Here is a 72,089-nt window from a genome sequence, read left to right as displayed (position 1 = left end):
TCCATTTATCCTATGACAGCTCTCTGCCCCAATGCAGTTCCCTGACTGTATTGCTAGTACTGGGTAGAATCTGGTTACTGGGCTCTATTACCTATTTCATTCCCTGAGCTACATCTTCAAGTATTTCTCTCCAAACCTCTTCACCTCTAAGCACCTAGGATCAATTTCTTATTTTCTGACTATACTTCCCCAGTGTTTCGGATATCCCCAACACCTCTTCTACTCTTGCTTTTCATCTGCACAGAGACGTCAAGTTTACTGACTCCTCCGATTTCTCACATTTTCACTTATTTCAAGACTTTATGGGTCCCTACAATATGTGTGTCTGTCCTCAGGAATTATGGTCCCACAATATGTATATGACCATAGGTTCCATGTTAGGCATGATGGAAATAAGGATAAATGCATCCCAACCCTTGCCTACAAGGAGCTAGTTTCCAGCCTAATATACTGACAAACAAGTAAAATTCAGAATGGTAAATATCCAGAATTTCATCTGCATGTACCTAATTCAGACTGAGAATATCAGAGAAAAATTTTTGAAAGTGGTTATACTGCACTGTGCCCAGAAGAACGAAAACATTAGAAATAAATAAAAGTAAATTAGAGGATGATATGGGTATGATGATAGGGAAAGGACATATCTTTAGGCCAAGGGAGCTTGGAGATGAGAGAAGGCATGAGACCATGTAGGGAAGTTCGTTAGCTCAATAAGGTTGGAGAAAATGGTATGAAAGGAAAAGCAGGAAGGAAGGCTACATAGGAAATTAAATTGTATCACAACAGGATCTGTATAACTTGCTAAGCTTTTTGGGCTTCCTCCTTGTGGCTTATAGGAAGACATAGAGACATATGGTATAAAAGCATGACATGCTTACACATGGGTCTTCTGGCACCCTCACAGCAGTGTGGAAGATGTTCAGAAAGGAGGCAAAACTTCCAGTAACATGAAATTCTAAAAATCAAGTATCCATAGTGGAGATGTAAAGAAAAGGCTAGAGAGAGGCTAAGGAGTTGGAGGAGGTGGGCTATGTAGGACAAATGTGCATTGGGATAGAGGGAAACATCAATGTTGAGTATGACCCATAGATCTTGGATGACACAGTGGCTGCTAGTAACTTTCACAAAATATTAACAAGTAAGAAATAGCCAGAGAGGTAAAGAGAAAATTATTGCAATGTTATATTTCCTTCTTAGTAGAAACCTCAGCAAAACTTATCATCGATACTTGATATTTTAACTGACCAATACTCATTTTACTTCCAGGATTAACATTATTTTTCTGCCTGAAAATCTGCTCAACACTTCTGGCCGGCAGGTTTCTTGCTGTTATACCCAGACATTTCTGCTAATACCACTGAGTTGTAGGTTCACTAAGAGTGTCTCAGTGGTTCCTCATTGTATATACACTATTTTCTGTTATCACGGTACACACAAAATTTAATTAAATATTATGAACACCAATAATATGAGTGCAAATGTAGTTATAAATGCTATGAAGATTAAATTGGTGCCTTTTCAAAGGTTGTCATGTCTTAGATGCTGAGTTTGGAGTATGTGTTTCTAGTAAGTGGATCGTTTGCTTTAATCATTCTGGTTCATGACTAAAATATAGGGGAGTGGCTTTAATCTTACCCTACAACTTAAAAAACAGAAGACCATAAGAGGAGTGGACAGTAATTCAGAGTCTGTACAGCTTTAGCATAAAACACAATTCACTTGAGTCAAACTTTGTTATTTTATGGGAGCAAAATTACCAGTCCATATTCAAAATTTACAATGTCAAAAGCAGAACATTGGACTGGGAAAGTTACCATTGCATCATGGAAGAATGGAAGAATCTGCCTGAGCATAGCAATTCTAGTGATTTCCTTCATCAGTGGTTCCCAAATGCAAGCCCCTGGAAAGTCTACGTAAGGATAATCGGAAGGACATGTGAAAGAACTACATATGCCCAGCTCCCCAACCCAGAGATCTAGGAGAAAGGTCAAAATCCTTCCTGATCACATACACATGTATAGTTATCTGTCCAAACTATATGATGATGTCTGTGAAGGCCTCCAGCTATGCTTCTTGACTACACAGAATTTGACAAATAAAATGGCCGGAAGGTAGACTCTTCTAAATGGCACTTACAATTCACATCACATAGTAACAGAACAAATATGATTTCACTCATAAGTGGAATCTTTTAAAAAAATGAACTAAAAGCAGAATCAGACCAGTGCATACAGTGAACAAATTGATGGTTTCCAGAAAGGAAGGGGAGTGTGTGCTTGGGCAAAGTAGGTGAAGGGGAGAGGGAGATACAGGCATCCAGTTATGGAATGAGTCAGTCATGGGAATAAAAGGCAGAGTACAATGGTATACCATAATGTACACTGTAGCATACGTGCTGTAGGATAGTACAAAGAGGCTATCATAGTACTGGAATAGGAGAGATGGTAGCTACCCCTGTGGCGACCATAACAAAATGCATAAACTTGTCAAATCACCAAGTTGTACACCTGAAACTCATGTAACATTGTGTGTCGGCTACACTCAAATTTGAAAAAAGAACATTTGCCAAACTCAATGACACATGAAAAAGTGCTCCACATCGCTCGGCATCAGGGAAATCCAAATCAAAACCTCAATGAGATACCACCTCACACCAGTCAGAATGGCTAAAATTAACAAGTCAGGAAATGACAGATGTTGGTGAGGATGCGGAGAAAGGGGAATCCTCCTACACTGTTGGTGGGAATGCAAGCTGGTGCAGCCACTCTGGAAAACAGTATGGAGGTTCCTCAAAAAGTTGAAAATAGAGCTACCATACGATCCAGCAATTGCACTACTGGGTATTTACCCCAAAGATACAAATGTAGAGATCTAAAGGGGTACGTGCACCCTGATGTTTATAGCAGCAATGTCCACAATAGCCAAACTATGGAAAGAGCCAAGATGTCCATCGACAGATGAATGGATATAGAAGATGTAGTATATATATGATGGAATATTATGCAGCCATCAAAAGGAATGAAATCTTGCCATTTGCAATGACGTGGATGGAACTGGAGGGTATTATGCTGAGCGAAATAACTCAATCAGAGAAAGATGTGTATCATACGACCTCACTGATATGAGGAATTCTTAATCTCAGGAAACAAACAGGGTTGCTGGAGTGGTGGTGGGGTGGGAGGGATGGGGTGGCTGGGTGATAGGCATTGGGGAAGGTATGTGCTATGGTGAGCACTGTGAACTGTGTAAGACTGTTGAATCACAGACCTGTACCTCTGAAACAAATAATACATTATATGTTAAAAAATAAAAGAAGAAGATAGCAGGAAGGGAAGAATGAAGGGGGGAAATCGGAGGAGGAGAAGAACCATGAGAGACTATGGACTCTGAGAAACAAACTGAGGGTTCTATGCGTTAGCCTGGTGATGGGTATTAAAGAGGGCACGTACTGAATGGAGCACTGGGTGTTATACACAAACAATGAATCATGGAACACTACATCAAAAACTAATGATGTAATGTATGGTGATTAACATAACATAATAAAATAAAAATAAAGAAAGAAAGAAAGAACATTTTCCAAACTCAATATTGTCTTCTATGATAAAGAGGCAGAAAATCATGACCCAAGTTTAGTCCAAAATAAGTGCAGAAACACTCAAGACAGATCAATGCCTGCTCTGTTGAGAGGTTAACAAGAAAGTACACGTATTTTTTTTAATCTATTTTTTTTAAGTAGGTTCCACACCCAACATAGGGCTTGAACTCACAACCCTGAGATCAAGAGTTGCATGCTCTCCCAACTGAGCCATCGAGGTGCCCAGAAAGTACCTGTTTTTATAACATAAAAATTTGCCTCATTTGACACCAGGTGATCTTCTAGGATTTATTAGACGTTCTACTTTCTCAGGCAGCTGCATTGTTTCAGGAGAACAGCCATGTGAGCAGGAAGGAATTCCCATTTCAGGCGATCAGAATTTAGCAAACACATTTTTCATTCATTGAAATCACAGTGGGCACTTCAATACTATCATTTATTAATTCTTTCATTATGAGATATTACTATGGGAACTTGATGGGAAATGGACACTATAGCTCCATCGCAAACAGAAACATTTAGTTATGAATCGCAGGTATATTGGTGGCTACGGGTCTCACAAGAAAGTCTTAAGAGTGTTGCTCCACCTATAAGGACATGAATAAAAAGATTTCTAAAAATCAATTATTAAGAAGGAAGAACTGTAGTGGCCTAGCTTTTCACTTGTAGGATCCAATTAATTGTACCATTTAATATTTTATTCTTTTTTTTTTTAAGATTTTATTTATTTGTCAGAGAGACAGAACACAAGCAGGGGGAGAGGCAGGCAGAGGGAGAAGCAGGCTCCCCGCCGAGCAAGGAGCCCGATGTGGGACTCGATCCCAGGACCCTGAGATCATGACCTGAGCTGAAAGCAGACGCTTAACCGACTGAGCCACCCAGGCATCCCTAATATTTTATTCTGATAGGTATTCATCTTATAAACATAAGGACATCCACTTGCTGAAACTTGCTGCAAACGAAACTAAATGTTCTATACACTTTGATGACGGTAGCTATTTGGGGCTGAGCTTTTGCCAGCGAGACACCCTAGAAAATCCACTGGGGGATAGTTTCAAGAGGTCATTACACCCCTTAAAAATCAATATTCCTGCTTTTAACATAAGTATAAATAATTCATCCACTGTCAACCATTTTTGAGATTATAATACATAGTCTTTATGGCTTGTTTTATGGCATAATATACATACACAGGTGATCAATCATCTCACATGGTACATTTAGAAAATACTACCTGGTAAAGTCAAGTTTTGAAATTACCTCCCATCTGATCATTGTCTTATAAAAACAATTCCACTTTCTATTTGTTCCTCATTTTCACCTTTACTCTATCCTTTGCCTCTTGCCTGTTCTTCCTGATCAGTGACCTGCAGCATTATGTATTTCTGGAAACACTTCAACATAAAGATACTACATATAGAAAAAATGCATCTCTATCAAACATTGTTTTATTCACAGTTGTCTTTGCCTATTCATCCACGGACAACTCTTTATAGGTTTTATATGCTATTAGTTTCTATGCACTTTTAGAAGAATTTTCCTGAAAATGAAAGGCTTATATAATTTAAATTATATGCTATTGTTACTGTATAGTGCTTTCATTTGTATTTCACAATTCATAAATTGAAGCAATTAATAACCAGTTGTACAGGATTTATGATATAAGCCCAAGGTTGTTACAGAAAGGCATCTGCTTCATTTTGTCTAATTACTCTTATATAATTATATAATTTCAAACCTGGAGGCCTGGACTGGTCAGTAACTATGTCAAACAGAAGAAAGAAAGGTTGCTCAAATTCTGAAAACAGCTAAATGAAGGAGCTGACCCTTTTGAATAAAACAGACACAAGACAGCCTTTAAAAATTAAACATTTTTCACTGTTTTGGAAAAAGTTGAAATAATCCATTTTAACTTTTGCAATTTTATTAACCAGAGAGAACTCATATCCTAACTTCATTAGTATCCTTTGAGGTTAAAAGAGAAAACTTTTTTTAAAATTCAGGTACATAAATTAATGTTGACATTTATTTGAAGAACTCTTTAACCTCTCTCTCAAAAAACATTTTGACAACTAATTAGAAAAAAAAAAATGAGTTTCATTGTAAAGTTTAAGCCAGTGGTAGCATGATCAGGAATTTTTGTTTACCTAGAATGCATAATTAACTCTAGAGGGGAAATGAAAGGCAAAAATCGTACTTTACGTATCAGTGTAAAAAAAGGTATAAAAAATTAGAACATAACTTTATAAACCACTATTGTCCCACTGCTATTAAGAATCAATGAAATCTGTAATTAGGAAACATTATGGAAAGGTTAAAGATGAGAATGCATGCGGTCTATCTACAGGAAACCTAAACTGTTTAGGTTAATGAAATGTCTGTGACAAGTCATATTAATTAGCAGGTTCACAGGAGCCTAACTTTTATTTTATAAATGCCATGATGAAAAGTATTAAGGCTCCATGCACACACTGTGTTCCATCTAGATTACCTTGCAGTGCTTACCTGTTTCAATCTTCTAATCATTTCCCCCCTAATGATCTGGATGCTATTACGTATTGCATATTTCTGGAAACCCTTCATGTGGTAGAAATCGTATTCAATGATATTGTTTTGAAGATAATGAGAAACAGTAGAAACTTGCTATTTTTTAGAAGAGGATTGTTGCATTGTCAATATTTCATCAATATAATGTTATTAAGATGACAGATTTCCTAATTTTCCTCTTTGTTGTTATTTCTGTCTAATGTCAACCAAAACCCTTTCTTTCATTCAAAAGTGAGAATGTTGTCCATCAAAGTCCAGTTTATGCTGGGAAACAAAAAGCCAGAATCAAATTGTATAGGAGAGATTATATACTGTAGAGATAGCAGGGCCAGAAAAAAAAAGGATGAATCAACATTAAAAAAAAAAAAAAAGGACAAAACCAGAGCATCATCAGAATCAAGCATTACCACCACATCAATTGTATTTCTATACCACGAAGTTAACCAATTATCCACAGGAAAACAATCACCAAGGACAGAATTCTCTGGTAGAAGTTGGTTATTTTTGTTCTTGCCTGCATCAATTAAAATGATATCTATAAACAGTGCCTCTTATCACTTTTCTTACTTTCAAATGTGTGAGTATGTCTGATTAGCTGAGCCTAAGTTTCAAGGGCACATCTGCCTACAAGGGAAATAGGGGATTTGAGCCTTGTTTCACTTTACAGAGGAATTCACAGCTTGGAAAATTCCTTAAATACAGAGAGGTTTTCCAAAAGATGATAGACAAAAAGTTTACTTTACAATGATGTGCATAGTAGCTCATATCTGACTAACCCAAATGCAGAGGAAAAAATTATAAACTCTATCAAAACATTTAAAAACACACACACATTTGATGTTATGGAGAAAACAAAAAACAAAAAACAGAAAGTAGGCGGATATATCAGAGTATTCATCCAATGACCGAGTATTTGATCATCAAAGGCAGATAACTGCTCTGGTTAAGTGTGCATTACTATGGTTTTATACCTGATGACACGGCAGTCTTGAAGAACTAGATGACTACAAACTGAGCAACAATTTTATTCTAGCATGAGGAGTAAGAGTACAGAGTTCCAAGCTAACAAAACAGAAGAGCTGGGAAATTAAGTGGAGTGGGAGAGAATCCCATTCAAATGAAAGTCACAGAAGAGAATGTCACAGATAGTGAAGATCTGAAATATTCATAAAAATCCATACAGATTATCAGTGACCCCTAAATTGCACATGCATAGAGGAGACTCCATAGACCCCAGCAGAAAGCAATAGCTGAGGGACTAGAACAGAGCAATGATTTCAACTACTGCGCACTAAGAAGATTTGAAGGTTTGGTGTTTGAGTTACAGATAGATAAGTAATACTAGAAAAGAGTCACTCCTCAAAGAAAAATAACAGAACCCAGAGTCTACAATGTATCAGGCCCAAATCCATTTTATAATTAAAAATAGCTAGATGTAAGAAGACATAGGAAAATGTAATACATGGGAAAAAAGTAGACCATGGACAGATGCATTGAGATGGCCTACATTTGGGGATTAGAAGACAAGGACTTTAAATTAGCTAGTAAAAGTATGTTCAAGAATGAAAGAAATAGATGATCTTACATACAAATATATGGGGAATTTCCAGGGAGAAATATAAACTATAGAAAAAAGGAAATAGAAATGCTAGAACTGATGAATACAATATTGAATATGAAAAATTTACTAGGTAGGCTTACTGGACATGGTAGAAGAAAATATCAGTAAACTTGAAGACAGATTAAGAATTTTTTTTCAAAAGGAAGAATAGAGAGGAAAAAATATTGGTTAAATTGTATACTTTCTAAACACGAAATTTAATTAAATTCTCTAAATTAACTGGAATGTTTATTGTCACATCATTTGCTTTTTCCATTACTTAAAAACCACAGATTTTCTTGAAAAATTTAAAATATCTATAAGAACTGAATCCGTATCTTAATGGGTAATACTCAGACTTCTAACTTTCTTGTTTTAAAGTCCCCAGTGTTTCCACTGTGAAGATTTACAGACTTACAAACCTCTGTTTTGTTCAACTACATCCACCTCATTCAATTTCTCTACTCTTCCTTTCTGTATAAAAGCAAGTTTTGACTATAAACTCGACCACTTACTTACTTAGACAGTATAATATATCCATTTATTTAACCAATACTTATTGATAAAAGATTATATTTTTAGTTATATTCTGGACCCAGGAATTTCACTGAAAATTACCTAAGTAAATTTGCTGTTCATTTAAAGAGAGGAAGAGAAGTACATCAGTCTAGAATCAAAAAGAAATTTCAAGTCTCAATGGTGGAGCTACATCATTCCATGGAATTCCCTACTGCTTTTACATTTAGGCCCCAATCTGACTAATACATAGGAAATGACTATACCACGTTGCATAGAAATGGTTTAATTTTTAGGTTAATAATCTTCTGGTGTTAAAAATGTATTATCAATGCCTTTCAAAAATATTTAATTTACAAGTATTTCTTTTGGAGTTTGCTCATCTAAAATCCTTAAGCCACAAATTGATAAATTTGTCTAATTACATTCAATGCATAAAATACTGATTCATGGGGCATAAGGCTTTGAATTATAGAGATAATGTGAAAAGTTAACCAAGTTCGTATCATACATTTTATATATATATATATGCACATATAATTTTTTTAAATATTGCCATTAGTAATTCTCTTCAGCTTTAATCAGATTTTTTTCTAGTTTGAGACCAAAATGGCCTATAGTGATTAGATTCAGTGCCTTATTATGTAGAGATGAAATGTTTTCAATACAACTTTACATATTTTGCTGATATTCTATCCAACTTTCCTAGTAATTTATATTTTAAAGTTTTGCTTTAGCTCTTCCAAAAAATTTAATGAGCTTCTCCCTTAATATAAAATAAGTTTAATGAAATTCAAAATGCATTAAAAATTTATATTTTAGGTTGAAAATTGATGAGTTATTATGATTTTTGTTATCAGTATGTAAAATAAAGATTTTTAAAATCTCACTAATTTAAACAAATTCCACTCCATATCACATGAAGATCAACTGTGTATGTTATAAATCTTTAGGGGTAAAGATCATAGTGTGCTCCATGTTGGCATATGGCTTGACAGGTGTGTGATGTTCCCATCATTTTATAAATGTATAAAGGAAAGGATTACTTTTTACTAAGAAAGTTAGTCCCTCCTAGTACAAGGCTGAGATCTGCTGTAAGTTGCCACCAAATGGATGACAGTGACTAGTCGCATGTACATGGCATATACATAGCCACTAGGTGGCAAAATTTAATTATCAATTCAGATTCTCCTCCATCCTCTTCCCAGAACTGCATCTAGATTCCAGGCACCAGACAGGAGTGTCCTAGTTGTTAAGATTTCACAGTGGGCTGGAAGTAGCACCAAATGTTAACTACTGAGATAGACTCCTTCGGTCTCAGTCATTAGTCCCTGAAGATCACTGCTGTACCCACTTTGTCCCAAGCACAACCACAAATCCTCTTCAGATCTGCCAGGTCTGTAGAACACACATTTCTTATCTCAGGTCCACAGGGTCATTATGAAGCTCCCTTGTCACTCCACCCACTGCATGACATACCTTGGTTTGATTAAGTGCCTCACTGTTTTTTGACAGCAGTGTCCAGGACGAGGTCAGAGAGAGACTCCTCTGTCTCATGATTATAACTGGAATACTCTACAAATGTCAGAGGTGATGCACAAAAGCAACTTCAAAAAACGAGGTCTTTCAATCCTTTCTGCCATAGGTCAGGATTGGTCCTAGAGAGAGGGAGGTAAGTATAGCCTTTGGATATTGGTGTGTCAGGAGCAGGAAAAGAGGAGGGGAGGGCAGCTAAAGGGCCAGCCTGTGGATAAGAGAGAGCTATTAAGGCTGAAAAACTAGATGCAGTCTTTAAACCACACAGGGAGATTTGGTTCTTTGTTACTCTCTGCCAGTCGCTGCTAATAGTCCTCAATTAGAATCACCTGGAGAGCTTGTGAGGCCACAGACAGTTGGCTGGGAGAGTTTCCAGTTCAGTAAGAAAAGAAACCCAAATTGGAGCAAGGTGGGGCAAGGTGGGATCAGGTGGTTATAACACCATGTGCTGCTCCTGGAAATATCTCATGACTTTGGGAGAAGTAACTCTATTCAGCTGTGTTACAGACCAAGCCCAGCCATACACTAAGACATCTTGCAATTTAGTCTTTATCAATGTATCTAATAGCATTGTATCTTTAGACATTTAAAAGTTTAAAAATTAGAAACAAACAATCCAATGATATTAATTTGCCCACGGCTAATATATCAGTCTGGAGGCCTCCAGCTTGCCCTTGCTCAGTTAGACACATTTGGTCATACAAAACTTCGGTGCACTCAGTTCAGCCATTGACCTACCACCGACTTGGCGCATGAAAGGTATAATCTGTGTAAAGCCATCTTTCTACATGAGACAATTCAGACCTCGTTTTCTTTATAGATTTGAAATATTTTTTGTCAGCAGTAAGGAAGAAAAAAGCCAACATGCATGAATTTAGCAAAGTCTCTGCTTGAATGTTTTGTATTGTTTTATTATTTACTTGTGTGGCTTTAAGTAACTGTCTTAAAATTTCAAGGAATGCATGCAGGTTGAGGAACAATTCATGTTAAAAGGCTGCCCTCTTGTGACAATGTGTTGTATGTTTTACTGGTAAAACTTAACCTTATACCCTCTAAAATCCAATTCATAATAACATTAAAAAGATAAAACCTCAATGTCGTTTGGGATTTCTTTTAAAAAATTCTTGTTTATATGGCAGTTTTAGATAATGAATTGTTCTGATTAGGTAAGGTGTTCCAGGGAGCTGACATTAAAACCCATCTCATGATTTAACTAACTTAATATATACATTTCCAATATATATGACCCACTTCTCTGCTTTTAAAAAATTAGTTGAATTTTGTTACAGACTGAGGTGTCAGTGGCACACATCATAGAACTTAATAACTCATCTATGTTACTGTAACTATGAATGTCACCCCTGGATTGAAGAGTCAGTTAATCAGTAAACATCACTAAAAGAAAGATGAATAGTTCATATCTTCTGGCTCTGAAGAGCTCTCGGTCTAATGCAGGAGATAGGTGATGTAGATAAACGATCACAAAGAAAAATCATGAATGCTATAGTGCAGGTGTATATACTATACCTGGAAGTACAGAAGAGAGAGTACTTAGTTTTTCTTTAGAGAACCAGGGAAACAGGCTAGAAACAGGTAACTTTGGAGTCACTTGAAATTTGAATAAGACACACAGGATATTATTATATGCTAAGTACCCCCTAGATATTAGAGATATATTAATGAAAATACTTAATCCCTACTTTTAAGGAACTGAGTTGTAATGGAGAAACTACACCACAAACAATCTGAATGCAATGTGATGAAGGTTTATAATGTTATGTGGATTTTCTCTCCTTCTTAGTTCTTGAAACTGTTCCCTTTTCATTTCATTACCGCCCTATAGTACAAATATAGTGACCGTGGCGTTTTTGTGGTGTTAATTTTGGGTTGTTGGTTTTTGGTTTTTGTTTTTCTTCCAGTACTTTTCTAGGTCTTCTTGCCCAGTTCTAGGAGCAAAGTGATTCTGGGTTCACTAATTTAGAGGAATGGAAAGAAAGCATTGTATGGAAAGGAATAGTTACCTACAATTCTTTCTGACTTTTAACTTCTAAAAACTTAGAGCTTAGGGAGAATTTAAAATAATCAAGGAACTGGTGGAGTAAAGTATTTTGGTGAATGAGAAACACTGTATAAATGTGAAAGGAGGCAGATTTTCCCCAGGTTAGGAAAAAAATCCACTCTCCACACCTCTACATTCCTTCTCTGTGGTTGAGAGGAGGGGGAAACAGAAGGTCCCTTGGACAGCAGAGAAGACCTAGAAGCAATTTCCTAGAAATATCCCATGAGGGGCGCCTGGGTGGCTCAGTTGGTTAAGCGACTGCCTTCGGCTCAGGTCATGATCCTGGAGTCCCGGGATCGAGTCCCACATCGGGCTCCCTGCTTGGCAGGGAGTCTGCTTCTCCCTCTCCCGCTCCCCCCTCTTGTGCTCTCTCTCTCTCTCACTCTCTCTCTCAAATAAAAAAAAAAAATCTTTAAAAAAAAAGAAAAATATCCCCTCAGATGTAAAGGTTCCGGGGGGGGAAGACAAAAACTACAATGGTGTTTAGGCAGAAAGGGCCATCGGCAGACTCATGAGAGGATTTTTGCACTCCAAATATGAGAAAGAAGCAATATTGGACTTGTGGGCCTCAATGAGCCATGTGGGGATGGACAAAGGAGAGACCAGCAGCAGCTTGTGTGGACAGATGGTCAACTAAGGACCTAACTACCATCCATCCCCCACATTCTGGCTCTGCTTACCAAGGCTGTGCTCTGCCATCCAGATGCCTTCTTCAGGACTAAAGCACCATTCTCCCAGCAGCTAGGGGTGCTGACAGCTGACACCTTGCAGTAAAGTCACAGCTGAATAAAAACACCTCATCCAAGTTCACAGACCCTTCTCAGAGATAAATCATATCCAAAGACTAGTCAATGTGGGTATATAAAGTCCTGGCTCCTTTACCCCAATCTAGGACAGTTTTAGACCCATCAGAGTCAAGCTACCAAAAAAAGGGGGGGAGGATTAATGTATCAAAGACAATGATTATTCCTAATGGTATGACATCAAAATTGCAATTAAACACAACTTTAATGATTACTTAAATGAAAATTTTAATTCCAGTGACATAAAGAAGAAATTGGTGATAGCTTTGACTCCAGGGTGGGGAACTCTGGATATATGTCCTTTTAGTACATTTTGATTCTGTGTCATGTCAAGAGATTAAACCCTTAAACAAGGGAATTCCTTGTGACACCTTATATACAGATTTCAAAAGTTCTACAACTCAGACAATTTAGACAGACATGAAAAGTATGGCCTAGAAAACCCTGTTAAATAACACTAAAGGGGATTTAAGTGGTAAAAAGACATTGATATAAAAAATGTATGTGAAGAGTTTGATTAAATTATTTCATGAAATGTGAGAATTTCTAAGTGTGAGAATTTCTAAAAATGTCAAAGAAATCTAAATTTCTTACATAGTATGTATGATTAATAAATATAAGTAGATACTTTATTTTTATTCACAGCCTAACTTACATATTCAATTTATATATTCAATTGTGCTCCCATGAAAACCTGAATTTTCTGAATGAGAAAATTAGAGAGATTTCTAACCCTTTCTCCTCCCTCACACAGGGATGTAAGCAGATATATATAGTTGTGAATCAGTGATTTTTCCTAAGAAAAAAGAGAAAATAAAAAGAACATTGAAGACCCCTTATCATGATCTCTATTAAAAAACAACAACAACAAGAAACAAACAAAAACAGAACAAATAAAAAATATCCTTATTCTGGAGAACAAATGACAGAGATATGATACAATTCAGACCTAGAGAGGATGGACCTAACTTATTTAGAATATGCATGTTTGGCAGGCATGGATCTGCAAACCAATCCTACCAGTAGCTGCTCAAAGAGCAGGAACTGTCCAGATTTACCGCAACTACGTAGGTCAACTCATTCTGCCATTTCCCTCACATCCCTGCTATTGCTGGACAGAAAGCCTATTATGACCTCTAAAATAAAACCCATAGATTGTTAAGTGGATGATTCACAGTAGTCCTTAATTGTTTCTCTTGTTTTGCCCCTCACTCCATTTGAGGCCACCTTTAGTACTTCCACTAGACTTTTGCTCTCATGGAGCTGGAAAGGGGGTCTCAACATGTTTTAGAAGAAGGGATGAAAAGAATTATGCCACATTAGAAGGCCACGTCTGTACAACACAAACTTTTCTTTCACTCCTGCCAGGCTGTTGTGGCAAAATGTCAATGCATCGCTGTGCTGAATTTCCCCATCTTCTGGGAGGTGCTCACCTTGCTTACCTAACATCTTTTATTATCCTACTTCATATGCCCAGGGTCCCATCATCAGGGTTGGAGACAAGCTCTTTAATAAAGCATAAGAGATATGTCTTTTTGAAGACACAAGTATGCTCATGCCCTGTTCTTACCTGAGAATCTTAAATAGCTCCTGTTCAGAGTAAATCCTTTTCTGTGATACACAAAACTTCGTGTAACCTGGCCCGCCTGTATCTGTTCTGTTCTTCCCTCCTAAGTCATAGTCTACAAGTCTACCAGGCTACATTCTCTTCTATACCTCTCTCTTTGCATGTACTGATCCCTAACTATCCATCAAGAACCAATTTTGTTTGTTTGTTATTAAAAAGAAATATTTATTTACTGAACCAGGGTAGATTAGATAACAACTAACTCTAAGTTTACATCTTTTAACTAAATATTGCAGTGTTTTCAAACACACCAAAAAAAACAAAAAAACAAAAAAACAAAACAAAACAAATCCCAAATGGCATTGCAACAGTTATCTTAAGGTAAAATACAATCACCTCATACTGTTGCAAGTATTTTCACCCCGGGTTGAAAAATTATTTATCCTGAACATGAAAACCTGTAACAAATTTAAATTAATTATATAAAACTCATTACTTCTAGTTTTTCCCTTGCAAAGATCCAAAACAAATATACAAGTAACTAGTATACATCAGTCATAATACAATCCTGGATTATATCCCACAACCAGATGCTCCTTTAATTTTAAACTCATCATCAGAGACCAAGAGAAAGTCATTTCATTTTACAAAAAAACAAAATTCACATGTGCCAAAAAAGAAAGTCCCAAGAAAAACAAAAACGAAATCCTAGTACTGACAGCGATGTTCAGTACCCTAATTAAACAGTGGCCAAAACGCCACTGATCAAAAATAAAATAGTGGCTGTATGTCATGGCAGTGAAATTCAAGAGACTTTAACCCTTGACATCAGAAATCCAGTTTTTTCCAATTACATGAATGCACACTTCCTACATGACAGGAGTGGAGAAAGCAGATGGGCCAGCATAGAAAGAGAAGAGCTACTGTTCGCTGCAACACCCAGAAAACTGGCTTTAGTAGAGACTTCTTACAAGGTTAGGTAGAAACCAACAAATTGTTGTTAGCTGCTGGTGTCATTAATTCAGTTTGGAGGCCATTGAGTCCTAAGGTTCAAGATATAAATTTAGGGGGAAAAACGTTGTTGGGTTAGGTCTTATCTTTAAAGAAAAACACAAGACAGGGCGCCTGGGTGGCTCAGTTGTTAAGCGTCTGCCTTCGGCTAAGGTCATGATCTCAGGGTCCTGGGATCGAGCCCCGCATCGGGCTCCCTGCTCAGCGGGGAGTCTGCCTCTCCCTCTCCCTCTGCCTGCCATCTCCTCTGCTTGTGCTCTCTCTCTCTCTGTGTCAAAAAAAAAAAAAAATCTTTAAAGAAAAACACAAGACAGACAAGTATAAAAGTACCACCTGGTCATAAGCTCCAGTCAGAGCTCTGCCACTAGGCTGGGTAGAAAATGTCAAGATTCAGGGGCGCCTGGGTGGCTCAGATGGTTAAGCGTCTGCCTTCGGCTCAGGTCATGATCTCAGGGTCCTGGGATCGAGTCCCGCATCGGGCTCCCTGCTCCTTGGGAGCCTGCTCCTCCCTCTGCCTCTCTCTCTCTCTCTCATGAATAAATAAATAAAATCTTAAAAAAAAAAAAAAGAAAATGTCAAGATTCAGACTGCTTTTTCTCATAAGGACTCAACAGAATGAATCTTTAATGACTCGAACTGTAAGATAAAGGACCCAAAGAATGCAGTCATTTTAGTTAAAGTACTATCAGCAAAGTACTAGTCTGAACAGACTGCATTTTATCATGAAAACAAAAGGAAAAGAAGATATAATCGGGATTATACACCTGTATTTCATTTACAGTGTTTGAGTTCTGACAGGCTTGTATAATGGAGGCAGAATTCAAATAAAAAATTACTCCAATTGAGTGTCAAATTTTCACAACTTTTCTAAAAAGGTGTTTTCCCCAATATCTATTAATCACAAAGAAACATGTACTGTGAGTACCTAACTGTACATAAGTACTCTGAAAAAAAATGTAGAGACTAATGACATTAGTACAACCAAGATGTTTGGTAAACAGTGAATTATGATTTTGAGATCATCCAAAAAAGGCTTTTTAAAAAAAAATATTTTATTTATTTATTTGGGAGAGAGAGAGAGAGCAACAGAGCAACAGAGGGGTGAAGGGCAGAGGGAAAAGCAGACTCCCCACTGAGCAGGGAGCCTGATGCGGGACTCAATCCCGGAACTCTGGGATCATGACCTGAGCTGAAGGCAGACCCTCAACCGACTGAGCCACCCAGGCGCCCCCAAAAAAGGCTTTTTAAACAGCCCTCCAGACTTCAAAAATTTCTTCAGGTAGTAGATCTGTCCCAATGTCATGGCAACTAGAACAAGAGCTTCAATGAAGGACCAAAGGACCACTCTGCTGTTTGTGTTGTTGTTGATCGCTCTGTGCATCCTCTCCTGAACTTCCATGGACTTCTGTTCATGTTTGACAGCTGCCATCACCCCTGCCAGCTCATTAGTCATTTCTTCCAGCTTGTTCTGGTGAGCTTATATTTCCATGTCTTGTCCTTTGGGGGCCTCCCCAATATCAATGGTGATCATCACTATCTTTGGAATCATGGTAGACATCCTGTTGCTAAAACAAAACCTAATGTGTTCCATGTGTGTGAGCAGCAAATGTGTATTTCCCACTGGACTCTCGGTCTCCTTTATAAATTCTTTTATTATCAGGCCCTGTCATCTCCACATCCATGTCAGTAGGAAGCCGCCCTCCACCATCTTGAAAATGAGGCCCATCTTGGTGCCCAAGGTGACCTGCTCCAAGAAGCACTCCCCTTTGTGCCTGTGGATCCTGGCGAAGTAGCCCAAGGCTGAGGCCAGAAGGGCAGCCAGGAGCACCAGCAGCTCAGTTCGAGTCACACGCAAAAAAAAAAAAAGGTAAGACAATCATCTTACCCTCTACAAAAATCAACTCAAAATGGATCATAGATCTAAATGTAAAATGGAAAGCTATTAAACTCCTAGAAAATAACATAGGAAAAAAACCTAGACAACATTTGGCATGACCATGACTTTTTAGACACAACACCAAAGGCATGATCCGTGAAAGTAATAATTGATAAGCTGGACTTCATTAAAATTAAAAACTTCTGCTCATTGAAAGACAACACCAAGAGAATGAGAAGACCAAGCCACAGACTGTGAGAAAATATTTATGAGAGACATCTGATAAAGAACTTACCCAAAATGTACAAAGAAGTCTTACAACTCAACAATAAGAAAATGAACAAGCCAATTGAAAAATGTACAAAGACCTTAATATACAACTCACAAAGAAGATATATAGATGGCAAATAAGCATGTGAAAATATGCTCAACATCATATGTCATCAAGGAAATGCAAATGAAAACAATGGTGAGATTCCTCTACATTTTCTATCAGAATGGCTAAAATCCAGAACACCGACACCAGATGCCTGTGAGGAAGTATAGCAAGAGGAATTCTCGTTCATTGCTAGTGGCAATACAAAATGGTATAGCCATTTTGGAAGACAGTTTTAGCAATTTCTTATAAAACTAATGAAGGATAGTTGGAAGGCAGGCAGGCAGGGACAAGCGCCCCCCCCCCCCGCCCCCCGCCAAAAGAGGAAACCACCCTTAAAAGGATTTTACACCACCCTGGGAGGAGCCCTCCACCCTTTCTCACGTGATAGATAGGTAACAAAAATCTGATTGGATGACAGGCGCAGGGAGGGTTAATCAGATTAAAACAGCCCGCCAACAAGCCCATGAAAACCCGGATGGCAACCCTCTCGGCACTGACAGAGAAAAAATCCTGTAACAAAACCAAACATACTCTTACCATATGATCCAGCAATCGTGCTCTTTAGTATTTACCCAAAGGAATTTAAAACTTATGTCTACACAAAAATCTACACATGGATGTTTATAACAGCTTGATTCAAAATTGCTACAACTTCGAAGTAACCAAGATGTCCTTCAGTAGGTGAGTGGATAAATAAATAAACTGCAGTATATCCGGACAATGGAATATTATTCAGTCCTAAAAAGAAATGAGATACCCAGCCATGAAAAGACATGGAGGAATCTTAAATGAATATTTTTAAGTGAAAGAATCCAATCTGAAAGGGCTATATACTGTATGATTCCACACACACACAGACCCCCCCCAAAAAAAAAAAAAAAAAAGCAAAAGCAAAACTAGGGAAACAGTAAAACTATGGAAGCAGTAAAAACCCAAACTCTGGAGACAGTAAAATGATGAGTGGTTGCCATGAGGCAGAGAGAAGGAACGGATGAATAAGTAGAGCACAGAGGATTTTTAAGGCAGGGAAACTCTGTATGATATTGTAGTGATGGATACGTGTCATGACACATTTGTCCAAACCCATAGAATGTACACTACCAAGAATGTTAACTCTGTAAACCATAATGTAAATTCCGGAGGTTGGATGAATATGATGTATCAATGTAGATTCATCCATTGTAACAAATGTATCACTCTGGTGGGGGATATTGATAATGAGAGAGGCTCGCAAGTGTGTGAGCAGAGGTGTTAGAAGGTGGAGGAGGGGCAATAAAGCATCTTCCACACTAAGAAGGCACTTTGAGACCAAAAAACAAAGCAAGCCACTCCATACCGCTACACAACTTTATTCAGGGTAACTCACTGACAGGGAGGGGATCCAGTGGGCAGATGATCCAGGTGCTAGGCAGCTATTCTCTGCAAAGTCTGGATTTTATAGAGGGAGGGGTTACTAGTTATCTAAAGTGATGCCATCTGTGTGGGGGGACTGGGGGGGAGGGGAAGAACTGTGTTATCTCTGCTAGTTATCTAAACATCTTTAGGGAAGATCAGAACAAGCCTTCCTGCATTCCCGTCAGGATCTACAATAACCTCCAAGGGGCCTGGAACATGTAGCCCCAAGGAAGTTCATTGCACAGACGAAACAAGATGGAGTGCCAATATGGAGTCAGTATTGTCAGCATCCCTAGAAGGGGATATACAGAAAATCTCTGTAACTTCCCCTCCCTTTTGCTGTGAAGCTTAAACTGCTCTAAAATAATAATAAAGTCTCAGTAAAAGAAAATGTTTCAGGCAGTCTTTGAATTGAGACCATCTGGCTAACAATCAAGCCAGATGACCAGCTTCTAATGACCTCCTAGCACAATCTTGCCCTGACTTTACTATCCACACAGCATGACTGCTCTGTGACTTCTAAAGTCGCTGACACCAATGACCAATGACCAATGTCTTGCTTCTTGCCTCTACCACATGTAAAGGTAGTAGTTAGCCCCGATGCAGATAATAGTGTGTTCTGTTATTATGTGCTAGACAGTATAATTATTTAATCCTTACACCAACCCTGTGAAGAAAACATGATTACTACCACCATTTCTCAGCTGAGGAAACTGAGGCAGAGAGCTTAAATAGTCAGATGAAGATCACCAGATGGTAATGTGGCAGATCCAAGATTTGAACTCTGGAAGCCTGGCTCCTGGGCTTGGACTTGAAACCACAAGGCACCACAGACCTGTTGTAGGAGTCCTCCTCCCACAAAGTCAGAATCCTTGACATCCCGGTTCTCTGGAAATGCACTCAGAAGTGTTTAAGATATGAGGCCCTGAAGGGCAACCAATATCCTTCTGTAGCTTATTTTGTAAAATGAGATTTCAGGGAGGAAAAAGTGACAGTAAGAGAGGCACAGCATTTTTCCTCTTATAAATTTATTCATCACAACGTTTTACGCCTAAACACATAGTTTGTATGTTCATTGCACAGTTATAAATAGATACACTCAATCTGGTAAAATGTAGAGAAAGTGGGCAGAGTATTTTTAATCTTGATGAAATACTTCAAAAAGAAGCCCATTCTCAGGCTTTTTGGGGTCAGATACAGGGACGTTTGTAGACTAGGTTTCTTACCTCTTGCTCGGTAGTCTTGAATGTAGGTGTTCCGTGCTGAGTCTACTTTTGTTCCTTGTACCATAACAGTTGGTATATCCAGCACCTCTACAGAGTTCTTCTACCTGATCTAGGTGTTCTGATGTCCAGGAGTTCTTGCTGTTAACGGATGATACTTCATGGGCATTTCTGTTGAGATCTTTTTTCTCAGAAACCAATTCCACTTTACCCTGCCTACATTTGAAAATGAATCATTTAACTCATTTCTTCTATCTCTTTCTTTGCAGTCCATCAATTTTATAACAGAAAACAAACACTACACCCACTATTGCAACTAGGAATGATGACTGGCATTATTTTTATATGTCACCACACAATATTATTGTTATTATTTTTTCCATAATAATATAAAGGTAATAACCCTTAGTTATTTCAATCATTTCTAGTTAAAGTAGTACTAAATAAAATTAAATTCATAGTACTCTTCTAGATTCAGAAATTGGAATAATTCTTTTTTTTTTTTTTGGTAGATTGCATTATTGGCCCTGTTCTTCACCTATCCCCCCTTTTTTAAAGATTTTATTTATTTGTCAGAGAGGGAGAGCATGAGCAGGGGGAACTGCAGGCAGAGAGAAAAGCAAACTCCCCGCTGAGCAAGGTTTCCAATGCAGGACTCGATCCCAGGACCCTGGGATCATGACCTGAGCAGAAGGCAGATGCTTAACCGACTGAGGCACCCAGGCATCCCAGAAATTGGAGTCATTCTAAATACCATTTTAGAATATGATAGCATATTAAAGGTGTATAATTATGTAGAAAAAGAACTGGTTTAAAAAACTGGATTTAAAAAACTGGATTTTGGGGGGTGTTCTTGGGGGGTCTCATTTCTGCACAATTGTGAGCACTGGCTGCCTTGTTTGAATATCTTTTCTAGAATGTCTGTATAGAAAACAGCCTTGGAGTACAGAAGCAGTGTCTCCTTCTGGAGTGAAGGAAAGACTTGTTTACTGTTCAGTATAATAGAGAGCATGTCTCTCTCTGGGGAAAAGTCCTGGCAAGTCAACTACCATAATAAAAGATGTAGGTTCCCTAAGCCTGTGGTTGTTCTCCAAAATACAATGTGCAGACATCGCTGGGCCCCTTTGTGTTGCCCTGTGAGAGTTGTGTACTCCGGCTGTGCTGTTGCTAAGAGCAATAGGGGTTTTTTTCCTCTGAGCCAGAAGTCTTATGTCTTCAGTCAGTATCCATAAAACTGTGGCAGAAAAACTGGTTAGCTTGCAAGTAGGGTAATGTCTCAGATCCTTCTAAGTTATTGACAAAAAGATCTAAGAAAATTTTAATGTACATTTTAACACATAGATACATGTTTGGAGTGAATTAGTGAAGTGGGGGGAGAAAAAGAGAAATGAAGAGGAAATGCTAATAGGGATAGGATTTTATGATTTTTAAATTCCACTTCTTTTTGTCTTTCCATGTTTCTACAATCCATCTGTATATAAACAGAAAAAAAATCAATGTTTCATAAAAATAACATGCCAGGTATACCATAGTTTATTGCCAATGTGAATTATATTTCTTTTAAAATGGTAGTTTCAGTGTTTTCAAACTTAGGAATATAGAGAAGTTATTAATTTTTCTGTATTCTTTTACATCCTATTGCTTTACAGCATTCTTATTTGTTACAAGGGTAGCTGATTCTATTGTGTTTTGTTGGTATAGAGTATTCCCATCTACTAATAACTTTAGAAAGGAGGACTCAAAGTTAGCGGTGTTTGTAGATGGTAGTAATACATAATATAATGTTACTAAAGTGTATTATATAATATTCCTATATAAGCTATGTATCATATATGCCTTCTTTGTTGTCTATCAAATTTATATGTATTTTATATACACGTTTCCATTGCATATTTTACTTGGGCAAAATTTCCAGATAAAAATAACTACTAATAGTGATAACAGGTTTCCTTACCTTGATTCTGATTTCAACAAGAGTAACTTGGCTGTTGTATTGTTAATTAAGTGAAAACCATTGATTAAGATATGCATTATCATCTTAAAAGTGTTTCCTTTTTTTTGTAGTTTAATAAAGTTTTATTTTGTCCTTCTATTTTTTGAGCTGAGTTTTGGATTTTGTACTGGGTTGAATAGTGTCCCCCCCACCCCCGCCAAAATCTATATCCACTCAAAATCTCAGAATGTGACATTATTTGGAAATAGGGTTTTTGCAGATGCAGTTAGTTAAGATGAAGTCATGCTGGGAGGGGAAGAATGAAGGGGGGGAATCGGAGGGGGAGATGAACCATGAGAGACAATGGACTCTGAAAAACAAACTGAGGGTTCTAGAGGGGAGGGGGGTGGGGAGATGGGTTAGCCTGGTGATGGGTATTAAAGAGAGCACGTTCTGCATGGAGCACTGGGTGTTATGCACAAACAATGAATCATGGAACTACATCAAAAACTAATGATGTAAGGTATGGTGATTAACATAACAATAAAAATTTTTTTTTAAAAGATGAAGTCATGCTGGACCCTTCCTCCCTCAACTTTCATATTTAATACATTGGCATGTTATAGTTCAACCTTCAAAAGTCTAACCACTAGACTACAGTCTAACCACTACATCCAGCAAAACAAACAAACAAAACCACCATAGACCAAGCCACCATGATCACACAGCCTTCTTAGCGGTTCCTCTGCTTTCAGACTTACCTGCCTATTGGAAGTGGCCTTCCAATAATGAAATACAAACACTGTTACTCTTATGTTTGAATGATATTAATGGTTTTATATTATATTTAGAATAAAATCCAAACTATTACCATGGCCAAGAAGATGTTTAAAATCTGGCTTCTGCCAATGTCATCAACCTCAACTCCTGCCACCATGTCTCTGGATTACTGAACTCTCAGCTCCACTGGCCTTCTTCCTATTCCTCCAACACACTTTCATTCCTCAGGTCCTTACATTTGTTATACCCTCTGCTGGAAATGCTGTTCCCTAGATCCTTGCATGGGTGGTTCTGTCTTGGCATCCAGGCCTGTGCTGTAATATTACCTTCTTGGGGAGGCTTTTCCTGACCATTTCAACTAACTCAATCTCTCTAATATCACTATCTCTCTTCATTGTTATTTTTCTTATCACCTTATCACTCTCTGAAATTATATTTTTGTTACCTTACTTATTCTTTGCTTGAAGCTTACTGAGTTCAAGAACCTGCTCTTTTTTGCTCATGGCTGTCTCCAGCAAGATGTCAGGCACATAATATACATTCAGTGCGTGTTTGAATGAATGAATGAACGTCTATATAGACATGTCTAATTTACATATTCTAGATGCAGCACATAGTTTTTCTTGCCGCGATCCATGCTTACCTATTTCATGTTTCAGAAACCACGTTGCTTGACTTTTGCTGCATAATAAACCATCCCCAACAGTGTGTTAACACAACCACTACTGTATTTAGCTCATGATTTTGTGAGTCTGGGCCAATTCTACCAATCTCTGTATCCGTGGTCAACCTGCTGAGTGGCAGTTATTGGCTGAGGTGACTCAGTTTTCCTCCATTCCTTGTCTCATCCTCCCAACAGCCTAGCTTGGGCATTTTAACATGATGTCTCTGGGATCCAAGGGCAGCAAGTACTTGTCAGGTCTCAAGTTGGGTTACATTGTCCCAGTGGCCAAAGTAAGACACATGTTCAAACTCAGATTCAGGGTTTAAAGGTGTTATCTATGGGAATGGTTACAGGGAGATTTGAACAAACTGGGAGATATTACTGAAATAATCTACCACAGGTGGAAAGCCACCATAGCCTATGTATATTTGTTTCCAATAGTATAATTTTCCTGGATTTGTGGGCTACTGGTGACTAGAAAGTGAAATAATGTAGGAGAATGTGGAGAGTGAAAATTTTCTTGCTCTCAGAAAGGTATTGAGTCCCAGTAGATAAATGACCATACACCTCTGGTTGGAAAGTGTAATGGAATCACAGTGCGATGGTCAACCTCTCTTCCCACCCCACATTCTCAGTTCAGCTATCTGCCTCAATGTCCCATTTGTGTCTGGTTATTATAACATCCTTCTGAAGTTTGGAAGATTATAAGTAATTTTCCTAGATTGCCAATATTTTCAATCCTGGATTCTGTGTATTTCCTTTACTTGTTCAAATGAAAGGGAGGTAAGGGTGAATCCATCACTGTTGGCTCCATCATCATAACCCTGTTGTGTCTTCCAAATTTTTCTTTACTTTATACTAAAACTGTGCCTATATTCAAATCTATAAATATTTGTCAAGTGTCATTTTCTTTGGTATAGATTGTGGGGAAATATGGTTGAAATAAGATAGTCCCTATGATCGGTAACTCATTATTTCACAGAAACAATATCTTGTATTTCAGGATGAAAGTTTCTTGGGGGTGCTGGCCTAGGTCATGTGGTTCTGAGAATACATTTAGTTTGATCATTAAGATAAAGTGTATTCTTAAAAAATTCTAATTCTCTTTGTCACTCTCTCTCTCATCTCATACCCCCTCCCAACTTAAAGAGTCTTCTGCTAAGAGTAAGCCCACTTTCAAAGTCCTTCTTTCTTCATTTACTTTCACAACCTCATCTTGAAAACTTTTTCCACCGACGTTTTCCCAATTAAGCATCTCTCCTACCAAGTGTTAAAGAGTAACACAACACTAACATGTATTGGAGAGTAAAAAAACTCTTTGATAACTTATGACAAGTTCAACTGACAAAGGTCCAGTGATTTCAAAATCTATGCCTGCTGCAGACTTTGTTGTGTTTTTTTACCTTCAAATTGTTTCCTTTCCCAGGGAGTTGTTTTTAAAAGACCTGAATTTTATCATTCTTCTCTGTGTTTCGAGTGTTAGTGTTTTAATACTTTAATGATATATGTGGAAGACTTTATTCTGAATTCAGTTCTAAATGCAAATTATTCTTAAGTACTCTGTCTTGACTAACATCACTTAATGTTAAAATCTGGTTCTACTACATTTTTAGAAAAGATTTGAAGACACAGGTGATCTTAAATTTGCTGTACTGTGAGAGCTCTGTGATCTCTAACCAGAACGACTTGTAACATTTTGTTCTTCTAAATAGCCGGCAATCAAATGGTGACTGCCTACTCTTCCTGACTAAGCTAAAAAGAAACTTACTGCTTCATTTAATTTTGCATTTATCATTCAACAAATATTTATGGAACCCCTGAAACAGGCCAGGCATTGGTCTAAACCCTGAAAATACAAAGACGTATAATACAAAATGTCCTACTCAGGAAGATCGCATCCTTGTGATGGAGATAGACAAGTAAGCAAAGAGTTAATAGCCCATGCTGTAACAGGATCATGAAATAGCATCTCTGGGGAAACAGAGGAGGAGGTGAAAGCAAAGGAAGAAGTGATTTGGTGAGATATAACAAGTTAACTATAGAAAAGGCCAAGAAAAGACCAAGTGAGAAGTGAGGACAAAACTGAGTTAAGAACTGGAAAGTGCTAATGGTGATCAAACAGGAAAGCTGGAAAAGTATTCAACTGCATCCTAGAGAATCTGGGGGAATGATCTGTTTCTTTGAATCTTCAAACACTTTCTGCAATATTATGTTCCATTTGAAACACTTGAATCATGACTGCTAGCCTACATGCAAACACATTCTTCCATGTCCCTGTGAGAAATAATTCTACCCCTAGCCAAGAGCCTAGCATTCCAGAAACTTAAGCCATGATACAGAAATCCAAATTCAATTCAACACCATCTGCATAACCAGCTGTTCACCTCCCATATTTCCTTCTTTTTTCATGTACCACATGTTCATGGGAAAAAAGAAATTATGAATGAAAATGTTATCTGTGCTTTGAAGTCCTACATTTTCATAACCCCAAAGTCATCCACTGATGTTCTCTGACAGCGTTGTTTCCGCACCTGGAGAAGCAGATTATATTTCCTTGGGGCAGGACTCAGGTATTTGGTAACTTTTAACAAGGTCTTCATACTAAGATCCATGTGTCTGGCGATTTGCTGGAATCGTTACATTCAGCAAGCCCCTTGGCAGTTGGCAGGCACTCACCAACCACATCAGTTTCTGAGTCAGGCTCTTCTTTTTGTCCTATGCTTCTTTTCCAGTGACTTCTGTGACGTCCTGTTCACACATCTATTTATTCATCCACAAACATTTGCCTAATGTCTATTACATACTCAATAGACAACATACAACCAACATATCTTTCAAGTATTGTCAATTGTTCAAAGGATTTCTTTTTCCTCTTTTACTCCCCTTGGCCACTGAAGGTAATAAAAGTATCTAACTTATAGGGCATTTTTAAGTACTAAATGAAATAGTGCAAGTCAAAGACTTAAAACACAGGCTGGTGGGGCACCTGGCTGCCTCAGGTGGTAGAGCATGCGACTCTTGATCTCGTGATCATGAATTCAAGCCCCACTTTGGGCATAGAGCTTACTATCAATCAATCAGTCAGTCAATCACAGACTGGTCCATAGTAAGTATGCATTATGTATTTGCTATTAATATTATAATAATGTCAAAAAACAGGATTAATACATAGGCCATAAATGTTATGACCCACAACAACACTTTTATGAACGTAACTAATTATAAGTATTCTTATAATTGTGCCTTGTCTATTTTGGCCACACATACACACAATTTAAACAATTACCCAGTACATTAGAATGGTGTTACAGCTTATAAATGATGCAATTTGGGTTTTTTAAAATGTATAGTTTATTAAACAAAATCCAGTTGGTCTAGGATTATATTTCCTTGTCATTATAGTCAACCATTGTGGGAACAAAGGTATGATTTGTTGCTTTGTTGGTGATTTATTTTTTTAAATATAAAGTTTCTTATGCCATGGAAACACAAAGAAGGCACAACAGTAAAACAGTAATATAGTATTTAATTAGATAAATCCTAAAATTAACCTAAAAATAATAAAACTATGTTGTTGAGAGGATTTTGAAAGACAAGGTTGAGTCCGATTCTGTGATTCATGCCAAGTAGGCATTCTGAAAGATAAAGAATCTAAACATCTCATCTCTCTGCTTCCTTTTCTATCTGTTCCAGAACAGTATGTCTTCAAAGCAGCCTGGCATAACATATTTTGTGCATAATGTCTATGTGTACCTTTTGTTGTCCCAGATAATTGCTGTAGAAACCTGTGCTTCATTATGATCCTCCAAAAAGTGCATTTTTTCCTCTTTTATTTTTGATCTATGATTTCCACAAATTAAAAAAAATATATGATTAAAAGTATTGCTTGAAGACTATGAACTTAACGTCAGAGGAGTCAAAGTCTTCTTCCCTTACCTGTCTTTTATCTTAAAAAAAAAAAAAAAAAAGATGAGAAGAATTAGGATCCTGGAGAAGTTATTGCAATATGGAAACATGTAAACATTTTGTAAGTTTATGCCATCAAGTTATCCTTGGGAGAGCCTATGGCAAGGAAGTTTTATTATGAGGGTTGTAGGACCCATTAATATGCTATAAGTCTCTCTACTACCCAGAGACCCTAAGCAACCAGGAACACAGGAACAAATTTCCTCTGTTAACACTAAATAAAATAGTGCATTTTATTTAATTTTAAAAGTCTGTTTTAGGGGCACCCGGTGGCTCAGTCGTTAAGCGTCTGCCTTCCTCAGGTCATGATCTCAGGGTCCTGGGATCGAGCCCCGCATCGGCTCCCTGCTCAGCGGGAAGCCTGCTTCTCCCTCTCCCACTCCCCCTGCCTGTGTTCCCTCTCTCACTGTGTCTCTCTCTGTCAAATAAATAAACAAAATCTTTAAAAAAAAAAAAAAGTCTGTTTTAAAAGTCCTCTGTTTTTTTAAATTTTAAAAGTCCTCTGTTAACACTAAATAAAATAGTGCATTTTATTTAATTTTAAAAGTCATTAATATCACAAAACGAGATTCAAAATTTGCTGGGGCTATCTGGCAAATTAATTGGAGGGGATTAGAAAAGTGAAATTACGGGGCGCCTGGGTGGCTCAGTTGGTTAAGCCACTGCCTTCAGCTCAGGTCATGATCCTGGAGTCCTGGGATCGAGTCCCACATCGGGCTCCCTGCTTGGCGGGGAGTCTGCTTCTCCCTCTGATCCTCTTCCCTCTCGTGCTCTCTGTCTCTCATTCTCTCTCTCAAATAAATAAATAAAATCTTTAAAAAAAAAAAAAAGAAAAGTGAAATTACATGAGGGTTTGTAGTTTTAAGAATGTGGGAAGTCTGTGAGCAAATGCCTACCTGACAGAGAGGAGAGAACAGGTATGTCTGCAGACTTGAGTCAGAGGCCTGTGGAGTGAAGGGCTGAAACAGAAACTGAAGGAGCTATCTTCAAGGACAGTTAGACAGTTGGGGTACAGGCTCTACTGATCAGATCCCTAGACAAAAAGTGAGGAGCCTTCGACTTGTTTCTGCCTGGAACACACATCTAATACCTCAAGGGTTTTTACACAATGGCCCCAATTAACCTTCAAAAGACTTATTAGCAAAGGTCAGCATTGTGTAACTCATGAGTCATGGCAGGTGTTATAGACTGAACTGTGCCACCCCCAAATTCATATACTGAATCCCTAACCCCCAGTACCTCAGAATGTGACTATAATTGGAGATGGGGGTCTTGAAAGAAGTGATTAAATTAAAGTGAGTCCATTAGGGTGGGCCCTCACCCAATCTGACTGGTGTCTTCATAGAAGAGGAAATTCAGACACATGAAAGAGACACCATGTACAGAGAAAAGAACATGTGAGGACATAGCAAAAAGGCAGCCTCTGCAAGTTAAGGAGAAAGGTCTCAGAAGAAATCAAGCCTACTGACACCCTGATCTTAGACTTTCAGCTTCCAGAACTATGAGAAAATAAATTTGTGTTGTTTAAGCCATCCTTTCAGCGGTGTTTTGTTATGGAAGCCCTAGAAAACTAATACACCAGGAAGTCAAAAGCATAGAGACTGACTGTAATGGACAGATTAGTTTAGAAACATACATGAAACAAACCCTGGGAGTATTCAGACATAAGTGAGAGAGAGCTGAGGCCCAGGAGTCCTTCAATTTCTTCATCAGTGGAAATAGCAAGGAGAACCTCATAGGGTTTTTGTAAGGATTAAATGAATTGATATATATATATAATAAAAATACCTATAGTTTTTTTTTTAAAAAACTAATTAATTTGGAAAACTAATTAATTACAGGCATTGAATATCCTACTGTTTGTAAGTACAATTTTGTACTTAACAAAAATGAGGAAGTATTTCTCAACCCGAGCACATATATATATATAACATATATATATATAACATATATAAATAACATATATATATATAACATATATAACACATATGACATATATATATATGTGCTCGGGTTGAGAAATACTTCCTCATTTATATATATATATATATATATATGTTATTAAACTGTGTAGGAAGACAGTGATGTATGTGTTAGCTATAGGTATTTTTATTATTATTATCATTATGGGCAGACACTAGTCAAAATACTGACTCAGTCTTGACAAAAATTCTTAGATGACTGAGACATGGTGAGGTAAGTTTAGCTACTCAAGTTCTCACCACCAGTATGTGGACCCAAGATTTGACCTTAAGCGTCACAGACCCATATATTATTGTTCTCCGTAGAAACTAATTTATTTATGATGCCAAATAGATCAAATGGAACACTAAACGCCAAACAGATCACTAAACAGAAGTTATATTTATGTTTACAAGATTTACATTAATCCAAGTGATTTCTCCAAGTGACAAATTTACAATTAAAAATATATATACTCACTCATTTTACTACTGCAGTCTGAGAAGTAGAGAATGATACTAGTTAGACAGTGTATTGAAGCAATAGGCTTCTCTTTTTTTCTAAAAACATAGTATCTGTTAATAATAAGTAATTAAGGGAAACATTCAAAGATAAACATTTGATTGAGATAAACAGCTTTTAGAATATATTCAGAATGTGGAGCTCCTGGATGGCTCAGTTGGTTGAACATCTGACTCTTGATTTTGGCTCAGGTCATGAACTCAGGGTTATGGGATCAAGCCCAGGCTCTGCACTCAGCACGGAGTCTGCTTGCCCCCTCTCTCCCCTCCCCCCACTTGTGCTTTCTCTCTCTCAAATAAAATAAACTCTTAAAAAATATATATATATTCAGAATGCTTTACCATATGTTCTTTAATAATTTTCTGTATTTTTGATTTTAAAAATTTATTCAGGAAGTAGAAATATCTGAATCCCAGATTGAACAATGCATTCTTTTAGAAGTTCTTTAATTCGCAAACAAGTTTTTATATCTGATGGAAGAAGGCATTTTATATTTCCTTTGATGTGCATGTGCTCGGGTTGAGAAATACTTCCTCATTTTTGTTAAGTACAAAATTGTATATGCAAAGTGGTGGTCTATGGAAAGAGAAAAAGAGAGAAAAAAATAACGATTAGTAAAAAGCAGCAAAGTTTACATTTTTTCCTCATGAACAGTAGGATATTCAATGCCTGTAATTAATTAGTTTTCCAAATGCAGAGACAAACCTTTGGCATCGTTTTCATTCCATCTCATTTGGCTATACCGGGATGAAGTAGACACAATATTTATGAAAAAGAAAAAACTCTCTGTGTTTCAATTTCTTCTCTCCCTGATGCTTCATTGGGATATTTACTTTATATGGGAGATATTTTTGGATACTGAAAGAGCTGAAGCCTGATCGCAATGCTTAGTGGCTGGGCCATTTTTTTCTACCGTGATAGCCACCATTAAAGAATGGGGCTTAACTGCATACACAGATTTTCTAATAATCTAATCAGTCCTCTTTTCTGCCTACTAAAGTGGAGATAATAATGAGTAAAGAATCTATATCTTGGAGAGATTGTATATTTAGCATTTGAAGACGCCTGAAAAGTCAAGTCACTGTGATGAATCAAGCATCTTGTCTAGTTTTTATCTTCCTGTTAATGTCTAAAAAAAAAAAAAAAAAACCTTAAAAAGGTAATCAAGTAGGATAAGAAAAGATGGGTTAAAGTTCAGGAAAGGAGCTAAAGAAAAATATGGTTGAAATAAATGGAAATTTCCTATGTGAGCAATAGCAACTTAGTCAAGGAAAAGGGGCAACTCAGCTGCACGGGGGCTGACAGCTCACCTTTGCTTGAAAAATGCATTGCTCTAGTTCAAGATGTACATTGCTCCCAGGCTCCTTCTAGCTTGGTTAGGATACCATCAAACAAGTTTTTTAAATATTCAACAGCTTTTTTAGGTTGAGTTATTCAATTTTCAAATAAATCAATTTTCTACATTTGTTAATGTGTTTAAAAGTAATAAAATATAGACATTCATTTTTTATTATAAAAACTGATACAGAATTCTACAGTGTCTTCCATTTGAAATAATAAAGGCATCTTGAAATTTTAATTTTAATACTATAACAGTAAATGTAAAATGGTAATATTTCAATCTTATAAGAGTTTTAGGTGTCAGCAAAAGTAGCTTTTTGTTATGTTATCAAAGATCATCAACCTCCCTTCTTTATTAAGAAGTAAGTGTGGGAATGACTTCACCACGTTTCCAAACAAATGTATATATAGTTACGTCAATTCTTTATATATCCTGCCATACCCCTAAATTACTGAATGTGCCTTCACTGTTCTAGATCTCCCTGATCCGCCGCATTTTTCAGTTGTCACAGTAGGACAAGTGTGTCATTAGACTTATTAATAGGTAAATTACCTCAGCCTTAATCATTGTATTCACATATTTACAATATAAAACAAGGCAAGTGTGTTTTTATTTCTTTTCCACAAGAAAAGCTCACAACCCCATTTCCATTAAGATATGTTCAATCAGTAATATAATAAATGCATATTTTTGAATTAAATATTCCATATTTTACAAAGTCTTTGCAAGCATGACAAGACAGTTCAGGCAGGTTTACAATGCCTACCCAAAGTTAATTTTCACCAAAATGTGTGAGAAAAATTAATTTTCTTGGTTTTTACATTGTGAAAAGCCTATCTACTTCCTCTGCCATGTTTCTGAGTTTGACATCATTTATTCTAGGTTATTAATAGTTCCTTCTCTCCAACCAATATAAATTTTTAAAAACTATAATTTAGAAGAAAACGGTGTTATATGTTCAACCACCACGCAAAGATTATTATATGCTGATTTTTTAATTTCAAAAAGAGCACTGAATATTGCATTTCTAATGTTTTACTTACCACAAATTAGTGAAATGAATACATTACTTTGATAAAGTATCTAAATAATAAAAGAAATCTAGTGATAAAAAAACTCTAAGATTCAGACACAATTCATTTGTTTTATTTTAATCCATCTATTATTCCAAATTATAAGACATACATATACTTAAGTAAGTATATGTATAAGACATACATAAACTTATTTGAAAAAGCTCACAGGGCTTTTGTACAATATATCACCACATCCAAGCTTATAATTTTGTTTTTAAAAGTTATTTAAGGTTCTGAGCACTAATCCAAGTTGCATGTTCCCAGCCAGATGAGAAAAGCCAGTATTTCACAGGTCCCTGGGGAAAGTACATGGGAGGTTCTTGCCTCAGTAGTAGGAGTAATTAACCCTAGGTTTAGGGTTACTCTGGGCCTGCCTAATAAATTTTGAAAGCAGGACCTGAAAGAATCAACCTATTTATAAGAACTTAACATCTTCAGAATAAACCTGAAGAATATTTACAGAAATATAAAAATATAGAGCACCCAACATAATAAAATGCACAAAGTGTGACAGCTAATCAAGAGTTACCAACATGCAAAGAAGCAGGAAAATGGGCCCATCTGAGGGTCACCATTGAAACCAACCCAGAACTAGCACAGATGAGAGAATCAGCAGAGGACATTAAAAGAGTTATTATAACTTTACTCCAGGTGTTCAAATAGTTAAATAGAGATATAAGAGATATAAAAAGATCCTAATCAAACTTCCAGAGGTAAAAACTACCATGTCTGAAATGAAAAATACCATGCATGGGATTAATAGCAGATTAAACATTGCAGAATAATAGTGAACTTGAAGCCATAGCAACAGAAACTATTCAAAATAAAATACAGAGAGAAAATGAAATTTAAAAATTAACAGAGTATCGGGGAGCTGTGACATAACCTCAGGCAGCCTAATGAACTTGAAATTGGAGTCCCCAAAGGGAAAGGAGAGAGAAGGGACTTGGAAAAATATATTTCAAAAAATAATTATGATTTTAGATGAAATTTGATGAAATCTATAAACCTATGGGTCCAAGAAGGTCAACAAATGCCAAACACAAGAGGTATGAAGAAAATTACAAGTCACATCATAACCAAACTGCTTAAAATCAGTGGTAAGGAGACAATCTTAAAACCAGCCAGAAAAAAAAAAAAAAAAAAGGCATATAATCTTCACAAGAACAAAGGAAGGAGAGTAACAGATTTCTCATTAGGAGCAATTCATGGTAGAAGACAGTCCAGCAACATCTTTAACTAACTGAACTTAAAAACAAACAAACAAACAAAAACCTGTCAAACTAGACATCTATAACCAAAGAAATGATTTTTCAAAATGAAGGCATCCTAAAGACTTTTTCAGATACACAAAAGTTGAAAGAATTCACACCCAGCAGACCCACACTACCAAATAAAACAAAACAAAACAAAACAAAAGCCAACCAACCAAACAAAAAACCTTAAAGGAATTCCTTTAGCCCAAAGGTAAATTATACCACATAAAAATATGCAACCACTTAACAGTTCTGAGAAGTGCATCAGAAATAGTGACTTTTCCTAATCATTTATATCCCTTTAATAGATTAACTCTTTAAACAAAAATGATATACTGTATTATGGAGTTTTTAGCATATGTACAAGTAAAATGTATGCTAACAACACAAAAGCTAGGATGGGAGAAATGAAATTATTCTACTGTAAACACTCTCATGTTAAATGTGAAGTGGTAAAATTCACTTGAAGGTAGACTCTGATAAATTAAGATTATAATATGAACCCCAAAGAAACCACTAAAATAATCAAAGAGTTAATAATAATAATAATAATACCACCACAGTAGGGAAATAAAATGTAATCATAAGACTACTCTTTATCCAATAGAAGGCAGACAATGACAAAACTGGGAACGAAAAACAGATAGGACAAATAGAAAACAAAATGGTAAGATGATAGTTTTAGGCCGAACCACATCGATAACCACATTAAACTAAATGATGTAGGGCGCCTGGGTGGCTCAGTTGGTTAAGCGACTGCCTTCGGCTCAGGTCATGATCCTGGAGTCCCTGGATCGAGTCCCGCATCGGGCTCCCTGCTCGGCGGGGAGTCTGCTTCTCCCTCTGGCCCTCCCCCCTCTCATGTGCTCTCTCTCATTCTCTCTCTCTCAAATAAATAAATAAAATCTTTAAAAATAAATAAATAAATAAATAAAAATAAATAAATGATGTAAATATCCTCAAAAATGGCAGAAGCCATCAGCATCATTCACCATTTGAGAAATCCAAATTAAAAACACAATCTCTATACACCTATTAGTATAGGGAAAACAAAAACCAAACAACAAAAACACTGGGGAAGGTGCAGTCTTTGATGATGCAGGAGAGCAATGGAACCCTGCTAAATGCCAGTGGGAATGCAAAATGTACAGTCACTTTGGAAACAGTCTGGCAGTTTCCTCTAAAGTTAAACATACACTTAACAGTATGACCCAACAATTTCACTTCTAGGTATTTATCCATGAGAAATGAAAACTTACGTTCACATAAAAACCTACATGCAAATATTTATGTTGGCTTTATCCATAGATAGATATCATAAACTGTGAAAGAACCATATGTCTTCAAACTGGTGAGTGGATAAACGAACTGTGGTATATACATACAATGGAATGCTATTCATCAATAACATTTCATTGGTATAAGCAACAAAATGCATCAATTTTGAATGTACGAAGCTAAGTGAAAAAAGCCATACTGAAAAGCTACATACTATTATGATTCCATTTATATAATGTTCTGGAAAAGGCAAAACTAGAGACAGTGGTTGCCAGGGGGTAGGAGTGGGGTTGAAAATAAGGGGGTAGCACAAGGCAGTTTTTGTCATTGATGGAAATGTCCTGTATGTTCAATGTGATTGTCGTTATATGACTTTATGAATGTATCAAAACTCATAGAACTATATACCAAAAAGAGTACTTTTTACTGTTAAGTGTTAAAAAGCAGCTTTAGTCCAACTTTTCTCAAGAAGTCATCCCAGGTCACCTCCACTGTGAATATTCCTCTCAAGTCCCTAAGTTCAAAGGCCCTACTCTACTGGAAACGCCCTGAAGGAGAACTATGCTGTAGTGTCTATCAGAGTTTGCTACAGAGATAATTACTAGTTGAATGCAGACACAGTTTATCTGGACCATAAGGCATCACATTTTTAAAACTCACATTCCCAATAATTTGGCAGTGCTAATTCTCATTAATTGCACATTATCTGTATGGACAGATTTAAATAGGAAAAGCAACTAAACGGTTATGGCAATTATCTAGGTAATTAAACTTAGAGTATACATTTCATCCAAGCATCTGTTAGCATCCGCAGCCAGCAGGGAATGTTAAGAGTTTTGCTAACCATCCACAAAATGTGTTTTAGGTTTCTTCCCGCCCCCTCTCCCCCGAGTAGAAACAACTGCATTTAAATTTTGCAAATTTAGTAAATTTTCATTGCCTATCCACTGTTTAGATTTTACATAAAAATTGAAATTACATGCATGCTTATTTTTTGCTCTATAGCATATTCTAATTAATTTACCCTATTTTTTCCTTATTAACCAATGAATGAACTGTGTACAATAGCTGTCTATGCAAAAATGATTAAGAAGAAAAAAAAAAAGAAGACAGAGTCGCATATAATAGTGGATACATCTGTCTGCCTTTTTCCCCTTTCCTTTCCCCTTATAACAAGGGACTTTTTAAAAGGGAGAAATGCATGGAGAAAGCAACCACTGTCTGTAGGCTCACCAACAACCTGTATCAAGGTGTGACCATCATGTGCTGAGGTGGATGTTCCTTCCTCCTTGATGTTCCTTCTATGAATATAGAACAGGGAAAATGTTTACTGTGCAGATAGCTTTCTATGCATCGATAGTCAGTATTTATGATAAGCAAGCATTGGGGGGAAGAAAAAGCACCAAAATGCCTAACAATAAAGGAAAGACTAATTTGAATATTCTCCAAAAGGTGGAATATAATGGCAGCCATTAATTTATATTTTGGAAGAAAAAAATGCTTCTAATCAGGTCCATGGTATGGCACAGCTCCAAGTACATTATGTTCACCTTGTTATCTACGTGAACAGTGATGCCAGTACCTCCTGCAGTGAATAAACTGCACGATCCTACACAGAAAGCCAGCTTATAATTTAATGTAAATAATTAGATTCATGATTCACTTGTAACATGTGTGATGATAAGTAAGCATGACAAAATATTAACAGTGACAGCTCCCGGTTGTAGCATTACATTTGAATTAAATTTTCCAAATACTCCATAATGGGAATAAATCACGACATTAGTTAGTTAGTAAAAAAAGTGTTTATTACTATCAAAATAAGAGCAACTAAAAGAAAAGAAAACAACAACACTAAAAACCCAAGAAAAGTCTGGCTTCAAATCATTGCGAAGGCACTTTTCCGCTGAGAAATCTTAGACTTGCTATATAAAGCCTCTCAGTTTCTGTTCCTTTACTAATAAAACCAAGAAAATACTTACCTCAGAGAGGTGTTGCAAAGGTTGCAAAAGCAGTGTCTGGGATGTAGTAAATCTAAACACCCTTAACCACTATTATTCATCTTGAAAATGGTTTACTAAGTGTTGAAACTCTTCAACTAAATGCAATGCTAAATAACTAGGGCAGTTAACAGGAAGTAAGTAAGGCATTCGGGGCAAAGCTACAAAATTGTTGATTTAAATATTTAATTAATTTGAAAAAGGACAAAATGTCTAAAGTTATACATCAACCCTCCATGATATATTGGAGTAAATTACTTAAGAGGTTACTACAATGTTCAATCTCAAGTTGTCTTATCAGGCAAAATATTATATTATAGCGATCCAGAACAATAAATACAACCACTTAAAAAAAACCTAACTTACCCCAAAATCGTTCGAAGTATTCAGATCTTGAAAAATCTGAATTTGAGTGATCCAGCTTAGCTATTCATTCATTGCCTTCATTCACAGGTTAACTGCATCAGCCAATCAAAATTATATTGAGGGTTTTTTTTTTGTTGTTAAATCAATACCCAACTTCAGTAAGATAAATTACAAGCCAATCTACTTTTTTTTTTTTAAGATTTTATTTATTTATTTGACAGAGAGAGACACAGCAGAGAGGGAACACAAGCAGGGGGAGTGGGAGAGGGAGAAGCAGGCTTCCCACCGAGCAGGGAGCCCGATATGGGGCTCGATCCCAGGACCCTAGGATCATGACCTGAGCTGAAGGCAGACGCTTAACGAGTGAGCCACCCAGGCTCCCCCAAGCCAATCTACTTTTAATTAATGTTTTGCCTGATTTATCAAAATATTTTCAGTCTTTCTGTAGTGTCCTGTTATTTTTTTCACCTTACAGGTAATATTATCTTCTCTGGTAATACTACCTTTAACATTCTTCATCCTACTCTTAATATATAAACTTTGATCAGGGACCCTGGGTGGCTCAGTCGTTAAGCATCTGCCTTCGGCTCAGGTCATGATCCCAGCGTCCTGGGATCGAGCCCCACATCGGGCTCTCTGCTTGGCGGGAAGCCTGCTTCTCCCTCTCCCACTCCCCCCTGCTTATGTTCCCTCTCTCTGTCAAATAAATAAAATCTTAAAATATATATATATATATATATGTATATATATAAACTGATTGAATTTGGTCCCATCTTGTCACAGAGTAAGCATAAATCAAAGGACTTATTTCCCTGGCCAATCAGAATAATCTACTTCCCTGGCCACAGTATGAGGTTCAAAGGTATGCACTTGCCCAGTCAAAGTCAGTGACATGCAAAGAGACTTTAAAACTTTCTCCACCCATCCTCATGGGATTTGAATTTGGAATCAAGTAGCAGCCAAGTTGGTATTGGGACGAAGCAATGTGAATGGCAAAGCCAAGAGCTAGCACAGAAGTGCACTTGGTGCTTTGAATGCAGCTAAGCCAGGAGCCATTATCTTCTATGGGATTTTCAGATACATCTGGCTACGTGTCCCCTTTATCTTTCGGGATTTGTGGTTGGATTTTCTGTCTTTTGTAGTAGTAAGAGTTTGCTTGTTTTTCTGCTATACAACATCATGCCTATAGTAAATAATACTGCACTTTAAAATTTGTTGAGAGTAAATCTCATGTTAAATGCTCTTACCACAAAACAATAATAAAAAAAAAGATGGTTAGACAATATAGGGTGGGGGACAAGGGGGTGGGAGTTGGCCTCTTGCTTCACCTCTGAGCAGCAGGGGAAAGTTCTTTAATGAATAAACTATTCTGTGAAACAGGTAAGGTGGTGGTTTAATGTTTTGCCTTAATTGGTAAATGTCCATAGCTATTAGAAAGTGTATTTTGGGGGCGCCTGGGTGGCTCAGTCGTTAAGCGTCTGCCTTCGGCTCAGGTCATGATCCCAGGGTCCTGGGATCGAGCCCCGCATCGGGCTCCCTGCTCGGCAGGAAGCCTGCTTCTCCCTCTCCCACTCCCCCTGCTTGTGTTCCCTCTCTCGCTGTGTCTCTCTCTGTCAAATAAATGAATAAAATCTTTAAAAAAAAAAAGTGTATTTTGTTTACATCCTCAGACTAAAGAGGAAACTTTTTATTTTCTCTTTCCATATATAATATAGAGGGAGAAGACTTTATTCTGAGACAATATGAATTCTTTACATTTAAGTACCAGAAACAGAAGATATAAAATTACAACCTCTAAATTTCTCTGTTTATACTCACCTTCCTTATGCTCAGAGAGGTATTAATGGGGGAGACTAAGGGGATATGATGGTGCAAAAAGCTTGGCCCCTTTAAAACTTAGCTTTTGGGAACTACAAATATATTTTGCATTCTTACGATTAGTAGAGGCTTTTCATCTTTAAGATAATAAATACAAGGGGTGGGGAATAAATAAATATTGTCTTAAAAAGGTAATAAATACAGAGATCAGTTGAAGAATAAAAATCTTGAGCTCTAGTCCTTCAAACATGACCCCCTTATGTGTGTCTGTCTGTCTGTCTCTCTCTGGTATACTTTGGTGGGGAATGATGTTGCTAATATTCCTAGCTGAAAATTTCCATATATTTTGTATTTTTTTGTAGGTATTTCAATCAAAGACAAAGAACAGTAAAATTATTCCTAGATTTTTTCCATTATAATGACATCTTACTTAGTGATTTTTGAGTGACTATTTTCATGCCAAAAGTTACAAAATAATTTTCACTTCAAAGAATCTTTCTAATTCTCCTCTTTTTATTTTTTTAATTTTTAAAAAGACTTCATTTATTTATTTTAAAGAAAAAGAGAGAACAAACAGGGAGAGGGATGGGGGGAGAGGGAGAAGCAGGATCCCTGCTGATCAGGGAGCCTGATGTGGGGCTTGATCCCAGGACCCCAGGATCATGACCTGAGCCGAAGGTAGAGGCTTAACCAACTGAGCCACCCAGGTGCCCCCCAATTCTCCTCTTTTGTTATAGACCTTGTCTAAATGCATATTCTTATAATTTATTATTTTTATTCTCCAAAAATTCTTATTTACTATGTGCAACATTCATAGAAAGGTAATTAGGGAATCAAACATATAAATACAAAAACATAAAGAGAAGTAAAAAGAAAGCTCCACTGTCAGCTAAAGAAGAGAGATTTCTAGCAATCCACAAACCCATTGCTATTGGCTCTCAGTTGAAACTCATGGTTGGAACAAACCACATGTCACATATCCAAATAGACAAATGGTCAACTCATTAAAGAGGTCTTAGTGGTTCTTAGTGCTTTCACAGAGGTGTTTTTGTGGGAATATGAATCCTGCCATGGTGAACATGTACATCAATACTGTGGGGACAAGGATAGTAGGAAAACCTCTTCAGTTATGAGAACATGGAACTAAGAAAAGCATATTAAATAGACTAAGAAAAATACCGCTGGAGTCTATCATCTTCAAAAAAACCCATCAAGTCATGATGTGGAATGGAGATATTTGTGATATAACAGACAAACCAAGACATATGATGGTAAAATTAAAATGTAGAGTCAGATTTTCCTCATGCTGTTATTGTACATATGCTAGAGCTTCACTTCTGTCAATATATTCTTGGGGTTGAATTTCCAGTGATATGTAGAATCTTAGATACAATAAATGAAAATGGGCTTTTTTTCTCTTCCCAAATAAAAATAAATTTAAGAGAAAGAGAAAAATCATTGAAAGTCATGATGACTTCTATCTTCTATGACCATATGCCTCGTTATAGAGTTTTCAGCCACTGAACCCCATCTAAAGAATTGTATAAAAGGAATCTCAACCACTCTGTAAATATATATGTATATATAAGAAATTATCAATCAACTTCTAAGGCAGATACTTGTCTCATTTTTTTTTTCATTTTTATTGTGTCTAATGAAATGATTGTGTTTTTTCTTTGCTTAGGTGATGTGATTCCAAACTAAGTTTCATTCAAACTAATTTTCATTTTTAAAAAAGTGCATCTTGCACCTTTTAGATATTCTAACATTTATGTAAAATATAATCTGAAATACACAATAAACAGATATTTGAATACATAAACTTTTTTTTTTTAAAGATTTTATTTATTTATTTGACAGAGACACAGCAAGAGAGGGAACACAAGCAGGGGGAGTGGGAGAGGGAGAAGCAGGCTCCCCGCGGAGCAGGGAGCCCTATGTGGGGCTCGATCCCAGGACCCTGGGACCACGACCCGAGCCAAAGGCAGACGCTTATCGACTGAGCTACCCAGGTGCCCCTTGAATACATAAACTTTTAAAACATTTCTTAGCAGACCAATATTTTCAAGTTTAAAAGATTATAAACTGAAATCAAAATTTATTTTTCTTACCTTTCTGGATATGTAAGTGACTGTAACATGATACGCTGGATTTTGTATCTGCCTGTGATAAATTGCCAATGTGAGCTCTGAGAATATGCCAAACCAATGCTTGAAATATTTACAACATCATTTAAAAATTGAGCAAGAATCTTGACTTCTTGGAGCTCATTAAATGATCTGTTCTTCCTAAAGAGAGAATTTAATATGCTCAGCATATTAGTAAAATATAATTTAACTCTAAAGTCAATGTAATGTTAACAATGCAGGATAGAAAGAATAAACTTAAAGGAAAAAGGCCAAACAATAACATATTTGTTAAAGTATTTATTAAAATAATTTAAAATACAACCCAGCAATTGCACTACTAGGTATTTACCCAAAGGATACAAACATAGTGATCCAAAGGGGCACTTGCACCCCAATGTTTATAGCAACAATGTCCACAATAGCCAAACTATGGAAAAAGCCCAGATGTCCATCAACAGATGAATGGATAAAGAAGATGTGGTGTGTGTGTGTATAATATATTACATATATATATATGTATACATATATATATATATGTATACACACACAATGGAATATTACTCAGCCATCACAAAAAATTAAATCTGACCTTTTGCAATGACATGGATAGAACTAGAGGGTATTATGCAAAGTGAAATAAGTCAATCACAGAAAGACAATCATCATATGATCTCACTCATATGTGGAATTTAAGAAACAAAACAGAGGATCATAGGGGAAGGGAGGGAAAAATAAAATAAGACGAATCAGAGAGGGAGACAAACCATAAGAGACTCTTAACTACAGGAAACAAACTGAGGGTTGCTGAGGGGGAGGGGGTAACTGGGTGATGGACATTAAGGAGGGCACGTGATGTAATGAGCACTGGGTGTTATATGCAACTGATGAATCACTGAACTTTACCTCTAAACTAATAATATACTAATTAATTAATTAATTGAATTTAAATAAAATAAAAATTTTTAAAAACTAATTTAAAATAAGTTAAAACAAAATTAAAAAATAATACGTGCGTCTCCATACAAAATTATTTGGGGGTATTTTTTTGAGAAAAATGTGGGACATCTTGTCTTTCTGACTTGGGTATCTAGATTGTACATTTAAGATAAGAGAAGTCCTAGGTGCCTGGGTGGCTCAGTTGGTTAAGCGACTGCCTTCGACTCAGGTCATGATCCTGGAGTCCCGGGATCGAGTCCCACATCGGGCTCCCTGCTCAGCGGGGAGTCTGCTTCTCCCTCTGACCCTCCCCCTTCTCATGCTCTCTTTCTCATCCTCTCTCTCAAATAAATAAATAAAATCTTTAAAAAAAAAAAAAAAGATTAGAGAAGTCCCCTTATGCGTCTTTGTTTAGACACCTGAACAACTACCATAGTTCCCTGAATGGGCTGGATACTCAAATAATAATTCTTCATTGTTCTGTGCCATTTTACCAAATATTTGTGAATTAAAGGAATAATTATAAAAGCCTCAGATTCAAAAGGAAAAAATAAAGGTAGAATTTAATAAGTACAATTTTCTGAGCATTTACAGTGCATCCAGAACTGTAATAAAGTTTGACCTACTTGACCTTATTTAACTATCTTAACAACTCCCTTTATTAGGTACTATTAGTATTGCCATTAACAGATGAGAAAACTGAATATCAGAGCATATAAGAGCCTTTCCTAAGCTAGTGAATGCAAAGCCAGAATGCAAACACAGTCATGTCAATGTTCTTCATCACTCTACTCAAATTCCTCATCCTTGTTTGCCAGAAGTATGGGGGCCTGGAGTGGGTTAGATCAATATGAATCTGCTTAACTACCAAGGGAACTCCAAAGAAGGAAAAGGAGGAGGAGGAGCAGGATAAGTAAGAGGAGGAGGAAAGAAAAGGAGGGAGAGTGGGAGGAAGGGGGAGAGGAGAGGAGGAAGCAAGGGAAGAAGAGAGAAGAGAAGAAAAAGGAAGAGGAAAGAAAAAAAACATCTATTGTACTGGGGCACATGGGTGGCTCAGTCAGTTAAGCCTCTGACTCTTGATTTCAGTTCAGGTCATGATCTCAAGGTCGTGGGATCGAGCCCTGTGTGGGGCTCCACGCTCAGCAGAGTCTGCCTGAGATTCTCTTTCCCTCTGCCCCTGCTCTCACTCTCTCCCTCTCTCTCTCTCAAATAAATAAACAAATCTTTAAAAAAATCTGTTGTATTAATTTCCTCCTTCAAGGCAGCAATGATTTGCTTGAGCAAAGGCAACAATCACACGTAGAACAGATGAAGAGTATGTTCAACACTTGTGCCATCTTACATTTTTTCCCACCTTTTCCTCCTCTTGAGTCTTCAAAACAGCTAGGCCCAAAAAAAGGTTGTCATCACACTCCTCAAAGCCCATTTCTGCTCCTTCCAGGCACTATTACTCCTCCTCTCTCACGGAATATAGCATCAATGATCATATCTCTAATTTCTATCCAAGACCTTATCTGGGTTTCTCAGAGATACTTCAAAGTCAGTATGTCCAGATGGGAATGCGCTATCTTTCCCTACAATTTCACACCCACTTTAATGATTTCAAATACCAACTGTTTGCTCATGAGCACAAAATCTCTGCCTCTAGCTGAACTCTGTCTGCTGAGATCCAGACATACATATTGACTGTTATTCATTATGTCTACTTGGATCTCTCAAGGACGTCTGCAGCTCAGTAGGTTCAAATCTAAATGACATCTTCCCCAAAAACCATCTCTCACCAAAAAACAAAAGGAAACAAAACCCAACAGTTTACAAATTTCTTTATCATTTTAAATGGCTCTACCACCTATTACCCAAGCCAGACAATTAGGATTCACCCTTGATATCCCCTCTTTTAACTCCTACTTCCAATCCATCATAAATTCCTACTGACTATACCTATGAAATATCCTGAATCTGCTTTGAATCCATCCTCAGTTTCCATCTCCACTGCAAGCACTCAGGACACCATTGTTCCTTGCCTATATTCTTACAACGACATCCTGTCTTGTCCCTCATCAACCCACTGTGATCAAATTGTTTTTCCTAAATAAAGATCCAATCCCAGCTCCAACCAGACTGCCCCAACTAAAACACTTTAGTGGTTTTCTTTTGCCCAGTGAGTAAAATAAAATCCTAGAAATGCCCTGTAAGTTCTAGTTCTTACAGAATCTAGGGGTTTACTACCTCTCTCAAAGCTCTCTTGCTTTCCCTGCCTCCATTCTAAGACATTATAAAATTCCTTCAGTTCCTAAAATGGGTTCCCTTCTCCTTCAGGATCTATGCATTTATTGACCCTTCTGCCTGGAATATAGCAAAGCAGATGAATTCCTGCTCCTCATTTAGGTCTCAACTAATATGAAATGTCCTTAGGGAAACTTTTAATGACCTCACTATCCCCTATTTTATGTTTCCATACACACTATAATTTGCTTCAAGACATTTTTCAGATTTTATTTATACATTTTTATTTATTTTTGATTACTGTTATAGCCTTCATTAAGCTGTAACTTTAATGAGGGTAGGACCACGTCTATTTTTCTCATCACAGTATCCTCAGCACTTAGCACAGTCCCTAGCTCAATGCAGAAACACATTAAAAATTGTCTGAATAGAGGAATGATGAACATTATCATTTTATTTGTATTATGTATTTGTAAAGTCTATCGGCTGCACTGGACAGAAATTATGTAAAGACAGCAATCTAATTTGTCCAGAACTGTATCCCCAATTTCTAGTACAGTTACTGGCCTATAGAAGCTTTCAAGATATTATATTAAATGATTAAATTGGTTCCTCTCCACGACCTCCTGGCTCAGTAAATGGCACCATAACTTAAATGTTTGCCTCGAAACTGGTTTCTTTCCTTCAGTTTCATATATTTAATTTATCATAAAAACACATCTATTCTAAGTCCTAAAAACAAAACAAAACAATACAAAACAAAAAACATTTCCATGAATTTAGTCCAGGCCTCCATCATCTCTCACAGAAATTATTACAACAGTCACCTCTTTGGACTTGTGCCACTCTAATCTCTCCACTACTCATCCTCTGAGGGAACCAGAATGTCCAAAATTGATACCCCCTGTTTAAATTCCTATATTGATGTATTAATATATTTGGCATCGTATTACAATGTGTGAGTAATTTTAAGTGACATAAAAAATTATTACATTGTAACATTCAGTATAAAAATCAGGATAAGATCCTAATTTTGCTAAGTGAAAAAAAATAATGCACAGAGGTATGTACAAGAAGAAAGAGGAAGGAAGTGAGGAGGTAGAGGAAGAGAAGGAGACATAGATGTAGACCAAATAGTAAATGTGAACATGCCTGGATGATGTAATTATATATGATTCTCATTTTCTACTGTATGACACATTTTTTTAGAGTGAGCAAATATTCCTTTTCAATTTTGAAAAGGGAAACAAAAGGTCATTTAAAAGTCTCTGGCTTGGGCACCTGAGTGGCTCAGTTGGTTAAGCGACTGCCTTCGGCTCAGGTCATGATCCTGGAGTCCCGGGATCAAGTCCCACATCGGGCTCCCTGCTCAGCAGGGAGTCTGCTTCTCCCTCTGACCCTCCTCCCTCTCCTGCTCTCTGTCTCTCATTCTCTCTCTCTCTCAAATAAATAAATAAAATCTTAAAAAAAATAAAATAAAAAAATAAAAGTCTCTGGCTTCCCTAGTTTCTGAAACAGTTCAAATCCCGAAGCATGACCAAAGCTATTAGCAAAGAATTATTTAATAGAAAAACAATAAAGCCTATGGCAAGGCTTAAATGGAGAGATTTGCCATGAATATATCATCCATGTTTTATATTCCTTCATGAAAAATGCACGAAGTCAAGTATGTGGATAAAATGCATCAATATTTCACGGTGTTCTGCATAGACAAGGATGTTTATAAAGGGAATCAAGAATCACAATTGCATTGCCTTCTGAACAAGCTGGAAACAACTTCTCTCGTACTAGTCTTTGTGCTGTTACTGAACTCTGGTACTTTCCTATTTCCATGCCTTTGAAAGCACTCTCTCTCTGCCTTGACTGCAGTCTCTCTCCTTCAAATGCTTCCTTGCTTCTTCCTCTGTACACCCACAGCACGTAAGTATTCTGCTACTACAGAACTTATTACTCAGAGCTATAAATATGCATTAGTCTCCTCCAGTTTTCTGTGACTTCCTTGAGAACAATAACAGTGCTATTTTATCTTGAATACCCATTATTTGGTGAAATGCCTGAATAAGTTCCATTGGTGCTGAATAACACTGTTGAATAAGTGGATTCAAAAACCTAAGAAAGCATGTGTCTTATAAAAATAAATAATGGATCATACACATATGTGTGTTATATGTATGCACATATATACACTATTTTAAGTGATTTAAAGCAATAAACTATTATAAAATAAATATTATTATAACACTGTCAATCAGTGCTCAAAATTAAGTGGCAACAACTTAAGTTTCTCTTAATAAAATACGGGCCTTGGGGTGCCTGGGTGGCTCAGTCATTAAGCGTCTGCCTTCGGCTCAGGTCATGATCCCAGGGTCCTGGGATCGAGCCCCGCATCGGGCTCCTTGCTCCGCGGGAAGCCTGCTTCTCCCTCTCCCACTCCCCCTGATCGTGTTCCCTCTCTCGCTGTGTCTCTCGCTGTCAAATAAATAAATAAAATCTTTAAAAAAATATATGGGCCTTGATGTAAATGAAGAATTTGAAGAATCTGAAATCCTAATTTGATTTATTTAATATTCTTCTTTGGGTGACTGAGGGGAAGTTGAAGAAAAGGAAAAAAACAAAAAGAATTGATGCTCACTCATCACCAGTTCTATCCAACTACTAAATTATCTGCAATGCCTTTAATCATTTTAAGAAAATTAAAATTTTAAGGATCTAATATTAAAAATATGTTAATCTCAATGTTTAAAAAATTTTTCCTGACTTATAACTCAGAACATTATTTCCAAGAATGGCCTTAGTATCCCATGGTGAAGTAGTCTTTATGTCACTTCAGTACATAGGTTCTCAATATTTTATCATAATATACTTCTTTTACTATTATTTTTCTTTGTGGATTTCAAGGTTTTAAAGATTTATCTACAAAACAAACTTCATTTATTATGAGATATGACTACTTTTTATATTTTAATATCATTTTAGATTTTAAACAAAGGTTCATAATAATCCTGTAAAATTACATACATCACTTCCATTGTTTGCAATGCTGATGTGCAAATATATAAGCATGCAGAGACTTTTCCCTGGTTCGCTTTAGTGGTTGAACAAGTTTGGGCATCACGATGTATGCAAGTCTGAAGCCCATCACGCATCAGATTTAGTCAATTCAGGTACTGTAACCACCTAGACTATGACAATGGTAAAAACTGGATATATCAACTATGCTTCCTGAAATTCTAAAGAGGTCATCAGTAATCAGTCTAAACTTAAACCAAATTGTTCTGAGTCCAGGCACAATAAAATAAAGTGTATCTTTTATTTCATCACTAGACATGGTACCAGTGAGCATTTTGAAAAGTCACATTATTTAATAGATTTCTAGAAGTCTAGCACAGCAGGTTGGAAACTACAATTTTAATAGTAGCATACACCTTCATACCATTCTTTTGTTTAACAGGAAATGAATTTCTTACTTTGAGAATTTATTAAATACACAAATGTGCATTCAACAAATTCAAGCTGAGAACATTCTTTGAGATGATTAGATAACTTAAAAAATATGTATATATACCTACACATACATATATACACAAAGAGTTAAATAGAAGATTAAGTAAAAACAAAACACTCTTCTATTATTTGTGGAATTTGTGGCTGGGAGCGGTTCTCTGGAATACTGAATTTGTGTCACTCTACTGACAGAAGTTGTTAGACATTTATTCACATCACTGTGAACACAATGTTGCCTGAAAACCAGAGAGAATTAGAAGGCAAGTAGTTTGAGAAGAAGAACACTGGAATGAGAGTTAGAATGAGAGGGAAAAAAAAGTTTCCCCTAATGTTTGTAGTTCCTAGGTGTGTATGACATAAACAAGTTAGTCGACTTCATATTCAGCATCTTCCTCCATAGAGTGAATGCGTTAGAACATACACCTGAGATTCTTTTAATATTTAACATTTTAAGGTTCAATGGATAGAAAAATTACACCATTTGTATTATATTCCAAAGTAGGTGCTCAAGAAAACAAACATTTAATTTATGAAAGAAAAAAAATACTAACTTATACTTACTCATAGAGCCTTGGCTCTTCAACCATTCCAAGCTGGTTTAATAATTTAAATGTAATATAGCCATCCTCTATAGTTTTATCCAGAACAGTTATAGTGAGAACAAAATAATAGGCTGTAAAATAAAAATATAGAATGCAATTCACATTATTATTTTTTTCCTTATTTTTGGTGCCTATGCAGATACACATGTATGTATATATGTACACAATCTAGGCACATATTATATATGCACATAATATTGAGAGCCACTCATTAGGTACATGGGTAATATATTTTACTTTTTGTCAATTTTTAACTAGACCTGAAAATGAGGAATGAAAAAGCCTGCCAGAAAGTCATAGGTATGGTGAAAAGTTGGCCAAATAATTGGAGAATACTAACTGGTCTGCAAACCAAGAAATTTCAGAATTTAGGTCAATGAAACAATTTTTCTTTTTCAATAGCACAACTAAAGAAGTAAATATGATAAGTTTCCTTAATTATCTGATGAGTAGTCCTAGGTAAAATTGCTTGACAAATATAATTCCCAATTTCACTGGTTGTTTAGGAATGCCTGTAAAATTAAGTATTTCTATAATACCAAGCTCATAATAGTTTTTATTCAAAATGCCCCAGCTAAAAATCGATATAGTAAATCTTCCAGAGGCAAGGATGCTGAACTCATCACTATACTCAATATAGTCTGAGCTATACAGCAAGTTCTGACTCCCTGTGAGGTTTTTTTTGGTTTGTTTTGTTTTTAAGCACAAGAAGAATTTATTAGGGAATATGTAGTTCAAATAATTATTGAGGTCCAGAGAACAAGGCTCTGCCAGAAACCCCACCACAGCCCAGAACTGCTTCAAGATCCCACTACTCCCACCTGCAAACAAGAGCTAGAAGATTAGCTGAGAAAACAAGTTTGAGATACTTTCATTTCTATGATGGGAAGATGTTGATGCATCTGGAGGGGAAATACCCAGACAGGGGGGCCTGGGTGGCTCAGTCGTTAAGCGTCTGCCTTCGGCTCAGGTCATGGTCCTGGGGTCCTGGGATCGAGCCCCCATCGGGCTCCCTGCTCGGCGGGAAGCCTGCTTCTCCCTCTCCCACTCCCCCTGCTTGTGTTCCCTCTCTCGCTGTGCCTCTCTCTGTCAAATAAATAAATAAAATCTTAAAAAAAAAAAAAAAAAAAGGAAAAGAAATACCCAGACAGAGGGAAGATTTAAATTCACAGCAAAGAGATATTTTTAAGTGCTCACTAGGTCTACCCCTTTTACCACTTAACATCAATATCCACTTTTCCTCCTATACTTCAAGTATGATGCCCTTATGACTTAGAGCCCATCCGCCAGTCCCAAGAACAGCCAAGTGGATACATTTTGCTGCAACCCAGTGTAAGGTGATGCCCATCCTTTTAGTTCTATGCCAATCCTGTTGTGATACTGTAACTTACGGACTAGAACATGCAGTCCATCTCCATCAGAGGTAGACACTAGTCCCTGTACTGTGAACCATCTCTTAGAAGAAAATGTATAAAAAACAGAACATGGAATATGAAATTTTCTTATGAGAAATACATGTACTAAAATCATGCATGCTAGCTGTTAAATGTTGCTACTAAACAGACAAGAGTAGTAACTTCTTGTTTTATTCCTGATGCTGAGTACTACCTCAAATAAGGTAATGTATTTATCACCGGACCTCATCAATTTCTCACACAAGAGAGTTAAGGACCACTTCTTACTTTGAAGTGATTGCTCAGCTTTAGACAAAATACTTTGTTCCACCTCACCCAAAAAAGCAGATGTTCAGACTTTCTCAGATGACTTCTGGTAGCATGACATATTGAGATATTACAGAATAAGCCCACCTCTTGCTACAAGTACATGAAAATGATGAGTGTACAATCCATAAATTAAATATAAAACCAAGCTCAGATGAAGGTAGGAAAAATATTAGGAAGCAGAAATGAAGAGAAAGTAAAGGCAAAACTTAAGATAGACTGAAGCTCTGGATCCCTGCAGGACTTGAGAACTGGATATAGGGAGACTGAGGTTGCAGTGTCAACTTCCATGCACAGAAGACAAGATGCTAAGTGACAGTGCTGAAATGAAAGTCCCTGCACAGAGCCAGAGACCTTAATTCTCTGCTCTGTCATTCAAAGAGGAACTTGGAAAATTCTTCCTACTGGTTGTCTATGAGTCTTAGATGGGGGGATAAATTTTCCAAGACTAAATAAAACTCTAGGTAACATGGAAATTTTTTTAAGGATTTTATTTATTTATTTGAGAGAGAGAGAGAGAGAAACAAGTGGACTCTGCCCTGAGCATGGAGCCGGTCGCGGGGCTCAATCTCAGAACCCTGAGATCATGACCTGAGAGGAAATCAAGAGTCCCATGCTTAACTGACTGAGCCACCCAAGTGCCCTGGTAAGATGGAATTTAAATTAGCACTCATCACTTGGTGAAGAACCCCCCAAATTATATTAAAAATGCTCCAAGACTATGCTACATAAATTCTGGAAAAAAACAAAATCCAACTTGCTCTGAAGAGAGAATTTTGAAGAACTGACTACTGAGAGTTTTCTATATTTAAAGAATACATGAGTTTTTATTTTGAAATAGCATGAATATCTTTCTTTAATTTTTAAGAGACTTAAACTGACCATTGAGACTAGAAAATGATAATAATAAATCATGAAGAAATAGATTAATTAATTAATTAATTCAGCCAGAAGAAAACTATAGATTATCTGCAGGAAACAATTACACTGACAATAAATGAAAAAAGAAATTTATCTGACAAGAAAATTAATATCTTCAAAGTGCTGAGTGAAAATACTCTCAATGTAGAATTCTATCTTGAATTAAATTTGCATTCCAGAGTAAGGAAAAGATAAAGGCATTTTCAAGGAAAGAAACAAACTGAGAGAGACCAGAAGTGAAAAGTCACTAAGGCTATATTTTAGTAAGATAGGAGTTAAACTCAGAAGCAAAAAGTGGGGGAGGGAAAAGAGAACAAGGTAAAAGGTAGAAAACTAAAATTGGTAAATATGGTGAGCATTTGTTGTAATGATAACATTCATAATAAATACTGATTGTTAAGTAACATGTGAAATAAAATACTACAGAACATAATATTTAAGACAGAAAAGAAAACTCAGGTTCAAAGGCTCTATGAGACAAATTGTTGTGATAGAATTGGATAAAATTGGGAGTCAAAATGCAAGTTTATGCATAAAGCAAAAAGAAGCAAGTCACCAGGAAAATATAAAAATCCTGACCTTTATACATCTAAGAAATCACAGCCTCAGAATACATAAAACTAAAATCTAAACAACGCGGCTGCCTGCTTGAAATAAAAGATTTAAATAGGACTCAAATTCCAACATAATAAACAAAATGTCCAGGATGTGATTGAAAATTGCCCATTATACCAAGAACAAAGACAACCACAACTTTGGTGAGAAAGGACAATGAAATGATGCCAACACTGAGATGAATCAGATGCTGGGATTATCTGACAAGGATTTCAAAGAAGCCATCATAAAAATGCTTCAAAGTCAGTTAGAGCCTCTTGAAGAAAAATGAATAGAAAGATCTGAGCAAAGAAATAGGAGCTGTAAAAGAAAACAAAAATAGAAATTACATAAATGAAAGCTACAGTAAAATATATAAAACTCACTGCATGTGCCTGATGGTAGAGTGGATGATAGAGTATAGAAATTAGTGAAATTGAAGACAGATCAATTGGCCACTCAATCTCAGCAACGGAGAGAAAAGAGACTAAGGAGGGAAAAAATGAACAGGGCCTCAGATACCTGTGTGACTATAACAAAAATATAATATCTGTGTTATCACGTCAGGAAGAGAGAAAAGAAAGTGGGGCTAAAGAATATTCAAAGAAATAATGGCAAAGGACTCTCTAAATTTGGTGAAGAAAACAAATATGCAGATTCAAGAAGCTGAGTAAACCTGAAACAGGATAAACCTAAACAAATCTCACCAAGTCATATCATAATTAAACTTCAGAAAACGAAAACAAAGACAAAAAATTGAAAGCAGCCCAAGACAAATGACGCATTATCTATAGGAGAACACCAATTTGAGTCACAATGGATTTTTTATCTGAAACTATGGAGGCCAGCATTTTTCATACATTATGTGGCACATTTTTCAAAGGCCAAAAGAAAGAGTTCAGCTCTTAACCTTATATCCAGCAAAACTATCCTTTGAGAATAAAGGAGAAATAAAGGCACTCTAAGACAAAGAAAAACTTAAAGAATTTCTTATTAGCAGACTCAATCTCTTAAATATTGTAAGAAGGGATTTCTTGCAACAGAAAGAAATTGAAATCATCGACGCATCAAAAACAAAGAGGTAAAAATGGGAAGGGAAGACATCTGCATTCATACAATAGATTATCCTTTTCCTCATGAATTTTATATATTTGATGATTGAGACCAAAATTATTACACAATCTGCTATTCAATGAGATTTTAAAGCGGAGAATGTAAAGAAACCTAAATGCAAGTCAAGTTCTCACACTTCACAGAAAATGTTGATATTAGGAAACTGAAACATCATATGTGCTTATTGTAATTGTGGTAGACCTCCCCAAATATGTCCATGTCCTAATCTCTGGAACCTGTGAATATGTTACCTTAAGTGGCAAAGCATAATTAAGATCTCAAATGGAATTAAAATTGTTAATCAGCTGCCCTTAAAATAGGAAGATTATATGATTTACACAAGTGGGAGCAATGCAGTCACAAGGATTGTAATCACAAAGCCTTAAAAGAAGAAGAGGAAGACAGAAGAGAATCATAAAAAGAGATGTGATGCAGAAAGAAGGGTTGAAGAGATGCAGTGGGTGTGAGCGAAGACTCAAGCCACCATTGGGGAAGAAGAGGCCAAAAGCCAAGGAATGCAGACAGCCTCTGGAAGTTCAAAAAGTCAAGGAAACAGATTCTCCCCTGGACCCTCCAGAAATACAGTCCTGCTGACACCTTGATTTTTGCAGTGACACCTGTGTGAGTCTTCTGACCTACAGGACTGTAAAGATAATAGATTTTTGCTTTTTTAAACCACTGAGTTTGTGGTAATTTGTTATGTTAGTGACAGAAAAATAAATACATATCTTGATGTGAAGAATGGGATGCTCTGGTAACAAATACCTAAAAATGAGGAAAAGGTTTTGAAATTGACAATGAACAGAAGCTGAAAGAATTTTGAGGAGCATGATAAAAAAAAAAACACCTAGGTTACCTTGAACACATTGTTAGTGGAAATGTAGATGGTAACAACTCTGCTGGTGAGGTATAGCCACAGAAAGCCTAACAAAATTATGTCCTATGAAATTATATGGAAAGCAAAAGTTGCAAATAAAGAAATTGGACATCTAGCTGAGGGAATTTCTGTGCTAATAAGGCTTCAAAGTGTGGCCTTGTTTCTTATTGGTGTTTATGGTGAAATGTGAGAGGAAAAATGTAAATTGAGATAAAAGTGTTAAGCAAAAACAAACCTGGACCTAATGTCTTGAAAAATCCTTATCCTATCAAGTTTGCAAAAGATACTAAAACTAAGAGATTCACCGTCAGGAAATCACGCTCTAGAGAAAAATTTAGCAGTGTGGCTTGACAACCTTTTGACTTAGATCAAAGAGTCAGAGAATTCGGTAACACAAAGTCTCTTTGGAAAGATTAAGTATGTCGTTCTTAGATTCCCTCAGCCACCTCAGCAGAAGCCCAAAATAGAGATAGGATTATCTACAAAAAATATTTGGAAGTACCTCTTGTCTAATGGAATGAATCTCTGACATATATGGACATCGACAAGGTTTCTGACAATGTTGTAGCATAAACACTGTCAGCTTGGATGGAAGGAGACAGAGTACAAAATGAAAGAATGTTGTTGGACCCCCAAAATTTTTCAGGCAAGGAACAGGCTGTTAAAACTATTCAGGTGTAAGCATAAGTTACCATTTTTACAAAAATAAAAAAGAAGAAAGAAGAAAAAAGATGACTCTGAGAAGCTAGAACATGGAGTCATGAACCCACAGAGCAGACCCCAGGAGGAATAAACCACAGGGAATTATTCCCAACCTTGAAACCAAATGGAATTTGCCTCATTGGACTATAAAATTGCTTCAGACCATTGACTCCATTTTCCTTTCATTTTTTTCCGTTTTGAACAGGAATGTCTATGACTAGTATCCTATGCCTGTCTCACCAACGTATTTTGGGAACAAATAACTTGATTCTTGAGTTTCACAGACTCACAAATGAAGGTAATTGTGCCTTTGGGTAGATTCTACCTAGAGCCTTACCCAAATCTGATTTAGATTTGGAATTGAATGATATGATTTGGAATATTTTATCTGATGACATTAGATGAGATTTTTTTACTTTGAGTTGATGTTGTAATGAGTTGATGATGTTGGAGACCAACAGAATCTTATTGACATATATTGAACACTGCACCCAACAAAAACAGAATACACATTTATTTCAAGTGCCTATGAAATATTCATGCAGATAAACTATATCCTGGACTATTAAAAAAAAATTCAACAAATTTAAAAGAATTGAAATTTCTTTTAAAGATTTTATTTATTTATTTGACAGAGAGATAGAGCCAGACAGCATAAGCGGAGGGAATGGCAGAGAGAGAGACAGAAGCAGTCTCTGCACCAAGCAGGGAGCTGGAGGCGGGGCTCGATCCCAGGCCCCTGGGGTCATGACCTGAGCTGAAGGCAGATGCTCAACCATCTGAGCCACCCAGGCGCCCCAAAAGAATTGAAATTATATAGAATTTGTTTTCTAAACATAATGACTCTAAATAATATAATCAACAATAGAAATCAATAATAGAAGGACAACAGGAAAATCTCTAAATACATGGAATTAAACAACATGCTTGTAAATAACCCATGGTCAAAAAACCTACAGGTAACAAACAGTCCTTTCTTCTAAGATCGGGAGTAAGACAAGATGTCTGTTCCCACCATTCTTATTTAACATAGTACTGGAAGCTCTAGCCACTGAAATAAGTCAAGAAAAAGAAATAAAAGGCATACAGATTAGAAAGGAAGAAGTAAAAGTTTCTCTCTATTTGTAGATGATATGATTATTACATAGAAAACTCTAAGAAATCTATTTCAAAAATCCAAGAAATAATAAGTGAATTCAGTGAGACTCCAGGAAACAAGCTCAATACAAAATATTCAATCCTATTTCCACCTTCTAACACAGACATGGGGATATAAAATTTTTAAAATATCATTTACCATCACTCAAAAAAAATTTTTAAAAATAATTATTTAGGTATACATGTAACAAAAGATACACAGGGCCTATATGCTGAAAATTACAAAATACTGATGAAAGAAATCAAAGAATCAAAGTAAATGTAGAGACATAACATGTCTATGAATCAGAAGACAACATAGTAAAGATGTCAGTTCTCCCCAAGTCTATCTATAGGTTTAATTCAATTCCTATCAAAATCCCAGCCAAAGTTTTACAGACATAGACAACCTTATTTTAAATTTTTATTGAAAGGCAAATACCCTAGAATATCTAAAATAATCATGACAAAGAAGAATGAAGAAGAAATACTCATTCTACCTGATATTAAGGCTATAGTATTAGCTATAGTAATTAATAATGTGTGGTATTGGAAAAGGGATAAGCAGATAAATAACAGGATAGAGAATGGAATCTAGACAAAACAGAAATATGCCTAAACAAATATGCTTAACTGATTTTTGATAAAGGTACAAAAGCATTTCAATAAAGCAAAGATAGCCCTTTCAACAAATCGTGCTCGAGCAAATGGACATCCATAGGCAAAAAAAAAATATATATATACCTCAACCTAAACCCCACATATTATATGAAAACTAAATCAATAATGAATTACAGACTTAAAGGTAACACATAAAACTATAAAGATCTTATGTGGGAAAAAATCTCCAGGACCTAAACTCAGCAAAGAGTTCTCAGAAATGAAAAAAAAATGTTCTATGAAAAGAAAAATAATAAATTAGATCTCATCAAAAGTGCCCTTTTTTGCCCTTGCAAAAGTCCTTGTAAAGAAGATGAAAAGATAGTCAGATTATAGACTGGGAGAAAATATTTGCAAACCAAGTATTCAACAAGGACTACTATTAAAATATATGAAGAAAACTCTCAAAACCCAACACTTCAAAAAAATGCAGTTGGAACATGGGCAAAAGACATGAACACACATTTCACCAAAGAGGATATACAGAAAAGATATTCATTATCATAAGTCATCAGGGCAACAAAGATTAAAACCACAATAAGGTATCACTATCCACCTGTTAGAATGAATAATTTTTTTAAATGATGACAACAGCAATTGCTAGTACGAAATCAGAGAAATTGGATCACTCATACTTTGTTGGGGGAATTGCAAAATGGTATGGCACACTGAAAAGCACTTTGTCAATTTCTTATAAGACTAATTAGCTTCCGACCCAGCAAGTGCTTTCCTAGGCCTTTATAAAGGAGAAATAAAAACTTAAAATCACATAAAAACTTGTATATAAATATTCATAGCAGCTTTATTCATAATAGCCAAAAACTAAAAATATCCCTGATGTCCTTCAAGAGATGAACAATTAAACAAACTAAAAAATCAAGTCCTTATTTGAATTTGGCTCTAACAAATTTCAGAGTTCCTTGAAATTACATGATGGAATTGGACTGGGTACGAAGAACATTTTGGAGAAAAGATAAATTAGCATGTAAAACCAATCATTTGTCATTTGTTGAAAATGTTAACTTACCACAGAATGGACTTGCGCCAGTAGTATCCAAAAACACAGTGGTCTCTTCTCTCTTTTCTTTTAAAACATCTCCCCATAGCTCAGCTTGATAACCTAAGATTTGAGAAAGAAAACATTAGAAACAGGGGGCGCCTGGGCGGCTCAGTCGTTAAGCGTCTGCCTTCAGCTCGGGTCATGATCCCAGGGTCCTGGGTTCGAGCCCCACATGGAGCCCTACATCGAGCTCCCTGCTCAGTGGAGAGCCTGCTTCTCCCTCCCGCTCTGCTACTCTCCCTGCTTGTACTCTCTCCCTCTCTCTCTCTCTGTGTCAAGTAAGTGAATAAAATCTTAAAAAAAAAAAAAGAAAACATTAGAAACCAGATTTCCATCAAATAGCACACAAAGCTTTCAAATCACTAAAGGAACTGAAGAATCAATGCATTATAATAATAATCGTAATAATAATTTATGATTTTTATAACTTAAAAACCACTTTTCCAATAATTTTATATTCTATTCATTTTAATTACATAATAAATCAAATCCAAGATTCACAAACAAATCCCCACCCCGGAAATCTTACCAGAGCTGAGCATACTCCATATGGCTACAATCCATTTGTAGCAGTTTTTATTATTATTTCATAAATTCAGAATTTTACTTGTATCTCCTTTTAGTAAATTCAGCAGAATAAAATGATTAGATAAAACAAACACAAAATTTAGTTCCATGAGTACAGCTCCCAATTCTCCTACATATACACATTCATACAGATATACTATACATGTGTATACATTATAAATGTGTCATATAGATAGCATCTATATATATAGTATATATGTAATATATACTATATATATATATATGTAATATATACTATATATATTCCAGATACATACATTATTAGTACATTTGAAATATTATCACACACATGCATATATTTAAAATGCTTCCAAAAAAAAAAAAAAAAAATGGGCGCCTGGGTGGCTCAGTTGGTTAAGCGACTGCCTTCGGCTCAGGTCATGATCCTGGAGTCCCGGGATCGAGTCCCGCATCGGGCTCCCTGCTCGGCAGGGAGTCTGCTTCTCCCTCTGACCCTCCTCCCTCTCATGCTCTCTGTCTCTCATTCTCTCTCTCTCTCAAATAAATAAATAAAATCTTAAAAAAATAATAATAATAAATAAATAAATAAATAAAATGCTTCCTACTTTATGTATTTGTCTGTTCCCACATTGCTACCTCCAAATTCGAAATTTGAATGTATAGAAAGAACACTGAATTGAGAATTAAGAAGTTTAACTCTAGTTCTCACTTGTGTCCTTACATAATCCTTCTGTTCCCACTGGGTCACAATTTTCTCATTTATATGGAAAAGCAATGAGACCAGAAAAGCAATCCCCAACATGAGGTCTGGAGAAAAAGAATCCCACAAGACGTCTTCTGGACAGAAGGGGTCTATGAGAAAATAGGTCTGGCCAAGCCGGCAGATTGCCTGCCTCCCCCAGAAATTCTCTACGCATGTTAGTATAAATCTCCTGCCGAAGAAAACTACAGAAAGCGGTTTACTTCAGTCGTTGTAATTGCTTCCCATTTCATTGAGCCCCTTTGGCCTTGGAAACATTTCTAGCAGATCCTGATCATGACACTGATAAGATGTTATATGCTCATGACATGCTTGGGATCTGGTGATCTCTTTGGAAAATCCTGAGCAAAAAACAGCCGCTGAGATTCTTTCAGCTCTACCATTCTATTTTTATGTGGATTCTTTTTTCCTCTATAATTTCCTACAGACAGGCTGTTGTTATCGAAAGTTGCAATACTTAACTGCTCTTGCCAAGCTTTATCGATTTGGAAGGTGTGAACCATGTATGATTCATGCCTACTTGCTAATAGCAAATGAAAAGCTAACTATGGTTTACACCTCTCCACTTGCTCCTAAGACTTTCCATAAAAATAAAAACCTTCAGTGCCGCTAAGAATGCACAAGTCTCAAAAAAAAAAAAAAAAAAAAAAGAATGCACAGTCTCTTTCTTTAGTGGAAATACAGATGGATGATAGATAGTGAGCCTCCTTTACAAAACAAGAACAAGGGTCATCATGAGACCACCAAATTTGCACATACATTGAGCACAGTTGGTTAAAATCCATTGAGCAGTTGATTAAATTCTTTTCACTAAACACCTTAAAAACATTTAGTAGGAAATAAACTATTTCCTCTGGTTGTTCCACAGGTAATTTTTCCATAAAATGCTTAACATGTTCCCAAGTAAATATGAAAGCTTCCAGCAAAAATACTAACAATTATGTTATTCATTTTCCACAAAAAATTAGAGTAATTACAACAGTCTCACTTACCTAGCCTAGGACATGATTTTTCGTTGAAGTTGTCACAGTCTACACATGAACCAGCTTTGAAATCTTCATATGAAGGACAAGGAAATGAAATAAAATTGCAGTTTGTTTCCAAAGAGGCCATGAACAAGTAAACCGCTCTCTGGTGGTCGCATTTAATAAATTGAATTCCTTAAGTGTTAAAAATCAAGCAAAAGAACTGTAAATGTATTAAACCAAGTTCAAGTAAATTAGAGAAAAATTAAAGGTTAAGTTCTACTCAATACTACGCCCTTGTGAATATTAAAGTGTTGACTACAATGCAAAGTTTTATCTCGAGCAATTAAGTAAGTAGTACCATTGAAAATTTAAATTTAGTATGCTTTTACATGAGATTTATAAGAATTTTTTCTGAAGTAATAATTACCACAGGGGAAAAAATGTTTAATTTCAATAATTTGACAAACTCTACAAACACGGTGCTACCATACTTAATAACTATGTGCACATCTTTCCCTCCTAATCCCGCACCCCTAACATTTCTGCTTAATGTCAGAGAGGACTATGAAACCAGGTAACATTAAAGCTTTATCATGTCCCTTTCTTTCCCCAACTCCTCACATCCTTATAACCTTTGACCAAACTTCTCTAGCTGTAGTGGCCTTTCACTGTGTGTTACTTGACCAGTTGTCACTGTAGACCTCAAAACATCGAATTCTTCTGACTCTGAAGTGAGCCAAATTCCACACCTGGAGCAGCTGCTCGGCTATTTATGTAATAACCAAGTGCAAGAGATTATGAATCTGTGCTTGTACAATATTAGAGTGATGGTAAAGATTAAATCCCGAGCCCAAACTCATGTTACATGATACTTTGGCCATCTGTGCTTCTTCACTGACTTAGCACTTCTCCTAATGTTTAAAATGATGAAATAAAGCTATTGAAACTAATGTAATGGATCCCACCATGACCAAATGGGGATATCTACTGGTAAACTCTATGAACTGAGAAAAACCCAATTCAACCATTTTTTGCCAATCACTCTCCTGAATAATGAGCAAGGGTGATCAAAATCTTACCCACAGATTAAGAAGGAAAAAAGTAAAGTAAATTTGATTTTCCTTCATCATTTGAATCATATGTAATTCATTCAAAATTACTATTGGTATACCTGAAAGAATGGATTTAGGACAGCCAGGTTGCGTTTTTCCTCCATTTGGATAAAAATCTATATGCCCCAAGGGTTCTTTAATGCCTAAACCTAAGAAGAAAAACACTCAAAAATCACAAAGTGAATATAATCAGGTCAACAACACTTTTACAAAATAAAATCTATAAATTCTATTGAAAGTGACTCTTAAAATTTGAATTGAAAATAAAAGAAATGCCTTTTTTAAAAAGATACATTTTTCTGGTATTAATGCCTCAAATTAATTCCTCATGAAAATTATATGTCATTAATTTAACATGTTTACTAGTCACCAATTTACTACGGGCCCATCACAGTTCTTTGTGCTACAAATATATAAGTAAAAAAGAAAAACAGAGCAAAACACCTTTTTGTACTGGAAATTACATCTGAGTGGAGGAAGACATAATAAACAAGTAAAAATATAGTATGTCAGATAATAATAATGCTGTAGAGAAAACACAAGTAGCATAAGAGGGTGGTAAGTGCTTAGTCAGGGTGGTAGGTTGGTTGTACTTTTAAGTAGTTTGGTTAGGGAATTATCCATTGAGGTGGTAGAGTCAAGCAATGACGTGAAGGATGTGAGTGAGATGAGTGAGACAGGCAAGTAGAAAATTATGTGAGCATACCTAAAGTATTCAAAGAAGCCAGGTTAGAAGGAGTATAATGGGTAAGAGGGAGCACCAGAGGAAATGAAGCCAAGTCATATAGGACCTTTTAGGCCAATTTGATGATTTGCTTATACTCTGGATAAGGCCTAAGACTTGGTACTAGATTCATTAACTGGAAAAATCTAAATATGCTGCTTCAGCTGGAACAAATGGGTCAGAGTGACATAAATGTGTAGCTGTGATTTAAGGGCTTCTGTATATCTGTGGATCCTCGGGGCACTGGGGAAGGTGCAAATGCTGGGTCCATTATTACCAATATGGGGGCTATAACCCAGGGAAGGCATGGGAACGAAAGAGGGTAGCAAGCTCAGAAAAATCAGGAATGTGGTTAGATCTGAAAACCTTGCTGCCAAGTGAAGTCACAATGCTTTGGCTTAGGGCACAAGAAATTTCCTACAACATGATAAACTCTTGAAAGTGATCAGCAATAGATTTACATAACAAAGATAAATACTTGGGTCTGACAGTAGGATTAAGATGGAGTGACAGGATTTAGTGAAAGTACGGAACAGAACAAGGTAACTGCTAATGAGGTGTTAGCAGAGCATGAGGACACTGGGCATGTGCATTATGGGGGAGGGGAGTCAGCGTGTAAGGAAAGGCAAAAAACAATTCAGACGACTTCATTTGAACTCCTAAGAATTCAGGGAAGCACGAGAGTGATTAGATTGTGACAGTGGTGAGGTTATGCTAGCCAATCCCTCTTTACATTCCATCATCTGCTTGCATTCTCCTAAATATGACCAAAAAAAAAAGTCCAATAATTTTTTTAAATTTTGGCAATCTTTACAATTTCCCTATGTCTGAATTCAACATGGAGTTCCAAGACTAGGGGTGCCAGGTTGGAGCCATCATTTTCTCCAATCTGCCACTAAAGTAGAAATAAGCCAAGAAGACTCCTCAGGACTCAGGGAGAAGCAAAAGACATTTATATTAACTTAGAAGCAGGCCTTGATTCATTCAGGCATGTCTTTTCCCCTTTACCAGATGGAAGGGGCAGAGAAGTTTGGTCTGTTTAGGTCATTCATTCCCTTGGTTTCAAGGAGGGTAAGGAGAGTAGATAGGGCTTTTTAAATTTTCTTTTTATTGTAATTTAATATACATACACACAAATAAGAGCATAAACCTAAATATTAATTAATTATTATAAAGCAAATAGCCACTTAGCTATCACACCCATGTCAAGAAATAGCACCTAGAAACCCCTAGCTCTTACCTAATTACCAGCTTCTCCTTTTCCTTTAAAAAATAATAACATCTTTTTTTAAAAAAAGATTTTATTTATTTATTTGACAGAGAGAGAGCACAAGTAGGCAGAGCAGCAGGCAGAGGGGGAGGGAAAAGCAGGCCCCCAGCTGAGCAGGGAGCCCGATTCGGGACTTGATCCCAGGCCCCTGGGATCATGACCTGAGCCGAAGGCAGACGCTTAACAACTGAGCCACCCAGGTGCCCAATAACATCTTTTAATAAAATAATTTTTTTGCTATTCTTTACCTTCCAAGGATGCCTCCCAAAACATAACAGTTTAGATTTGCCCATTTTGGAACTACATATAAATTGATTCATATTTCATGTATGCTTTTGTGTATGCTTTTATTATAAACTTGCTTTTTTATAATAATCCAAATTGGGTGTGATTCATTATCCATTTTTATATGTTGCAGAATTGATTTACTAATGTGATGTTTACGTAGAAATTTTGCACCCATGATTATAATAGAGAATGTCCACAAATTTTCTTTTCTGTAATGTCTATCATCTCAAGTTTTGACATTTTTATGATAGCTTTTAAAAAACGTTATAAACAGTTGCCTACATTTTATTATTCTCTGAAACCGTTTGTGTGAAAGTGGTCTTACTTTTCCCTTAATTGTTTGGTAGAGATGAAAAAATTTGCCTAGGATTTACTTTGTTGGAAGTCTTTAAATTACAGTTTCTATCTCATTAATAATTATGGAACTATTCAAATTTTCTTTCTTAATTTGTCAGTTTGGTAAATGCTTTTGCTTTTTCATAAAAATTTTTCTATTTTATATATCATACCACATAATCATACATTTTCATATTTATTTGCATAATATTGTTCATTATATCATAATATGATCAATTTCATATCTGTAGTACCTGTAAAACTATCTCTTTTTCTATTTTATTTTATTTTATTTTTTTAAAGATTTTATTTATTTTTTTATTTATTTGAGAGAAAGAATGAGAGACAGCACAAGAGGGAAGAGCGTCAGAGGGAGAAGCAGACCCCCTGCTGAGCAGGGAGCCCGATGCGGGACTCGATCCCGGGACTCCAGGATCATGACCTGAGCCGAAGGCAGTCGCTTAACCAACTGAGCCACCCAGGCGCCCACTATTTTATTTTTTTAATATGTATATATTTTAAAGATTTTATTTATTTATTTGTCAGAGAGAGAGAGAGCACAAGTAGGGGGAGTGGCAGACAGAGGGAGAAGCAAGGTCCCCACTGAGCAAGGAGCCTGATGTGGGACTCGATCCCAGGATCCTGGGATCCTGATCCGAGCCAAAGACAGACACTTAACCGACTGAGCCACCCAGGTGTCCCTTTATTTTATTTTTTTAAAGATTTTATTTATTTATTTGAGAGAGAGTGCTGTGCACGCACCAGTAGGAAAAGGGCAGTGAGAGAGGGAAAAGCAGGCCCCCCGCTGAGCAGGGAACCCTGCGGGGCTCGATTCCAGGACCCTGGGATCATGACCTGAGCCTAAAGCAGATGCTTAACGACTGAGCCACCCAGGCGCCCCTACCAGGGGCCTGTTGTAAATTACTGAAATTCATTGCGCCTTCTCTCTTTGTTCTATTTTTTCTCCCCAAGAATATATTAAATTGGAGGGTGATATATAAAGTCCAAGCACTCTATATTCCTTCATTACATGGAAAGAAGGTAAAAATGAGATATTTTACAAGCCCCGTGTAAGGGTTTCAAAAATACTTTCCATACTCTATGCATCAGGAAACCTGCCGTAAGAAAAGTGACTCCAAACTTACCAGTTTACTTCCCTGGAATTTTTCTATCTTCTGGATGTTGGACTGTAATTTTTTACTGATATCCCAGCAAGGATATTAGTCCAAATTATCCAATTCACAATTTTAGAAGGCCACATAACTTTTTTAACATATACAACCAAATATGGACAAAAACTCCTGGTAAGTAGAAGATGCACTCACTGATAAGTATTCAAGGAAAAGGTAGTCTGCCAGATATGTGTTGACCCCAAGTATCTCATTCAGAAATTCCTTGAGACAGGTGGATATGCAGCATCAAAATTCTGTGTCCCTCATTTGCAATGGTTGTGAAAAGATCAATCAAAGGTGCCAACAATGTGGCATCTAGTGGTAAGTTAGATTTGATAGGCCAGGTCATCAAAAGATGTTGAGAGTGGAAGATAATAGAAACAGTTTTTTATTAGGAAAAGCCAGAAATGCAAACAAAAATAATAAAAAGTATGAAGAGCTAATTCAAAGGCCATAGGCAAAACTGGAGTTGGGATTTCAGACAAAGAACTGCAGAGCAATTGGGCAGTAGGTGCACTGTGTCGGGGGAAAGCTAAGTTAATATAAAGGGATAAAGACAAGGAAGGCTTGAGAGGTTGACGTATCATATTCGAACTATGAACCTCTGGGCACTAACTCCCTGTGATACATAAGGTAACTTAGATTCCAAAGAAGGAGCAGAACGATACCCATAGAGGCTCAGCCCCCTGGCATGTAGCCATAGAAGCTGAAAAATTGTCTTCTGTGGCATTTACGGCATTTGTCTCTCTCACAAAGGCATCGGTATGAATCTCCACAAGGACAATTCAGAGGACTATGGGAGCAAATAAATTACCTGGACCAAAGAGAAAAGAAACCTGAAGAAATAGGGAAATCAAAACAGCCTGAGCATCACTTCCTCCTTTCTCCATGGTAGCGCCGTATCCTCCCCATGCCCACAACCAGAGCACATGGAAATTATCAGCTGGTCAGAGCAACAAACTGGTGACGCACAGACTCTGGAACCACAAGACTTCAAATTCTGGCTCTGCCACTTGTGACCATGACCCTAGCTTCCCCATCAGTAAAAGGGGGATGATATTTATTTTATTTTTCTCATGGGGACTTAGAAGAATGCCATAATTCATTCACAGAAAGCATCTAAAACACTGCCCAAGGTATAGGAAGTGCTCAATAAATCGTAGGATCATTAATTTCAAATGAGGAAGGGGCTCAGGGCCATCTAAATTCTTCCTTGAGAGTGTCTGTCCAAAGCACTCTGGCCTAAACTACCAATAGCCCATTAGACATTTTCAGGAAGACAATTAAAAACCATAGAGAAATTATGTCCCTACCTCCAGGGGAGGGTATTCTCTATCTGTGCCTGAAATGCTGTGTTCAGTTCGAGTTGATACACATCACAGTGAGAAAGTGGAGGGAATGGTAATCTAAATACAGCAGGAAAAGGAAGCATGGGAGAAACTGTGATCAATCAAAATTGTCAATAGCATGAACAAGATGAAGTATTTTTTTTATCAAGTTTCCATTTTTTAGGATAATATGACAGCCCTTGAAACCTGAAGGAGGTAAGCCGATGGCAAAACCTGGCCATTTGACACCACAGGACATCACGAACTCTAAGAAATACCGCTTGTGGGAAATAGAATCGTTTTATGATTACAGACTCATCGTCACTTTACCCACTACTCCTTCTCCTTTCATGTTCTCCTCTTCCCCAATGTCTACATCTTTTCATTTTCAGATAATTAAGCAATAAATCCTACATTGTTACCATTGGTATCGGAATGGATGACATCCACAAACTTGGCATCAGTGTAGTCTAATCTGTCATTAAATGATTTTCCAGAGAATTTTGGCCCAGCAGGGTCAAGACCTGAAATTCAAGAAAGAAACTATCAATCGATTAATTAATTCCTACTACAGTGTTTATTAGATCATATGGTTGCATTATTATTAAATTATAAGCATGTCTATATAGTTTTAGCTTAAACTTGTAAAAAAAACTAATATTAAGATAAATGAAATTGGGTGAATAGCAAGTATCTTCGTTATTTGAATGATACTTTTTACCAGTAGTTAGAGTTTATCAACAATCTAGTGTTAAGGCACACTTAGAGATGCCTCAACAAAATACTGTAGGTTTTATTTTTTTAGCATTTTTATCTAAGAAGTACTTAGGGGTAAACCAATAGTAGTTATATAGTTAATAATAAATAACTACTACTGCCCTGAGGGGGGTGGGGGGAATGAATAATATCCTGGTCCTGTGTTGAATCTCATGCCTTACTAGTACATCCCAGATATATCTGCAGTTCTAAAATGATTTTTAAGTGCCAAATACAATTTGGGCTCTGGCATAAAACATATTATTATCTTATTATTCATTTTTCACAAAAGTTTCCCATATACACACAAGAAAACAAAAATGTATTAAGAGTTCCATGGAATATAGATATTATTTCTGGTGTATTTGAAATTTTATTTATTTTTTTAAATATTTATTTATTTGACACAGAGAGAGCACAAGCAGGGGGAACAGCAGAGGGAAAGGGAGAAGCAGGCTTCCCACCGGGCAGGGAGCCCTACATGGGGCTCGATCCCAGGACCCTGGGATCATGACCTGAGCCAAAAGCAGACACTTAACCGACTGAGCCACCCAGGCACCCCATATTTGAAATTTTAAATAGAAATTCTAGTCTCATGACCTACTGGCATGTATCAAAAAGGCAAGGGAGTGGGAAGGAGGTAAAATTCAACAACTTGAGAACATCTATGCAATGGAAGATAACAATCATCTCAAAAAGGATATTTTAAAAAGTAAAATATAATGTTGCTCATCTCAAGCCCTTCTCCTATCCCTAGTTTATTTAGCCCACTTGACTGAGTGAGGCAGAAACTTCTCTTCTCATAAATAATTCTGATGTAGAACTACCACATTTGCTGGGCTTTTAAACCCTGATGATTGCTTGGCCTGTGGATTCAATCTAACTGGACTAATGTGTGAGTAAACACACCTTAACATAAAGTAGGATGACTATGGTGGTTGAAACAGAATGGGCTTTGGGTGCTAGAAAGTTTTGTATAAATCCTGGCTTAGCTGTTAAAAACTTTTTGACCCCCTCCCCCTACATTCATTCAGTTAACCTGTTTCCACATCTATATAATGGGGAATAACATTAAAACCGATCAGAATAAGTAAGTAAGGTATACTTAAGGTTGTAAAGATCCTATCTATGCAATTCATTCACCTCCCCTCCCCCTTTGCTTAACTTAACACTCTATTACTTTTATTAACACTTGAAATCATTATAAATATTCTATGGACACAGATCTCAATAGTTGTTAAAAAGCTGAATTGATTGGGGAGGGATATGATCTTTCTATTCTAAAATCACCACCATTCCCAAGTGGAAGCATGAAAATCTATGTCAGCATTATTTGGTTACTAAGCTTTCTGGATGCAGGAACTCTGTTAAAAAAAATATATATATATGAGGGGTATCAGGATCTAGACTCCTTCAAGCTTGGGTATCAACTCCTGATTCTCTCTTCTGGTGTTCAAATAAAATTCTTAAAAGAATTGAAATGTGTCAAAGTTTGTGAAAATTAAGTACATGGTTATATATTTAGTTAATACATGAAAAAAGTTTTATATTTAATGGGTCATATTTTCCTCTGGATTGTTACAATAATGTGTCCTTAAAATTCACGTGGGGTTGCAGAAATTGATCTTCTTCCTCCCATTTTTATAGAAGTATCTCATCTCTGTTAAGAACTAAACAAGAAACAAGACTTTAGAATCTAACTAAAACAAAGACTAGCATTTGAATATAATATAGAAAAAAAATAAATGTGCATCATTTCTACTGCTTAATTATTGTGCCAGATAACTTTTAAATAAAACAACTTCTGATGCCTTAAAGAATGCTAAAACACATTTTATCAAAAATATTTTACCTGTTATTCTTCCAAGTTGACCTTGAAATATCTTTCCAACAAATCCACTAATATGAGCCCCTAAGCTCATACCTATGAAATGAAAATTACCAAGAGATGCTCCATGCTTCTGCAAGTGAAAATGCAATGTTACGATTTTCATTTCAGAAATCGCAAATTATCCCCTGTGCATCAATATTCTAGAATTTATTTTTTTTTCTAGTTTAATACATTTTTGGGAGATGGAGGATGGGATTTTATAATTTGAAAACAACAGTATCTTTGTTCAACATTTTCCATAAGATATCTGATTTTTCTCTATACATTTTTAGTAATACCAGTACATTTTTAAAAACCTTTGTTATCTGTTATCTAAACTAGTATATGCAAAATAATACATTTAGTTAAAGAATTTTGTAATAATAGTAGTAGACATTATAGGGTACTTACCTTGAATAAGTGTTTTGTAAATCTCACATTTAATATTCACATTAGTCCTATGAGATATTTATTTTTATCCTATTGTTTCAAACTATTCCTGGCACTTATTAAATGTTGAATAACATGGTTTGATAAAAAGTTGCCCAAAGCCACATATAATTATTACTGTAAGGGAAAAAGATGGACTTTAAGTCCAGACCTGTTTAACTCCAAAATACATACTAATCTGCCTCCTTGTTTTTTTCTGAACAGATTGTGTCAAAATCACTAGGAAGACTGTAACAGTGTGAAATGAGGATGCTCATTTCAGAGATGTTAAAATGAGACTCATGGATTTGAAGTGTGATCATGGATTCCTGAATCACAAGCTGGAGAGTCATGGAATCCAATCTTCCAAGCTGAAATTCTGAACACATCTTAGAGGCTTGTAGAAAGATGTGGGACATTTACTGCCAATGAGAAACTAAATCCAGGCTTTCCAGCCACAGGGTGTTAATCTTCTTCAAATTCCTCAGAGCAATGCCCAGAAACCCGAGGGAGTATCACTCTCAACTTTAGTGTTACTGAGCTTTTCATCCTTTTTCCTAAATATAAAGCCTTTTCCTAAATTTCTATATTTTACATTCGTATTTCCCACACTTTGAAGTACATGTTATTAGAGAAAAGACCACTGCTGTAAGCAAAAATCAATTATGTAGTTTATAGACTATAAGAACCGATGAATTACTTCCACCGTCTCTCTAGAGAGACGGTTTGGTTTTGTCCAAATTTGGGGATGTAATAATTATACTGATCCTGATTATATTCAATGATTATTATATGCCAGGTACTGGTTAAGAATTAATTTCATTTAATACTTATATAAAATATTGTTATAAAGTTTCATTATCCCCAATATATAGCTAAGTAAATGAGGCAGAGAGATTAAGCAATTGCTTAAAGTCACACAGAAGATTAAGAGATAGATTTGGTCTTTGAACTCTTCCAGTCTGACTCCTAATGACTAAACTGCTTCTTGGATCTGGTAAGCTTGCTCAATTTCAGGAGAGCCTTGGAAATTCAGGACAACACAACTCAAAGCAGATGTCAAGCTCAAGAATGTTCCAAATCAGAAATCACCCTTCTTTCTCTCAAGTGCTCATCACCACCACATCTCTCTCTAGAACAGACACTGATCTCCATATGGGTTGACATAGTAAATGTAGATCATTCAAACTGCAGATGACCTAAAACTGGCCTGAATGTTACTGACACACTGCAACCCTGCACCTAAATCCTGGACAAAATCTGAAGACTTGCCTCCAAAGTTGGCCAGAAGTATGCTACTTTTCAAGATGTTTTTCCCTCACTTTTACCAATTCACACTTGATTAACTATAAATATATTAGCCATACCTTAGGAAAGATGTCTAAAGAACCTAATGATTATATAGTTTATTCCCTTGGTCCACATGGAATTACTACCCTAACATCAAGTCAGTATAGGTAGAGTTAAAAAAAAAAAAATATCTTAAAGACTCATAATAACTGAGTCTTTAAGATATTTTTTTTTAAAAATAAGACCGTTCATAACTAGGTATGGAATTTATCCATTTACACAAGTTAAAGATGGCTGTATATGTTAGCATATCAAAGAATAATTCTTTTTTTTAAAGATTGTATTTATTTATTTATTTGAGAGAGAGAGCACATGAGAGGGGGGGAGGTCAGAGGGAGGAGCAGACTCCCCGCTGAGCAGGGAGCCCGATGTGGACTGGATCCTGGGACTCCAGGATCATAACCTGAGCCAAAGACAGTCGCCCAACCAACTGAGCCACCTAGGCGCCCCTCAAAGCAATAACTCTTAATGTGTATAGGAAAAAAGTATTTATCTTGCTACCACTTTGTGGTATTGCATAAAACACTGTATATTGTAAAACATATATAATATATAAAATTCTTACCAAAAGATTCCGAATGTACCCACTCAAACTCACAGCAACTTTTCTGGTGTTTTTAACTGCTCTGTTGTAAAGAAAAGTTGTAGCACCCCGGTTCCAGTCTACTACAATTATGTTTATATCCTCTTGATTCAACAAAATCCTTAGGAAGTTCTGAAGCCATGTGGGAGAGGAGCCCGTTGGTCTGTATCCATGAATAAGCCAGACTGTTTTCTTGCTTATACTGAAATTAACATTAAGTGAGTTATGCTGCTCAAACAGTGGCTCAGCACAGTTGAGGTTTTTCCTTGTATACAACATCAAGGAAATCTCCATTTGGGGAACAAACAAATCTTTGAAGGAATCCTTTATACTTAGATGAGAGAATTCAAGACATGATCTTTTATTCTCTGAAATAAGAAAAAAAAAGTCCGTCAAGCTGAGTACTGGGATAATATTTGATACAATTCCTATCGCTATTACAAAGAACAGATTTGAACTTGGAGGGAAGGTTTTATTTCATCAGTATTTCTTTTTTTTAAAGATTTTATTTATTTACTTGCCAGAGGGAGAGTATAAGCAGGGGGAGTGGGAGGCAGAGGGAGAAGCAGTCTCCCCACCAAGCAAGAAGCTGGATCTGGGACTCGATTCCAGGACCCCGAGATCACGACCTGAGCTGAACGCAGATGCCCAACCATCTGAGCCACCCAGGCCCCCCTATTTCATCAGTATTTCAACATAATACTCTGAGCAACTACAATGTTTAATGTGTTGATTATGTAAAAAGACCCTTTGAACAAGAAGCATCCAAAATTTTTAAATAAAATATAGAAAGAAATGTGATTGGTTAAAAGTTAAAAATTATTTTTTATCTGTACAAAATAGCAATGGTGTCACTTAAAATCATTAATATTGTTAGTAAAGGGACGCCTGGGTGGCTCAGTCAGTTAAGCATCTGCCTTCAGCTCAGATCATGATATCAGGGTCCAGGGATCCAGCCTTACATCAGGATCCCTGCTGGGCGGGGAGTCTGCTTCTCCCTCTCCCTCTGCTCCTCTCCCAATCCCCCATTCATGCTCCTGCTCTCTCTCTCTCTCCCTTTTTTTCTCTCTCAAATAAATACAATCTTTAAAAAATATATTGTTAGTGAAGAAAGTATTATGCACACCAATAAAAGTAAATAAATTGATTATGAGCTTTAACAGAAGTTTTGCAGAATAATATATATGGATAATAATCATTCAAGAAGATATATTTAACCTAACTAGTGATCAAATAAATACAAATCAAAACAATAAGGTATCATTTTCTTCCTATCAAATTAAACAAAAAAAATCATTTTAATACTTAATACTTCTGAAGGTATATTTAACCAATATTC

At 36.5% G+C, this 72,089-nt stretch overlaps 1 protein-coding gene and 1 pseudogene across 1 annotated transcript; both read right to left on the bottom strand.

Annotated features, from left to right (window-relative positions):
* Positions 1-13,442: 13,442 nt before the first annotated feature.
* Positions 13,443-23,326, bottom strand: LOC110571175 (annotated as a pseudogene).
* Positions 23,327-30,310: 6,984 nt separating this feature from the next.
* Positions 30,311-71,044, bottom strand: LIPI (lipase I). The gene is made up of 9 exons (XM_021679287.2): positions 70,733-71,044; positions 68,371-68,479; positions 66,185-66,286; positions 60,704-60,793; positions 59,557-59,724; positions 57,223-57,315; positions 48,430-48,541; positions 41,185-41,361; positions 30,311-30,513 (listed from the first exon to the last, which is right to left on the bottom strand). Exons 1-9 carry the CDS (start codon positions 71,042-71,044, stop codon positions 30,426-30,428), a joined length of 1,251 nt encoding a protein of 416 aa, XP_021534962.2. The 3' UTR covers positions 30,311-30,425.
* Between the last annotated feature and the right edge of the window lie 1,045 nt (positions 71,045-72,089).

Source organism: Neomonachus schauinslandi, chromosome 1 (genome assembly GCF_002201575.2).
Source record: "Neomonachus schauinslandi chromosome 1, ASM220157v2, whole genome shotgun sequence".
In the NCBI taxonomy this organism is placed as follows: domain Eukaryota; kingdom Metazoa; phylum Chordata; class Mammalia; order Carnivora; family Phocidae; genus Neomonachus; species Neomonachus schauinslandi.
Note: the sequence above shows the minus strand (reverse complement) of the source record. Positions and strands in the feature narration are given on the sequence as shown.

Excerpts from the sequence above, each read along its gene's own strand:
- LIPI (XM_021679287.2), bottom strand. The coding sequence starts at position 71,044 with ATGGAGATTTCCTTGATGTTGTATACAAGGAAAAACCTCAACTGTGCT. Across the intron at positions 57,316-59,556 it reads AAAATCATGTCCTAGGCTAG|GTTATCAAGCTGAGCTATGG; the intron begins GTAAGTGAGACT and ends CTCAAATCTTAG. Across the intron at positions 48,542-57,222 it reads TGGCGCAAGTCCATTCTGTG|CCTATTATTTTGTTCTCACT; the intron begins GTAAGTTAACAT and ends TTTATTTTACAG.